Here is a 60,948-nt window from a genome sequence, read left to right as displayed (position 1 = left end):
TCCTAGGAAACTCATTACAATGAATTATAAAAATCCTGGGAAATGGTCATTTAAAGCAAAAAGCCTTTCGCTTTCCCTCCTGTAGCCGATCCACTCTGTTACCCCGGGATCTTTGCCTTAAAAACATGTAGATGCTGCTCACCAGGGAAAGTTTGGTTCCCATCCTTCCAGCTGCATTACTTGGCTCTCCTGAAAGTACCAAACCAAATTAGCCAGAGGAGGCTTTGCAGGAGCTCTGCTGCGTCCATGTGCGTGTTCCCGAGGTTTCCAGGGTGCAATCCAAGCTCAGAATTCACAGGTGAAAAGAAGAGAGCAATGAAATGGGGAAATAACTTCCCTGCAGCTCAGAAAGTGCACTCCGAGCCTTCCCGGGCTGAAAACTGGAGCGTGCACCTTCCTCCCCCGATTCGTGTCCCCCCCAAACACAGCCAAAATAAATGACCCGCTATCTGCTTCGGATCTATTTCTAATCTTGAGCAGAATACTTTTGTTGTTGCTGTTATTGGTTTACCCAGTACCTCCCCCCTGGAACAGAATCCTTTGCAATAATGAAATGAAGGAAACCAACCTAAAAAAAAAAAAAAAAAGGGGGAAAAAAAAAAGGGAAAAAAATCCAAACAAAGAGGGAAGTCTTCAATTTAGATCTGAAACAAGCAAGGCTATCAGTCACCCTCCTTCCCCTCGCTGGAGCATTCCAGATGCAAGGTATTTAGGGAATGCAAACAGCAGGGACTGAAGCATTGATCTGCTGGGGAGGGGGCTGCTGGCACCCCGCAGGAGCCGGGGCTGCCCCGCCTCGGCCAGGGCAGCAGCAGCCCCGCAGCCCCGCAGCCCCTCGCTGCTTCAAACCCTGCCAGCAACTGCAGCAGAAATCCAGTGGGATTCCTGGAGCCAGGGAAGGGCTGAGCGAGGCTTCGCGCCCGGGCACTGTCCCTTGGGAAACCCTCTGGGGCCTTTCTCCTCCCCCAGGATTTTCTTAACTGGGGTTGGAGTTTTAAAAACCACGCTGAGGAGGTGATTTTATTTTTTTTCGTGTGAGTTTACAAACATTTTCAAATGTTACTGCCCCGCTCTCCTATCAACGTAAAGCTGCCTCTGGTTTTACACATAAAACCTGATTTGGGCAAAAGTTGGGTTTTTTTTAAAGATTTCAGTCTTTGAATCAGGCAGAAATGGTCTTAATGAGTTTTTACAATTTATCTACAAGTTCAAATAATTATTGTTGCCACTTAGGAGCTTGGGGAAATTTCTTAAGGGAGAAGGTTGAAGCTGGGTGGTGAATAATGCAGCTAAGATTTGACTGAAATGGGGGTTTCAGACGAGAGGGTGCGATTACTGCAGGCTGCTGAAGTGTTGCTGATCTGAGGCAGAAAAATATCTAAAATAGAAATAATCTTTATGACAGATTAGCAGTAAACAAGAACAGATTATATTCTGTTACTTTTCTGCTAGGTATTATTTGAATCTTTCTTTAATTTGTTTTTTGGTGGTTTGTTTTTTTTTTAATCTCTGGTGATACCACTAGTGTTTAATTTGGACAACATTAAAGATGCACTTAGAAACCCCAGAAACTTGGAAAAAACCCTTCATTTTCAAAAGTTTGAAAATATGTATTAATTCCTATCTAATAAATATGGGCTGAAAGTTTTCAGTAAAATGCACAGGTCAGAAAGGAAAAAAAAAATAAGAATTTTGTTTTCATAGAATCTGTTTCAATCAAATCTCAACTAGCAGAAATAATCTGAATATGGAGCAAGCCTGTCCTTAAAACATAGGTGAGAATTCAACAGAACAAGGAGAGTGAGGGTTACAGTTGGGAAATATTTCCTCTTACTTAAGTGGAATCCCAGTTTAAACCACCTTTTGTTCAGTTTTTATTATGTGGAAAATATTCATGACTGGAAAAAGCAGCTCATATCTAAGAAGATCCAGTTGATTAAAGCTCGTGTTGATAAATTTGTTAAGAATCGAACTCGCTATGAAATTAACAGTTTGCTTGAAAACAAAATCAAGGTTTGAGGTAGATTATTAGTAATCCCCTGGTTCTCCCTGCGTTTGAAACAGCCTCTTGGCATTCAGACGCTGTTTGGTTGGAGCTGAGGAGCAGAGGAGCATCCCCAGCCCCAAGGACGGGGCTGAGCCATGGGAAAAGCCCCTCTGCTCCCCGAAGGGCGGAGGCTCAGAAGCAGCAGTGCTGAAGATGGCGATGGTTAAACCTGCAACTTGCTGGAAGCTCTGCCTGTTCCCTAAACATTTGAGTGCTTCAGTTAAAAACAAAGCAAATACTGCAATAAACCCTGGCTTCAAAATCAACTCGCATCCTGACAAATCTTTTAGTTCTGGTACTAAAAAGCTGGAGTCTCTTTAAAACAAGCCCAAGAGCAAACCACAACCAAGCAACCATTTGCCGCTCCTCTACATCTGCTGCTTTGCAGTTTCTGGGCTCCCACCGGGGCAGGGTGCTCAGCTCCGCGCGGGGCTGGGGCTGGGTGCGCTTCCCAGGTCTCCTGGAGCACCCACCTGAATTCTCCGGTGGGGTTTGCGACCACACAGAGAAATGCTCAAACTGCAACCAACCAAAGCTGCTTTGCACAGATTTATTGTTTCCCCCCACAATGGAAATGGTTAATTTGGGGGGTTGCAGTCATTTTCTTTGGGTAAGTGGTAAAATCAAAATGTGAGGCAAGGAAAACGCTTATCAGAATGAGCCCTGAAATGTGGTTGCTCAGGTAGTCCCTTTAATTTTCAATTATCCCCCAAATGAATATGCCACCGCTTCTTTATAGCAGACCTTTCTAACCTGTCGGTTTAGTTCTTCTTCCTCAAAAATCGCCGTGAGCAGTTGGACAGACAGGTACCTGGAGCAGCCATTTCTCCTACGGATGGCTGGAGCGGTGGGGGAAAGTTTTGGTCTTGGTACGACGATAAACTAAACCAACGTGGTCGAGAAAGGATCGTGGGGGATGGATCCTGCCGTTGCTGAACTCCCCCTGACCTTATTTCAAGTAGGAGCTGCTCCTTTGAACCCCCCTCCAAACATTTGCAGCATTTATAAAGCACAGATTAAATGTTTTCCTTTCAGTAACTGTAGGTATTTGTATCAGATTTCCTTCAGTCTGAAATAAATGCATTTATATCAGATTTATGCTCCGCAAGTACAAATTTGGGGGCCCTATAATTTCAAGTCACCGCTTAAATCCCCCAAAGAACAGCGGGCTCTCCAGCGCTCACTGCTTTTCATCCCTCCACTTTTTAAACTCCCTGTAGCAGGAGGCAACGAAAGGCTCAGCCACTAATACCATTGCATTTCTGCCTAATTCTTTATACCCAAAACAAGCGGAAGCCGGGAGGTGGGGAGCTGCGCAGCAACGCTTTCTGTTGTGGGTCACTTTAAAAAATATAGGTCATTTCACAATCGAAACCTTGACCCATACCCCACCGCCTGTGCCGGGGCACCAGCACCGCTGGGCTGCCGGAAAGGTGATGTTAGGAGAGCAGCAAGGGCACGAGATGGAAATAATTTCACGTTACTGAACCGGCCACTTGGGCAGGCGCCTTGCCGTGGACCGGGTTGTCTAGTTTCTCGTCCTGCTGGTAGATAGTTGGGATTTAGCGGGACTGATTATTTCCTCTCCTTTCCTGCAGCTCCACCGCTCTAATCTCCCCGGCTGGTTAGTTCTGGCTCTGTCTTTGCTCGAAGGGGGACTAAAGGATGGTTTTCACATTAAGATAACTGCCGCAAGGTAAAGTGCTAACAGGGTAAAGCACGGGTAGTTTTAACGCTAGAGCAAGCCCGGCTCACCTCGCCAGCCTCCGGAAGCAGTGAGGTGCTCGCTACGCAGAGGTGAAGTTGCAGTTGTGAGATGTTCCACATGCAGCTCGGTGGTCCAAATAAACCTTCCCTCACGGACGTTACAGGTGCTGTTGTGGGCTCTTTGTTCCAGCAGTTACTGCCCTGCAGGTCCCTGCTCCTGGGGTACAACAACCATTTCAGAAACAAGAAACAAGCAGAGCATGCAGCAAGGAGACGTCCATACTCTCCACGTTTTGTGGTTCCCGTCCTTAGTTGTTGTGGGGCTTTTTTTCCCCCAAAAGAACTGGCAATCAGGATGGCTCTGAGACAGCCATCCCAGTGAGCTGAATTCATCCCAAACAACTGCTGGAGCCTTAAAAGGCCCTAGGGTTTGTTTGCAGTTAAAAGGGAGTATTGGCATTAAAAACATATCTGGTATTTTGCCATTGTGAAAAAACCTGTTCCATTCCCACAAGCACCAGAGGGGGAGGCAGGTCTGAACCCAGAAGAGAGGATGAAGCGGCGTTCGTCGCTCCAAAGATGCCCTGTAAATCCATCCAGCCCCTCACTCGTCTCCCCAGCGCAGCTCAAGGTGAACGCTGGGCAGGGTTAGCACAAGGGATGAGCTGAGGAGCCAGGCAAACCCTCGCTGCCTTCAGCTGGAGCCAAAGCTGCTTTCACCACGTTTTGGTGAGTCTGAGCCTCCCAGCAGAGCCCCGGCACCCAGGATCGGGTGCGCGGTCTCCCCTCCCGAAGCACCAGCCGTTGCTGCACGAGATATAGAAGATGCCGTACGGCAGCCGAGGCTGTGAGCGGGCAGCGGGACCCCAGGCGGCCCTGGGAAGGGAAGGGAAAGCTGGACACGGGCTGTGGGGTCTGGGCTTGGGGAAAAGAGGCTCGTATTTGGGACTTGTGCTCTGCAAAGGTGTCACAGGATGAGTGGGAGTTACCTCCTCTGCGAGACGTTGCTGGTATTTTAGGGAGAGAAATGAGCTCCCAAGAAAAGCTTTGCGCCTTGGTGCCTTCAACAGCAGCAAAGCTGAGTTAAGAACAAAATCGGTCCTGAATCGGGACCGAAGCTTGAAAGGTACCCCAATGCCTGTGATTTCAGGGAGAGGCTGGGGGTGAAAAACTTAAAAATCCCTCCTTCCTCTCTCCCTGTGATTTGAGGAGCAGAGCAAATGCTAATTCTGATCGATCGTAGCTGAATGCAATTAGGAATCTCAGGTCAGCCTAATGCTCGCACACAAAATGGAGCAGAAAGCATTATTTTCAGCTGGGACACGCAACACCTGAAATCTGCCTCTGGCAGAGCTGAGGTGCCCCGAGCAGCCGCGCAAAACTGCGACCGAAGAGCGTTGCTCCAGAGGGAAAGGGAAAATCTTACTCACCACATCCACTGGGAATAGGAGAGGGGCGTAAATTGTGCCGTTGAAGGTGAGATGTTAGAGCTAAACACTAAGAAATTTCTTGGGAAGTTTGTGGAGTTTTCATTTCTGAAACCTTTTGGGAATGGATCAGACTCCTCCATTCCGAGTGATTTAAGCGGAGCTGAGGCTGTCTGGGAGCAGCGGAGGGAATGGATGACCTCTTAAGGTCACTTCAAGCCCAATTTTCCATGATTACAGGGACATCTAATACTTGAAATGCTTTGTAATCAAAGTTGCCCTTGAGATGTTTCGGTGTCTCAAAGCAGAGCAGAAGGACCGTTTCAGCAACGCAGCTGTGATCTTCCCAACGCATTCCCGAATTCCTGAAACACCAGCTCCTCGAGTCAGGTCTGCTGCGGAGGAGAGGAGAGCTCGCCCACCGAGCGCTGCGTGGCAGGGCAGGATGAAGCCCTGTTTAATTTGCAGGGAGACAAATGCCGCGGCTGGGTGAAACCTCAGCTAAGGTGTCCTCTGTCCCAAGCCGGGATCCAGCTGAAGCTTGTGAAATGACTTATCAGCGAAGGCAGCAGACCGCAGACAAGACTACAGGGGCAGCGCTGCTGCGGCTGCGATGGGCTGAGGCTAGAGAAGAGGAAGGTTTGCAGCGGTAATTAGACTCTCTGTTACCCTGGCAAAAGCAGATGTGGGCGCGTGGCCCTTCGCTAGGTCAGCGCGGCACTCGCCGCCTCCGCGCTGCCCACTGGCGCGCAGAGGTCCAGCGTTTTGGGCATCGATCGGTGGCTCTCCCCCGGGCAGAAGGAAGGGCGGACAGTGCCCACCTGTCTTTGGAAAGAACTGCTGCGTACCCGGGGTTTTTTCTTTGAAAGACCGTGAGACATTTGAGAGCGATGCCGCTGTCCGAACGGCATCATGAGCAGATGCCCTGAAACAACCGTAACTGTGAACCCTGGGTCAACATTTAATGTTGCTGGATATTTATTTCACTCTATTAACTTTATATCCTACAGAGGCACTTAATGAGAGAAAAACAAATAGGTTGCACTTTGGAGAAACAAGATATCTGAGTTGGCTGGGAGTGAAGTACTCAGAATACATATAATAAAGACACCAGGATAAACTATGCCATTTTATTGATTAGCAACTGTGCTAGGAGTGTAAATTGGTTACTTGTAACTATTATAGTGCATCATTTATTACAGCAGGCATGACGCTTCTGCATGGGTGAAAAGCTTTTGGAGACCCTGGCATGCTCGTGTGCTGCTAGCTAAAGGACTGAGCCACGTGTTAAGCAGTTCCTGTGAAAGTAGTAATTACTCCCTAATAGCACTGAACTCTTAATCTACCCTAACAATGTCCTTCTGAGCTTTTGTCTTAATGCCATATAGATGCAACACTTTTTGCTGGAGAGGCTGGTTGTGCCAGGGAGTTGTAGAGGTACGGAGCAGCAAGAGCTCGCCTCTGCCAGCAGCGGGGTAAGCTGGACGCGGTTCATTCTCCGCTCTCTGCTCTCCTGGTGCAGGAATACAGGTAGCGACTGAAACCAGCCCCTATCTGACAACGTGTCCCAGCAGCACTTCTCAGAAAAGAAAAAAAAAAAACCCACTTTTTAGAAAGGAACTGCAAAACGGATAGCCTTTACGTGGAGACACGTACCTCATCACGCTGGATTTCTGCACGTGTTTGGGACAGGATGGACTGGGGGCACCGTGCCAGCACAGCGAAACCCTCTCCCACCCCGAAACCACCGACACTTCAATTCTGCCATTATTACTGCAATTCCACTAAGGGCTGCTTCTTGCTCAGCCCTGTCAACCAGAAATCCTACTTCTTTCCCACACAAATCCCCGATGTAGCTGAGCCAGCACAAACCTGGGAGGATACACACACACACACATCCCTCCTACATCCAGGTGTGCGGGGTTGCTGCTCCGAGCAGCTCTGCTGAACTCCACACACAAAAAATAAAAAAGGCTGGCAGACCTGAGGGGAAGGCTGTAACTTGGATAACCTCCTGCAAAAGTTCAGGCTGCTCCGGGGAACCGAGCTGCGGACGGGACCGCGCTCTGCAAGCCAGCACAGTCAGCCACGGGCACCGCTTCATGTCGGTAACGACGTGAGCAGAGCTCAGCTCGTGGGTTAGGCTGGCACAAACATGATCCCGCTCTGCTCCTTCAACAGATTGAAGCGGGGTGTGACGGGGATCCTAGAGCAGCAGGTACACACCTGGTAGCAATCCCTAAACAGGATTTACATGTTAAAATGTAATGGGTCCAGTTCTCCCAGAGAGGCTCGGGGGAAGCGGGGCAGGTGAGACACCCGGGAGAAGAGGGAATATCTTACCAGGCACAGCCACAGCAGAGCTGATGGGAAGTGGATTTACCCCCTGTACTCTGATGGCACAATTAACATCTGCAGAACATCTGCGCCCCTGGATCCAGCTGTGCAAGGGCAGGGTGAGGTGGTGACCTCACTGACCCATGTCCCCAGCAGCTACAGAGCTGCAGGGAAACATTCCATCACTCACTCGGGACAGAAAAAGCCCAAATGGGTGCTCAGGTCCAGCTGCTATCCCTCACCCCATTGAGGAGGCTGCTGTGCACCCACCCTCCATCTCGTTAACCAATGCTGCCTCACCATTTCCCACAGGCTTCCTGTCGGCCACTCTCCATCCCACATTTTCTCCTCTTAGAGTGCACGTTTTGGGGGAACAGATGCTGCTTTCAGTATTTGGGATTTGCACAAGGGGTTGCAGACCACAGTTGGGATGCCCGGACTTGATAGCGACAAAAATAACAATGACGGGAGCTATTGATTTTAGCAAAGTTATTCCTCCTGTAAGAAAGAGAAGGAGCGGGTTGGATCTCTCTAAGATAGCACTTACACTTGGCAAAAGAAAAGATGGAAATGAAGGAGGTTTTTACCATGGAAGGAGGTGCTACGTGGAATTAAAGTTTAGACCAATACCATATGTATTATGCCCACAATCTGTGGTCATTCTCGATTTTGTGATACAGTAATGTTTAATTGCCATTAATGTAAACATATTTTAAAAGGTTATTTTCCTGCTCTGTAGGTCAATGGACCTAATGAAGCAGCTCTAAGTGGGTTTGAATTGCTTTGATTAGGTGCTTGATTTCCTGTTTACCTCGTGGAAGTGGGTTTGGTCCTGCACAGCTGCTGTATATAAATGGGTCTCCTCGGCACCAGAACTAGCCAAAATCCTCCGGGCAGCTTCAGAGAAGGAGAAAGGTAAGAAGCTCTGCGTCGGTCTCTCTTTTCAACTTTTTTAACTTTTTTTTTTTCCCCTAAGGTAACAGGGGGAGTGAGCAGTGTTTGAGGGTGTCAGGCAGTAGCGGCAGCAGAGCAGGAGCAGCCCCTACCTCCGGCTGAGTTTTTCCCAAAGTGGTACAAGCCTGGCCGTTTTCTCAGTAGCTTTGGCAGAAAAGACCTGTGGCAGCGTACGTGTTGGGTTGTAAAGGGAAAGGCTGTTATTGTACATGGCAAATATCAGGTTGGGATCTGCACCTACATAGGGAAATGAGGAGAAATTGGTTCTTAGTTGCTTTTTGGGACCTTCCAGCTATGGATAAAACAGGGATAATGCTTCTTCCAAAGCAGACGGTACTGCACAGGGGACTGGGAAACCTTCGTGCTGCAAAGATCCCACCAGTTGCTCCTCCTCTTGTGAAGGAGTCAAATCATAGGCTCAAAACCGCACAGGTATCGCAGCAAACTCCGTGCCAGGCAGGGCTAGCAGAGCTCGGCTGCTCCAGTTCAGTGTCACGCAGGCAAAGGGGTCTTGTATCGATTAAAAAATGGGTTTCCAACAGTCTCTGAAAACGTGGACTGCTTTTCTTCCCTGTTTGGGTAAATTCTGCAGAGAAGGAGTACTGCCCTTTCTTAAAATTCAGGCTACGAGGTATTTCCTCTCCTAGCATCAAAAATGATTACCCTAAGCAGAACAATATTCTTGCACAACTTAGCTGTTTTCAGATCCATCATCGTACCCGCAGTTATATCACCAATATATGAAATGAAAAGCAAATAAGAGGGGAAACCTCACAGTTATTTAATCATGACTCTTTTTCCGTTCTCACTTAAAATACTCCTCAGCTTTTTGTATCATGGAATTTACTTCTGCTGTTAACACACTCTAACTATTTGTCTTTTATTGCTTTAGCTCTAAGTATTTTAGGGATTTTGCCAGTGTTCAGAATATTACACCTTTGCTCTTAAGAGCATTCCTTGCAGCTTGGTGTATCTGAGATCATGTAACGCATTTAGTATTTTTCTCACTTAATAGCAAGGGCTGAAAACATTTGTAAAAGATGTCACAATTTTCCAGAAATAAAAAATGCCACAATTACAAACAATATCCAAACTTGCAAGTTCTCGCTCTCTGCAAAACAATAATCGGGCTGATGTACAAACAACTACTTAGAGGAGTAAATTTCTACCAATGTATGAATAAATTTTTGAAGGATGGGATACCTGAGTCCTGATCAAGACCTTTGCTTTTTGTTCCTGTATTATTCCTGTTAACAGCAGCTCTCCGTTGCAATGCAATTTCCAGAAATAGCTGTAACAAAGAGTGAGGTGAGGGACAACAAAATAGATCTGTGAGCCGTGATCAAAACCATTTTTCTACGCAGTTTGCAGAGCTGGAATAGTAATTAAAAGAGCTCAAATGTCCGAGGGCTATTGAGCTGAACTGTGGACGTGAGGACTAGGAACAGCTTGAAACTAATAAATCTTGGAAGCCGATCCTGTGACTGTCCATGGGATATTTTTCATAACTGATATTCACTGACTCTGGCTCCAGTCCCTACAAAGGCATTATCCATCCCAACATAAAATCTCCCAGAAATTAGATCAGGCTCCTAAATCCCGCAGAACCGCGGTGTGGGATAGGCAGGATGCCGTTGCTACTGAATTGCCTGATCCAACGTACGCTCCCGTTCGCATACTCAAGATTGAATCGACCCTTAAAGCACAATGAGGTACCCACAGGGTCAGCTTGTAAACATGGAGGAAGACAAAGCCCTTGCCTCCAGGAATGCGCACCCCACAATGAATTTGATGGTTACAATAAAAGTATAGGGAACCAACATTAAAAGACGCCACGGTGGGAAAGAGCATTGGCATTGAAAAAGTAATTTAACTGGGACCGGCAGAAGAGGGCTTTGTAGGACGGAGAAGGCTGCTCGAAGCACAAGGACTCAAGAAACATATTTACAAGCACAGGCACGTGCCCAGCCACCGCACGTCCCTCTGGGTTCGCTGTCCTGTCACTTCTGTGTCCCGTGTGTTACAGGGGCCGGACATCTGGATTGCCCTCTGCTTTCAAACCGAGAAACCAGCCAAGAAAATGATGTCTTTCAAGGTTCTCTCTCTGCTCCTCGCTTCTCTGGGCTTTGTTTTGATGGAAGAAAATGTCTCGGGGTAAGTGTTTCGGAAAGTTCACAGTGTATTTTGAGCCTTTTCCAGCTCCGCACTGGAGGCAACTGGACTTTTTCCATTGGCATCTTGGTAAGTAGGTGAGAACATGACTCCTGAGGTAGAGCTCAGATAATAGAGACAGCCAAGCGTACAGAGATGAGCAAATGATAAGAGAGGTATCAAACTAAAGCCCTGAGCCTTTGAGCCAGAGCCAGGAACTCCCAAGTTTTCCCCCAAAAATTCATGGCTCTGGGTTAGGAGGAACAAGCTGGAAGTCAACCAGGAAGAGCAGGTTGGCTGAGAACTAGAAACAAGATGTAATCATCTCCCATGCATGAGGCTAGGGGGCATCCAGTGTTCGGAAGCTTATGAACATATGACTAGTTACATAAAGCAGGTATTTAATAAAGACTTTCCCTCTTTTTCCCTGAGTCCTGCTACAAAATTTCCAACAGCCACCTGAGAAGATCCAAAAGAATCCTTATTAGTGCAGTAGGAGCTGCTGAAATCCCAGATAATAGTACTAAAAAAGGATCAGCCTTGAAATCCTTTGCTAATTTAGGTAGCCACCGACTATGCCTATGCTGTCAGATCAGCACTGGTCTCGAGGTCGGCCCTTGTCTCCTGCCACCCACCCCTCAGCCTCTCGAGGACGCAGGAGAGGCCCTAGGTGTGCAGCTCACGAGGAGGGAGCCTGAGCGCACTTGGTGCCTGAGCTCGGAGCCAAAGTCCATGTGAATCGGGCTATGGCAGGGAAAACCACGCTGATTCCAGACTATCGGCAAATATCCCGACCTTATCTCCTCCCGAGTTCTCAAATCCCAGCTGCAATTGTGTTAGCAGCCAGCAAAATGGATGAGGAGCATGCTAGCCCCTTCTCTGGCCATCTCCTCGTGTTACAATGCAGGAATAGGTGCCTGGACCAAGAGAGATTAAAAGTGATGGCAAAACCTTGCTGACTGTAGGGACCGCGCGGGCCACCACGTGTAACCCGAGCAAAACTCTGCACAGCGTGTGCTCCCGGTCCGCGCAGGGCTCACTCTGTCGCTGTGCTCTTACCCCAGCGTAAGCATAAGGGCTCCCAGTGCCAGACCAGTGCAAAGACGCTACTCCGAGGCCACCCTGGCAAGCGATTACAGCCGCGCGATGGATAACATGCTGAAGAAGAACTTTGTGGAATGGTTGCTAGCCAGACGGGAGAAGAAAAGCGAGTAAGTGTGTAGACTTTCAGTGCTCCTACGATCCAAGCTCACAGCTGTCGTCAGCCAGCTGACGGCTACAGAAGAATGTAGAGCCGAGGATATTTTTCTTGGACTGCAGCAGTGATTCTCTAGGGAGCTGGTTTTCTTTTTTTCCTTTATTTTTCTAAGTCCTAGAAACGTTTCTGGTCTGTCGGCACACAGCACAACTATCCCTCTCCCTGTCCAAGTCCGCCTTCTTCTCTGGCTGCTGGTAGATGGAGTGGGAGGGAGCTGGGTTTTGTGGAAAAGCAGCATTTTGGCACCCTCTTGTGGCACCTCGGGCTGATATCGTCCCATTTCGCCTTTCCAGCAACATCATCGAGCCCTACAAGAGGGAAGCTGAGCCCCAAGTATCAGCTGCGAATGGCCAAAAATTGGACCTGGACACCCAGGAAGCCAAAGACTTCTTCGCCTGGCTTCTCAAGGCCAAGAAAAATCAGAGGTGAGACCGGAGAATAGAAAGTGTGGTTGCAGGAGGGGATGAGGTCCCCAAGTGTTCAACTTCCGAAGGAATGTTTTGGGGCAGGTATCGATGGTAACGGTGTCACAGAAAAACAAGAGGATTTGGATTTCAAAAGGAAATTTCATATTTTGCAATTCTGCCTCACGAGTGAGGAAAAGAACAAAGACAAAAAAAGCCTCTCTAATTTTGAAATTTCTCACAAAACACAAGTTTCAAAAATATAGACGAGTGGGGTCTTTTTTGATTTTGCAAATGTCAGCACAACCTCATCAAAACCCAGCGCTTTGATAAGGTCAAAGCACGGGCTTTTGACAGGGCTGAAGCGCATCCGCTCCTCGAACAACCCAACATCTCCGAAACAGAGAAGTCAAAACGAAGTCCTTTGACCTAATCAAAACAAAGCCCTCTCAAAAGAAAACTCTCCCGTGAAAATCGAGATGAAATTGATACATTTCTGCAACACATTTTGATTTGATCAAATCAGCCCATGGGGGGGGAACCCACTCGTTCACACTCTCAGCATGCTGACCAGTTCATTTGTTAAAAATGAAACAAAACAGTTCTTTCCTCGTATCACTGCCACAAGCTCTTATTACGAAAAGCCTGTCATCTAAACGTGAAACCACGCAGGAGAGATGCTTGCCTGACCCAGGAGGAATTTCCCAGTTTGTTTCGGATCTGTGCCCTTTACTGGGGACACACAGATTTTTTTTTTTAAGATGTAATCATCTTAAAATCATCACGATCACGGTAATGATGGCGATACGAGCTCGCTCGGAACAGGTACCTCTGGGCAAGGTAAGAGAGTCCATATGGAGCTCTCTGGTGCTGCAGCTCGTGCCTTCGTTTCCCAAGCCATCTGGCTGAGAGCACACTTGTGCATCTCAGCGCTGCGCGGCTTTGTGCTGTGTCAGCATATCCACAGCCTGTCAATAGCCTGTTTCACCTCCCCCAATCTCGGCTTATGTCACAAATGTTCAAAAAGCAAATTAGACGAATGAGTCCAAAGAAAAAATCTGTTCTCAGGCACTTTCTATATTTAAGAAAAAAAAAAAAAACCCACCAAATGAATGAGGGATACATTTCCTTTCTTTAACATGAAGGGGATTTTTGCAAAACCTAACAGGTTGCTGCTGCTTCATCCTAAAATGGTGGCAAGAAGGAAAAAAAGGCACTTACTGCACACAGCCCATGCCCTTCAGGCACCATCCTAGTGTCTTCTGGCAAAAAAAGGAATTTCTAACTACAGGGAGTCATGGGACAGTCACCCAGAACAAGAATCTGGGGGCATTTGCTGTCTTTTACAGCCTCTGCATGAAAACTGCTTTAGGAACCAGGGTGTGGGGGATGACCTGGGGTGAGGGAAACGAGCACAGTTCTGGTTCACAGAGGTGTCTCAGGCCAAGCACTCAGAAAATCAGACACTGAGGATTGCTAGTCATACGGAAAATACAAAATCAAAGAAACGAGGGCTTTGAGGGATCTCAAGAGGTCATTTAGTCTGACCTCTGCTCCAAGGCAGGATCAACGCGCCCTAAACTGTTCCTGACAGATGTTTGTCTAACCTGTTCTGGGGGGAGGGGGGAGGGAAACCTTTGATGCTAGAGATTAATCGGCTTGACTAGCTTCATTTAAAAAAAAATTGTTTTCTAGTGTCGCCCTTAATCTCCTTAATTGCAAATAAAAAATGCGACTTGCAGGGGAAAGTCCTCCTTGGAAACAAAGACTTCCCTTTGTCAGTTTGGAGCGTAGATGCTGCTTCACCCACGCTCTGCCTTTGTTTTGATGCCTGCTGGGTCTAAGAGGAGGTGGGGTGCAAGGGGGTCACTGGACCGTTCCTTCTCGTCCCCCAAGCCTGACAGACGTGTTCACATGCCAAGATCAAGGCACTGTTGTGTGCAAAGAACTCACCATGTCAAAAAGAGGTTAGAGCTTTTTGTGGGTTTATCTGAGTCAAGGATATTTAGAAGACAAGCAAAATAAAATATCGCTGTGAATCTGAGGGAACTGGGATACGAGGCTGTTACACACTGCATCTGCTTTGTTCTCTCTCCTCTGTCTTTATGGCAATGGCACATTTCTTGCAGTTTTACTCCTCTGGAAGGTTCAGAAGGTTTGAAGGATGTTTTGAACCAGGAGTTTCTGACATGGCTGCTGTCGACTGATCTCTGCAGACCAACGTGAGTGACTGTTCTGCCTATTCCTGTTGTTACAAGCATCCCTACAGATCCTTTCCCAGCCCTTGTCCCCAGAGGTACTTGCTGCAGTGCTCAATCCGTGAATTTAGGATTTCTTGAGATAACCACCGGGCGTTTACATGGCACAGCTCAGCTGGATTTGACTGGAGAGTTAAGAGCTCTGGCCAGAGTTTGGTTCTGCAGAATTATCTTCAGACCACTGATACAACAAAGATACAGGGAAAGACAAATTTCAAAAAATTACTGTCTAGAGAAGGGAAGTTAGTAAATCCTTTTCCCCTTTTTAATGAGAAAAGGAGGTGTTCATCAGACTGCTTACAGGAAATACTTTTTCTGTGCATTGTACGCTGCTATGAAAGGCATTCAGAGAGAAACAGAAGACACTGGGATGCAAAAGGTGCAGGGGAGGGCCCCGAGGAAGCTCAAGGCAAGGGCGAGCCCATCCTATCCTTAGCTGAGGAAAACGAAGGCTGAGAGAGACAAAGTCGCCATCTATAAAAAAAACAGAGCGAGAAAAGAGCTGTTTATGCTAATGGCAAAAGTTGGCACAAGAAGAAAAAGGGATGAACTGGCCATGAATAAACGTAGGGTGGAAATAAGAGGCAGCTCTGTGCTACAGACAATTCCAGGCAGCTTGGTCAGACAATGTGAACTGAGTGGCCAGCCAGCAGGCCAGAGAAAACAAATAACTGTTAAGCTTGTACAGCAGCCTTTCCTGTTTATTTACATCTCTCTCCTCTAACCAGTTGCTGATTTTTCTCAAAACTTTATTAGATACTAACTTTGATGCATGTCTTGCTATCAAAATGGATTTGTAAGGTATCAGAGGGGGGTGGAGGTTAGAAAAGGCAATAACTCATGGCTCGTTATAGGAACCAAATGAAAATGGGTGAAGCGCAGTACCACAGGAATTTGTTTTTCTCTCCCACTTCTGCTTTGTTAGGACTGTGTAACTCCAGGACCTTCCCGAGGAGCTCCCTCTTCATCCTATCAAGACACAAGAGAAGGAGGAAGATGTCTTATACTCACTCTGTTCTGTGCATATTGTCTGTTTTGCTAATGCAAGCAATAAAGAGTTTAGTCTGAAGCTGAAATAAGATTCAGATAAGACTTGATTTGGGGATGGACTATAAAATATTACTAAATTGCTACAAAAAAAAAAAAAAAGTGCCTTTCCGAAGAAGGCTCCTAAGAGTCACGACACACCTTGTGTCCGTGAATCGGCCTGCAGCTGACGGAACCGTAACACGGAGGGATCCCGACCGCAGGTTTTCAGGAGTTTAGGACCGGCCACTGGGCAATGACTTAAAAAAACGACGTTGCCATCGCCCATGGGTGGTGAAGCTCAGCTCGGGCTGCAGAGAAGCAAACCCCGGCCGAGGGCTGGCCCTGCTGGGACCCGGCCGGGAGCCACCCTGCCCCTCCACGGGCGTCCTGAGGCCTTGCCCTCCCTCCTGACCCCCCAAACCAGGGCTCCCCTGCACCCCGGGGGGCGACCCCCGCCCACAGAGGGGACCCAACCCCACCAACAGGGACTTAGCTCCATCTGGGGGGTCACCCTTACCCACAGCGGGGCTCCCCCCCGCCCTGGGGGGGAATGAAACCCCCTCCAGTGCGAGCCACCCCCCACAGACGGGACCCAGCCCCCCCAAACAGGGCCTGTCCCCCGCCCCGGGGGGACCCCACCCCAGCAGGGCCTCACCCCCCCATCCACACCCACAGGGCCCCCCCGCGCGGTCCGAGGCCCCCAGGCCCTCGGGGGGTGACCGGGGGGGGGGGGGGCTCCCCGACACCCGGGGTCGGGGTGGGGGGGGGCAGCCGTGGGTGCCCGGGAGCGGGACCCCGCCCCCTGCCCTCCGTCACGCCGCCCGTCGCGGGGTGATGACGTCAGGCGGAGCGCGGCGGGCAGCGGGGCCGGGATGCACCGGCGCGGGGTGGGCGCGGGCGCCATCGCCAAGAAGAAGCTGGCGGAGGTGAGGGGACCCCGCTGGGGAGGGGGCGGGCGACCGGGACCGGGACCCTCCGGGCCCGTGGGTGTCAGGGGTGCCAGGCCCCGGGGCGGTGCCAGGCCCGTGGGAGGGGGACCGGGACCCTCCGGGCCCGTGGGTGTCAGGGGTGCCAGGCCCCGGGGGGGTGCCAGACCCCACCGGTCTCGGGTGGGGAGCTGCCAGGCTCCACCGGCACCGTGTCAGGGGGTCCGGGCCCCTTCGGCCCCGCGGCGGGGGGTGCCAGGCGCGGTGCGGGGCCATCCCCGGCCTCACGCCTGCCGTCCCAGCCCTGCTCCGAGCCCAGGGTGCCCCGAGCGTCCCGGCAGCCTCCCCGCTTGCCCAGGGCACCTGGTGTCCTCCTGGTTCATCCATCTTTAAGGAGCGTCTCCCTCATCCCGTTTCGGTTTCTGGTTCATCTGTCCTTCAGCACTGTCTCCATCATCCCGTTTTCCTCTTGCAGGCGAAGTACAAGGAGCGAGGGACGGTCCTGGCCGAAGACCAGCTGGCCCAGGTGGGAGATCCCCCCCCTGCCCTGGCAGCGGGAATAGCCGTGGTGGGGAGCCCAGCCGCAAACCTGGGCTTCATTTCCTCCTCTGCTTCGGTGCCCAGAGCATTATCCACGAGCAGCGTGGATAACGATGGCACCCATTCGGCTGCCTTTCCATCCGAGAGCCGCGATGTTTGCTACAGGTCTCACTCTGTCTCCCTTCTCGAGACCTCAGCAATATCTCGTTTCTGTAGAACTGTTTCTGCCCCATGTGCATCACAGAATAACTGCTGCCCCCCCTTCTGAGCCTCCCTCTTGGTTCAGAACAGCCCTTTGCCTTATCCCCCCTGATATTGGTTTGTATTCAGTGTTACAAGTGTACATGTGGAGAATTCCGATGCCATCGAGCGATTTTTATCTTGTTTCGTTCTTCTAAAAAAGACCACTGCGGCCATCTGCACTGGGTAGGCAGCACGACAGAGACCTGAGTGTTTCTTGAGGACTCTGCTCACTTAGTGCCTGGCGGGGGCTGTGTTTACGGAAAAGCTGCATTAAGCGTTAAGACATAAATGCTTCTCTGCAATTCTCTTTCAGATGTCTAAGCAGCTGGACATGTTTAAGACCAACTTAGAAGAGTTTGCCAGCAAACACAAGCAAGAGATCCGTAAAAACCCCGAGTTCCGTGTCCAGTTCCAGGATATGTGTGCCACAATCGGAGTGGATCCTTTGGCATGTGAGGAACAGGCGCCAGGGTTCATGACTAAGGATTCGTCTCGCTGTTCTCATACTGTAAACAGCTCACAGTGAAGCTGACATTTCCGTGAGGAAAGCTGATGCTGTTTTGATTCTTGGGGTTTGTGAATTAGTGTAATGTACCTTTGGGTGTTCTTTACTTAAAGGGTGGGGGAAAACGGGTGGAGATAACCAAAATGGAGAATCTTCATTGACAGATCTGAGAGTCCTCACAGCGAGGCTTGCGAGCAGTCTGCTTTGCACCCGTCGTTGTTAAGGAAGGATGTTTTTGCCAATGGTCCGACGGCTTTCCCCTTTCTCACTTCACAGCTGGTAAAGGATTCTGGTCAGAGATGCTGGGAGTCGGAGACTTTTACTATGAACTGGGCGTGCAGATCGTTGAAGTTTGCCTGGCTCTGAAACACAGGAATGGAGGTGAGGATCCCACCGTGTCTGGGTTCTAGGAGATACAGCAAATAGGGGGATACCTTTTCCCGGTGGAAAGAGTTGCATGGCTCAGTGTAGCGTTCCTTACTAGATTTCACAAATTACCGAGATGGCAGTTTTGTCTTCATTGTCCCCAAAAAGCCTTGTTTTGTTTCTACAACATGTTACAGCTACGCCACTGGTTATCACCCACCTTCATTGATTTCTACAGCAATCAACCAACTCTGCCCTGTTTAGTTAACACAACTGTAACTCATGGGGAAGGAGCAGGGATCAAGGACAATCTTGAAGGAGTACGAAACTGATAAGTTACTGCTTTGAGCCTGGCAGTGAGATTGTCTCTGAAGGATCACAGCAATATCCAGAAGAGTTGGAACACCAGTGATAAGGGCCTAATGAAAAGATAGTAGATGTTCTTCGCTCCAAAAGGGCAATCTGAGACCAGGAATGGGCTACAGCAAAGTCAGTTGAAACTTGAGTCCGATACATTTGTGGGAGAAGGCAACAGCTGACTGCTGCATGTTAGTTCTGGGAAGAGAAGGGATTCGATGCTTATCTCACCCAAGGCTTAATACTGGGAACAACGAACAGCCGCTTGTAAAAGGGGAGGCAGGGGTGAGCCAGTGGCAAATGCACAAAAGACCCCTGACTGCTCTTGCTGGAGGGATTTTCTTGCTGTGCAGTAATGCTTTCCTGTCTCCTTTTGTTGACTCCTAGGTCTGATAACACTGGAAGAACTTCATCAGCAAGTGCTGAAGGGAAGGGGGAAGTTTGCTCAGGATGTCAGCCAGTGAGTGTCTGTATGCTACAGGAAAGGGGAATCGGGTGGCACTCGGGGAAGAAAAGGGGGTGACTGATCTCAGCAGCACTTGAAGGTACTGCTGTTCGTTGGACTCCAAATTTGACCTCTAGTAATGGAACCACTTACATGTGATCCACAATTAATGACATAACGATTTCAGAAAGCAGCAGTGTGCTTTCTCTGGGAGCCCGAAGGCATAAAGGACCGTTGCCTTGAGCTGGAGACAATTAGTCCCCTGCAATTCCAGCTCTCTTACTGCCACAGCCTGCTGAAGCTGCTGTGGTCTCCTGGGCTGTAAGGAAGGGACTGATACGTGTCACTGCAGAAGCAGATTTTAGGACACAGCCACCATGATTGCTAATCAGGGCTGAATCTTAAAAGTTTAGCACTTGCAGCTCCGCTGCTACAAGTGTGTCTCTAATGCGAGTCTGCGCTTCCGAAGGGGGACACAGATATGCACACCAATTCTAAATTGCTTTATAAAATTTTTTTCAGCTGTTGATTACCTGAAACTGCAGCAAGCTCCAAGGAGCTATTATTGCTTATAGCTTCTGCACGTCAAGTCTTCCTCATTTACAGACTGTAGTGTGCAGTCTGAGAGAGGCTCTCGCTTTAAAGCCTTGCCTTGACCTCTGCTTCTCAGGGATGATCTCCTTCGTGCAATCAAGAAACTGAAGGTCTTGGGGAGCGGCTTTGGGATTATCCCTGTTGGTGGAACGTATCTGATCCAGTCTGTACCAGCTGAACTGAACATGGATCACACTGTCGTCTTGCAGCTGGCAGAGGTATTGAGCCAGGAGATTTTAAAATACAACCACCCTGAAAGAACCTTATTGCTTCCATGACAAGGAACTGTGATTAGAGCAGGCCTGTAGGCAAAACTGTCCACACTCTTCTAAACTATGGACTCAGGTTGATGATAAGCACACAGTATTTTTCCTCTCATTTCAGAAAAAGGGCTATGTAACAGTCAGTGAGATCAGGTCCAGTCTGAAGTGGGAGACGGAACGTGCAAAGCAAGTGCTGGTACGTATGAAGGTCTCTTGCGCACAGTGGAGTTCCGTGTCAGCGTAGAGTGACCGCTCCTGCGGCCCTGCGGCAGGCGCTTTGCCGGGGATGCGTTATCACGGCATGCGCAGGGGATCCTAAGCCAGCTGGTAGACCAAAGGCAGAGTACGCGCTGTGTAAACATAGATTGAGGAAAGCGGAGTCTCAGAAGCTGCAGATATTCCTGTGGCTTCGCTAATCTCCAGTAAAACTTGAATCTTGTTAGCTCAGGTCCTACATAAACACGCATGGCGGGCACGGCTGGATGTCTGAACTTATTTCTCCCTGTCAAGTTGAGTGAAAATTATTGTAGCCCAAGTTCTACACCCTCCCTTACCCTAGAATAAATGCGGGGTCAGGCCTCTGTTGTGAATGGCTTCTCCGCCATTTAGTTAAGTTGCACTCACGGTTTCTGCTCTGTTTGTATAGGAACATTTGCTGAAGGAAGGAATGGCCTGGCTGGACACGCAGGCAGCCGGAGAACCTCAGTACTGGCTGCCTGCTCTCTTTACAGAGCTGTACTCTCAGGAAATCACTCCAGAGGAAGCCAAGGAGGCAATACCTTGACTGCTACGTGTTCTGTGCCTGTATATAATTCTTCTTGTGAGGTTATTTGCATATCACCTGAAACACAGGGACAGTGGACTTGAAATAAAAGTTTTGTAAAAAGCATCTAGCTTGAGAAGTTTAATAGGACTAATTCATACTTGCTTACCTCTGAATTTTCTCCTCTGCTGTGGGTGGAAGTGCCACTTACCATTACAGAAAACTAATTACCTTGTCACAGCAAGAGGAAAATTATCTAAGCTGCTATTGCAGCTGCAGTCTCGGAGGATGCAAACGTGACTTTGGCTAAAGAATCTTGGAGCCAGCAGTGACACTGAGAAACTGTTCTGTAGTCCTGTCTGCTCTGTGAATGAGTCGTTGTTCCACTAAGGAGTACCACAGTCTAGGTTCTGCCAAAACAAACTTTATTGCACAAAAAAAAAAAAAAAATCTTATGTACAATAGTATATAAACAAGGTATCTTAGAGTGACTCTTGTGCATATATTTTCAACTCAGTTAGGTCTAAAAATCTGTTGCTAAAACATCTCTGCCTAGAGCAGTCATTTGAGGATTGTCACTTTGAAATGGAAACATTCAGAAATGGTAGGACAGACAACATTAGAGCTATAAAACTAATACTTCTCTTGTACAGCCACATGCTAGTTATGTGAATAGTGTCCACAATAAGGCATTTTCTTGTTTCGTTGTATCGGTGGATGGTAACGCCACATGCATCACAAACAGATTTCAGAACCAGCTCTGCCTTGGGAAGGCAGCAGAGTCACAGCTCTACCCACAATGCTACTGAATGGTGAAAAACAACGTGACATTTACAACGGGATTAAAGAGGCGGGAAAGTAGCACGCGGCTCATGACTTCTCGGGAGACCCCTCTGCCCCCCTGAGACCTCATTTCAAGGTGAACACCGCTTTATTTACTCTTATCTGGTGTACGTGTTGAGCGAGTCCTATGTAAGTTCAGCTTTCCCTCGAGGGAAGACAGGGTTTAAGCCTAAATCAAGCCAATGACAGACCCAGGGGAGTTTGCTTGCCAAAGGGAAAAAGGGTTCCCAAGTTGTTAAATGGCACCTTAACAATTCAGAAACGTTTCCACCTTTCAGCTTTTCAGAGCTGCTTAAGCGGCAGCGTGCAGGCTTCCGAGTTCTGCGAGAGTTGATATAAATCAGAGAGACTGAAAATAATTCAGTGACGCATGGGGCATTGCCTGTCTGTACAGCGCACAGCAGGGGTCTTTTGGCCCCTCTATGCTGCGCTTTTTTTAGAACAAAGATGACTGCGTTGGAAGTTCTCCCACCACCACCAGGAGTCTGAAACAGGGCCGAGCTGGTGGGAAGGTGGTTAAGGAAACTGGGAGAGGGCCCAGGACAATGTGCAACTTTGTGCTTAGCTTTCTATCAAAGCTCCCGTAAAAAAATTAAAAAAAAAAAAAAAAAGTAGATTAAGCTCTTTATCAACAAAACATGATACTGCTCCAATCAATCATCACCAGGCTTATTTACCTGGAGAAACTGGCTATTTCACCTCCACCCAAGCTACAGTGAATACATTTTTGATGTAATGGCGCTCGCCGCCAGCAGACACCTCTCCAAGAGGCTGGCCTTCGCTCACAGTAAAAAGCTGCTGTTAAAAACATCCAAAGCACTGAAGCGTTAAACTTTACGACACTCGGCTAGCTTGCGCTCGGCCAAGTTTGGCAAAGGAATTTGTCAGTAACGAGGCGTACACCTCTGACGAACTCCACCCAGAAACAGTGGCTTCCTTAGCTAGAATTGCCCCTTATTCTAGCGTTTCACTCTGATGGATCAAGGTAGCAGCGGGGAGTGAGGCGGCAGGAGGAAGAAGGGAGGAAAATAAAATATTACACTGAGTAGAGAGGTGGAAAGCAAAGAGTACTTCAGTTAAGGAAACAAAACAGCTCCGTTCAGAGCAGCCAGAATAAAATATTTCTAGAATGCTAAATTCAAATCAACACCTTAAAAAAATAATACACAAACTAGACTTATTTTTAAGTGCTGCCCCCATCTCTGACCAATGATTTTCTCACCCTCCCTTCCCCAAAACGCCAGGATGAACACACCTGCACTCCATTTACGGATTCTTGCAGTTTCCACTTTTCATCCGCCCCTTTGCGCCTGAAGTCTCAGTGGACGAAGTCACCCAGGGCTTGAGTAAAGCTTTCAGAAAGGAGCCCAGATTCCACCACTGCTCTTTATCTTTGGTCTGACTAGAACAGTGTCTAGAAGAAAGACATCAAGTAGATGGGCTCCACAGAGCAGAGAGGCTCCATCTCTCCCAACCCGCACAAAAAGATTTCGCCTGGGCGCATGGTGCGTGGGCCCTGTCATACCCTGGACTCAGCAAAGCGCTCCCACAGCTACAGCTCCACGTTCAGCGTGGCCCCAGGGAAGGGCTCACTGTCTAGGAACAGAAAAGCTGTAAAGAGGATTCGCAGTCTAGATCTCATTCTTTAATCAAATGGAGAAAAAGAAAAAAAAAAACCCAACCAGTGTAGGTGTTTCCAAAAAATAACCTGATGTCACATGCTCCAGCTTTCTAGCATAGTAAGTACCTTTTAAGAGTAGCCTGTCACAAGCTTGGCTTTGTCTAGCATGAAGTCTTCTCGTTCAGCGTTATCCACCAGAGCAGTAAAAGGAGACAGAAGATATCCCGCAGTTTGCTCTGCTCTGGCATTGGTTTGGTTGTCGAGTCTGTCAGGGGTACTCTAGAGTGTGAAGACAGAACATCCCCACGGCTTGGCCTCTCCACTGTTAACGCAGCTCTAAGCTTTAGAGCAACCTTGAGTGTCTGTCTCTGTCTCGGAGGAGCTGCTCTCAGAGTCTATTTCTGTATTCTCCTGCTGGTGTTTCTCTTGCACCTTCTGCCGAATTCCTTGCAAACGCACTAATAGGGACTGATAGTCAAAGTGGCCTCGTTTTTCACCAAAAGGATCCTGGAAGAAAACCATAGATAAGCCTATTAATATAAACCATTATCCTTCTGGCAAGAGGCAGAAGGAAAAAAGCTGCATAGTAATTGCGCAACAAATGGTCAAAGACTTCAGGGTTAAATCCCACCTTATGACAGAGAGGCCCCTAAACTTTCCACTCTCGTGGCAGAGGTTGAGGACTGAAGAGGATTCCTGTTTGGAGTCTCTTTTGGGAAACCTTACAAACCCAAGCAAACTTCAGAAACAGATGAAAGGGCAGGCAGACATGGGTTGGATTGCTACTAGCAGCTTTGAGGAAGTGAACTATTTCAAAGATTTGGTCTCAGGCCCACTCCAAGGAGGCAGGGAAAACATTACAAATGAAAGCCCCTAAAATCCAAAGGCCAAAGACTTGACCACATTTTATATTAGTGCTACAGACCCTGTCCAATGAAAGCATCACTATTCTCATTTTAAATCAAGGCCCCCACCTGAGATGTAGCCAAGTCAGAGGCAGAAAGTCTTTGGGGATTATTTAACATTTGCTGCTTTTATCCCCGTCCCAGGTTGAAGACACATTGCCAGGGCTATATAAGGTGGCGGTGGAGTTTAGGCTGTCCTATCTGATGGGAATCTTTGGTACAAGCCAGCATGTGGCCCCAGGGTTAACAAGACAGCACATCTGGCAAGCACTCAACTGATACTGAGCCTGGAGTGACTTCATTTTAAATACAGGGTAATGAAGACAACAATGCCATCTCTCCAGCACGCTGCGTTCGTGCTTCCTGCACTACGATTTACAACTGAGCAGAAAACAGACCACAGCAGTCACTGCCTCTGGGAATTGAACACAACACAGTCCCAGGCCACAGTCCATAAACCCATGGAGAAAGCAACTGAGCCCTGGCTCCTTGAAGAAGAAATAAGAGCGGGCCACACCTGACAACCCTGTAATGTCACCAAACTTCACTACACAGCCTTCAGTTCAGTACTCTCTGCAGACACAGACCTTCCTCGTGGGAACTTCTCACTCCAAACACCAACTCTCCTGCTTTGGGAGTGCTTTCAACTCATGAATTACACAGCCAGTGAAGGCACTGACAGGAAAAAAGGGCTGAGACACAAGATCATTAAATCAGCCACCTCCATCTTTTCTTAGCAGTGGAATTTCTCAATGAGTCAGACAAGAGGTGGCTGATGAGGGAGGAAGACACATCTGTTCATACGCAAATAGCTTGGCAATCTATTCTTTAAAGTCTGCTTTCCTGCAGAAACAAGCTCCTGTATTCAACCTGTCTAGATGTGTCTGCCGGATTGTCACTCTTCCCCCACCCCTTCCACCTCCAGTAACTTTTGACTCAGTCAGCCACTTTCAATTTCATCTGATCGAACAAGGAGCATCAGGGAAAAGTTCCTATTTGCTGTACGAGCAAAGGAACCTCAGAAAAAGAGCAACTCTGCCAGTGACCCAACAGGAAAATACAAAAATGGAGTTCAGTTGCCACCAGCATTGAATAACCTGCATGTGCCCTCCCTGCTTAACACCAAATCCACATGAAAGCAAACTGTACCGGTTCCACTGCTGAAAGAAGTACCTGCTTGCCTGGAGAGTGGCTCAGGTCCAGCACTCTGAGAAGTCTCACAGCCTTGAACACCCTGTGTGCATACTCTGAACTTGGGGAAGGCAGCATTTTATCCACAGGAACGTCTCAGGTCTCAGTTTCATGGTTGATTCAAAGTTGGAATACACATTTCATAGAAAAGATCCAGATCCACGCCACATACCTCTAGGTGCTGCACATTGTAGTTTGTCACTAACCACACACCCTTATCTAAGGCAGTGTGTTATCAACAAGAAAATTGTCTGCCACCCACCTGCATTGTCTGTCCTTGGAGATAAAGTCTCTCTTTACACACCCCTTCATAGAAGTCGTAGTATTCCATGAAGGATTTCTCCATTACGCCCCTGCGCACAATGAGAGAGCAAACAGTCAACACAAAACGACAGTGTTACAACAGTCACATCACCCAGGGTCACCCCATCCCACTGAACTCCACAGTTCATGTAATCAGTGCGGACACCCACACTGGGTGTCCCAGACAACTAACGGGGTACAGCGAGGCAGGGCACGGAGCGAAACAAACTACAGCATCACTGCAGCTGAAGAGATTCTGCATGTGTTTTCACAACAGCTGTGCTCCCCTCCCTCTGAGATTTTTTTTTTTTCCCCATAAGACAAGGCACGTTTATACTCCGACACAAGTCGGAGGATGCAGCCATTGTGCGCATAACACAGCCTTTGTCAATGCACAGCTTCTGGGCTCCACGCAGATGCAGCCATCCACTTCAGGGGAAACAAAACGACTCTTCGCTGGTCCAGGAAGAGTTAAAGACTTGCTCTTCCCTGGAGCAGCTCTCAGGGTTTCAGGAAGGGCAGCCAGAGAAGTTTATTCTGTTTCCCCACACCCGCTTTCTTATGCGCCCTCCGTGACTCCTTTCCATACCGTAATGGCTCAGGACAGGGACACTTTCCTTCCAGCATGTCGCACACTGCTACCCGGATGGTCTCATGCCGAATGCACTCATTATAGTTCTTGCTGTCCCCGGGGTGCCTCTCCTGGAAATAGAATTTGGGCCAGTGAGTCCACGCGACTGCAATGGCTCCTCGTCTCTCCCTCCTGGGCCCAATGAATTTCACTGGTGCACGAACCCACTACGGCTTTGTCTGTTCTGTGTAGGCTGAGCTAATTTTTCTACTACAAGTGAAAAGCTGGCAAGATTTTACACGTCTCCAGAGCCTTGGACTCACACAGCTGTGGAGACAGGTCATCTGATAAAGTTAGCACAGAAACCTGCCTCTCTCTGAGATGATGGAGACTATGAAAACCTGAGCAGTTTGGCTCCTGCATGACAACACGTCCCAAGGAAGCCATTTCAGGAGTCACGTAGCAGAGAAATGCAGAGCCATCCCATCTCGACGACTTCTCGAACGCCTCTTGTTCTTCCGTTACCTTACACATACGTGAGCTAAGCAGCCTCCGGTTCAGAGCTAGCTTGCAACTCCCTCTCAAGCTCTGACTAGAGGCAGAGCAGGTTGAAAAAGAGCCAAGCGACATAACCTACTTTTGTCCCCGTTTACAGAATGGGATTTGCAACCAGGAGCAAGGTGTGGAGGAAGGAGACAAATAACTGCAGAACCAGAGATGATCCACCTCAAATTCTCACCTGCTCAAAGCCGGGTTCGTTGTGATAAGGGTTCTCAGTCATCAGAGACTGAATGGAGATGAGGACTGAAGAGATACTCTGTGCTGGGCTCCAGGCAGGCCCGGTCCAGGTACTGAGGCATTAAAACAGAAAAGCATCAATTAACAACACAGGACCGGCCCAGCGAGCGCCATCCCTCCAACTACCAAAGATCAGAAAGCTTGGGAAACCACATCTATACCTTACAGAAATGAGACAGGAAAAGAAACAGCTGCTACAGATATAGAAAGCACTGGACACTGAGAAAGTTTTCAGGGTCAAAGTAGTTTATTCTCTCAACCAAATGAGTAGTTCAGCTCGAGCAAGACAAGAGAGGCTGGTAAACTTCACTCCACTGCTAACACAGCCAGAGCATCACACATGAGTTGAGGAAAAGTAACATTTCCAAGCATTTTACAGGGCACTTGAAAGCTATGGCTATCATCGCGCACAGCAGCCTGGAGCAACGCAAGCTACCAGCACTACTGTAAGTCAAAACCAACAACTCTTAAGAACTGAAATCTGATTTTCAAGACTCAAACAAGACCATCACTTGTGCAGTCTGTAATGCAGACACTCGGCACAAGGACTGCCATCAAAAGCATTAACCGATGCTCTGCTATAAGAATAAGGTGCTCGTTTCATACACACAAGGTAGCAAAAACCTCTTCATAGAACAGCATAAGCAGAAAAAGCTGTTCTGCTGCTTGCCTTTAATATCCTAGTTCCAGATACAGACCTGTCTCCCTGTGAGCTGAACAAGGATGTGCTGACCCACATATGCTCCTCCTAAATCCTTTCATTTGCAGCTCCCTCTGCGCTTCCCATTTCTGCTAAGGCCGAGGCTCTTTGTTCGCTCTTCAATAATTTAGCTTCCACGCCAGGGCTACAATTGCATGACCAACAAGGCAGCTTGGGTGGGAGCTGCTGGGCATTCAGGCCCCGGAGACACGGACGTGCCCTACACATCTCAGTGCTTTGCAGGTGTTGGCATCCAGCTCACTGGATCAGGAAGACTCCTATGCTGAGGAAGGTGATTCCCAGCACAATGCATCTCTCTGTCAGCCCTGAGGCCAGTATCTACCAGCTGCTGGGTATCAGCTACTTGGACCAACCTTGGCGTAAGCAGCACATGCACAGCACTGCGGAAACCATCCCAGCAAAGGCGGTCTTATAACCACATCAGCTCAGACTCCTGTTGGTTGATCAAATCCCTACAGCAATTCAAGCCGTCACTGCCCCTTCCTCACCTGGCTGCCGTTACTACCTCTCTGCAGCAAGAGGAACTACGTACAAACACCCCAGCTGCACCAGTCCAGAGTCTCAGCAAAACCTTTTCTTTACCGGCAGCTGAAACAGCCACAGCTGGAGCTGGGAATATCACACCAGGGCCAGGGTTCCTCTGGCGGAGCCGTAAGAGCTGTTCAATCAGCCCGGACTTTCACGTGTTTAAAAATCAAGCAGGTGAATCACATGCATTTGCAGCAGTGGAGCCTGTTCGAACAGGCAGCATGGGAGCAGCGCTTGTAAATCATTACACCCACCGCTCAGCCCCACATACTATGTGTAGGTGGAAGCCCAGAGCAGTCAAATGGCTCTCAAGGAAGTTCTCAGTGGCTTTTAATTTTATTTATTTATTTTTAAACCCACACAGAGAGAGGAAATTAAAACCACAAAAACCTACATTCAAACATTAAGGATCAGGCTGCAAAGCACAAAAGCAGAAGAAAGGCAGTGCTCGGGCCGAGGCTTTGCAAGGGGAAGCAGGAGAAAAGCTGCAGCGTCCACTGAACTTCATGCTTCCCCTTCTCCGTTCTCAGGTGCTTTTAAAGACAAGTTAGACTCTCATTTCAGTAGAGGAATTTGTGCTGCTTTACGACTCTGATTCTGTACACGACTTCACAGAAGCATAAAGGTGCATCCAAGCATGTCTGGGGCAAGATCAGGGCACAATGCGCCGAGAAGGATGCGTGAGGCAGAATACAGCCTGCAGCCACCTCCTGATTTCCCATCAAAACAGCCAAAGTCTCCTCTTACCCTAGAATACTCAGGCAGACTTTCCCATTGCGGTAGAAGTTGGGGTTAAACCTCACTGTGTTATTTCCCGTTGTCATCAGTTTGACCCTTGGTGGGTGGATGGGATAATCTGGAGGACAGCGAAACAGGAACAAGAAGAAACCCCCTTCATAAGGCGTGTCAAATGGGCCTGTGATCAATGCATGAATCTGGAAAACAAAAGCCCGTCTTGCGCACCACTTCAAAATTGTGCAGCACCGTCAAATCCTCAACAAAGCCAACCGAAGGCAAGAAATCTCCACCCAGGCAGCAGCACGGAGGCAGCGTCTTCCACAAGCACACGCCATGTGCAGGCCATACTTAACCCCCCCTCCTTCCCTCGTTAGCCAGAGCCACTGCTGCGCACTTCTCTCCCCTCTGCCACACTCAATGTGCAAAGCAGGTTTCCAACGCGAGGCTTGGCCAGAGTCCACAACAGCTGCCTCCCATACATCTCTATACAGTCCAAACCAGACTGAATCACGGTTCAGCTGGTAAGCTCTGCTTAAAAAAAAAAAAAAAAAAAAAGGAAGATTTCGAATATGAAAAAAAATCTAATTTTAGAAAGAAAAAAATTCAGAATTTCTGCCAAAACTAGAGCATTCCTCAATTTTATGGTCTCGTGCTGATTTGGTCTTATTAAAACCAATCACTCAATTTCCTCTGCCAGGATCCAAAATTAAGACCCTATTCTCTCCATGCTAATTACCCTCAAAGATCCCAATTGTATACCAGGAAATCTACTTCCCTTGGGCTATTAAGGAAGCTGACTCCCCCAAGTGATCCAAGCAGCCTCCTTTAACGATCCTCTTACCTCCCAGGATTTCAATTAAAAGCCCCAAGGCTGGTGTTCTACAAACCTGCATTTCCATTGAAGGGCATTTTGGCACTCTGAGCTACCAAGGCTGAGGGAAGCCAGAGCTGTGGCTAAATGCCCCAGGTGGGAGCTGGTCGTGCAGAGACACTCCCTTTGCGCAGAGACACTCCCTTTGCGCTGCCTCCAAAAACCCAGGGGCCCCAAGTCAGGCAGGCACTTACATGGGGGGAATTTAGGGGGATCTGGGGGATGCCACGTTTGTCAGGGGGGTGGGAGAAGTGTGCAGCAGAGGAAAAACCAAAGCAACCTCACACACACGCACACACAACCCTCAGAAACCGGCACAGCCAGACCAGGCAGCACTGGCTGGAGAAAGGGCAGCGCCAGCCAAGAAACACCCTGGATCAAGAACACCGTTTGAGCAACCTCTGCCTCCCAGCTCCTTGCATTCTCTCTGACATAATCAGAAATTCCCAGTCCTGGAAAACCCTGAGAGCCAGGAGGGGAAGAACCAGGGCAGGAGAGGCCGTAGCCATGCCCATGTCCCTAGAGAGTAGGTCTGCTGGCGGCAACGTGGTGGGAGCAGCTGCGTGGGCCAGACCTGCAGGCGACCCTGGTACCTGTGAGAACCCTGCGTGCAGCACCACAGGAGGACAGGGCCCGGGTGCAGGGACACATCTCTCTACCAGCTCACAACAATTAAACACCTCCAAGTTCCACAGGAGGAACAGAGATACTCCAGCACTGCTTGTGGCTAATGGATGTTTCTCATTTCCAGCCTCTCTGAGAAGGCCCCCGTGGCCAACAGCTTTCCATGGAGCTCTCTCTTCTGTGAGCTGCTCTATTGATTTTTTTCAAGCATCAGTAGGATGAAATGAGCTGGATCAGCACCCCACTGGTTCACAGGGCCGCTAAAGCAGAGCTGGCTTTATCTGTGGAAGCTCCTCAGATCCCTGTGATGGTTTCTCTCCAAAGAGCCAGTTTCCTTGAGAGCCTCCTCCCATTTTAAACGCAGCCCATCTCAATGTCACCAAGACAACTGGAGCCTTGTTATGCTCTTGCAAGACTCACCCTGACTTCTCCCAGACATTAAAGGAATACTCCACTTGGGCAAACCCTTAAAGCAGCCACCGACAGCAACATACAGAGAAACGGAAAGTTGAACCAGCTCCAAATCTTCTCTTACCTTGGTCATGTCGTGGGGATCAGGCACAACAAACATTCCTGGGGGTGGTTCCTTGTAAATGGACATGATATCCCTGAACAAAGGAAAGAGGAATTAGTCGAGATGTCCCTTGGCGTTCATCAGCCCTCAAGGCACGGAACGTTCTAGGTGACAAATCTGTGCAAGGATGCAAAGGGACAGACTTTCAAGATGGAAACTTGCAATTTGTGGCGAGTTAGACATTTTTCTTTTGTCTCTGACTGTTTTCTGGCTGAGCTCTTTCAACCTATCCCCAAAAACAGTTGAGGCATTTCAAGAGCACAAGCAGCATTCAATGAATCAACGTGTGAGGCATCAGACCAAGCGCACCTTGATTACCTGCTGCCTCATATTTTACCACAGATCGGCTCCAGTGCATAAAACTTCAACATAAACTTCCCCTAAGGTAGTCGTTTAGAAGTTCTCTTAGGTGAATTTTGTTGTTTAAAGGATGAGTTTCCCGCCCCACGTTTACCTTCTCCACACTCAGACTATTTACAGGATCCCTTTCGTATACCCAGTCATTTGTTTTCCCCAAACACGCCGTGACTCAACCACCTTTGAGATTGTTCCTGCTCTGACAAATTTGGGTTTAATCAGGTTCAAGAGTAGTTCGGACGCACACACACAGAGGACTTGATCACAATGGCCTTGCTTCCTTAGGAATGTGGACATAATGAACTGAAAAGTAACAAATCACCTACAGCTGCGTGCAGTTTACAGATAAACCGAATGGCACCCATTACCTTTCATCCCCAAAAAACCTCCCTCCCATAATCAGAGCTGTGCCGAGCTCCAGGACAAGCTCCCGCTCAACCTTCCCATTTGGGAAGCAAGCAGAGTTCAGAGAGGTTTCAGGGCGAGAACAAGTGCAAGAGCAACAGGAGAGCCTCGCCTTCCCGCCTACCGTTACAAAGTCAGTGCTTTTGGCGTTTGGATTGGAAAGTGCCCAAATATCTGGTGCCATCTTTGGAAGGCATTATACAAGCTCTAGAACAAGGATGAGCAAGAGCCTGGCAGGCAGCGATACTTGCTCCGAAGGAAGAGGAAGAACTTGTTGAAACGGTGCCAGCATGTCAAACAATACAAGACCGTATTGCTCATTATATCAAAGGTTATCGGCGCATCAGGTTTAACCAGACGATCCTTTAAAGAGTCAAAGCAGCCGAACGGGTGGGCACCAGCAGGAAGGAAGATCGCTACAGGCAGGTTTCGGATAAACATCTTAACTCGACCATGGATGGGGACCGAGAAGCCTGCTCCCCTCCCCATTTAACAGCATCTCCGAGGAGCTGCTGGTGATCCCGAGGGCAGGACGAGAGCCACGCACCCAGGGGCTCTGCTGCCAAAGGCCCCAGCAACAGCAGACGGAGAACGAGAGCCCGGATGGCGGTGCGGGGGTCCACGGCTCCAGGGCAGGCGAGGGGTGAGACCCATCCCCGCCGGAGCACCTGGGCGAGGGGAGCCCCGGGGCACGGTGGGGAGCGGGGCCTGGCCCCGGGGAAGCCCCGGGACACAGGGAGGGAGCAGGGCCTGGCCCCAGGCCCCAACCCAGCTCTCCGGGACGGCTGGTGAGGGGATGGCGAGGCCCAGGGGACAGTCACCGCCTCGAGGGTACCGGGGACGAGCCAACCGCCCCCGCCGCGGTACGAGGCTCGGCTCCGTGCCCGCTTTCCGCCGGGGCAGCCCCCCCTCCCCAGACCGGGCAGGGCGGCGGGGGGTCCCCGACCCGCGGCTGGCCAGGCCCGGGGGAGCCCCGCCAGGCCGGCAGAGGCGAGGACCGGAGCCACCCCCCGCCCCGGGTCGCTATGGGAGCCGGCAGCGCCGCGCAGGCAGCGGGCCCGGAGGCTCCGCCGCTCCCGGGCAGGGCGGCTCTCTCACCGTTTGATCCGCAGGAGGCAGGCCGGGCTGGGCCGCTCGCTGTCCCAGTCGCCGCTGACCGTAGGGTCCCAGAAGGCGGAGTGCGTGAGGAGCGCGGCCCCCGCGGCCGCCGCCGCCGCCGCGATGGGGGCCCCGCCGCTCCCCGGGGCGACGCCGGCGCCGGGCGTCGCAGCGCCGAAGCCCGCCGCCGCCCACAGCTCGGCGGGGATGAAGACGCCGGGGCTCCCCGCGCCGCCGCCCGGGCCGGCCGAGGCTCCGCCGCCGCCCGCCGCCGTCGCCGCCAGCACCGCGGCCGGGGCCGCCTCCTCGGCGGCCGGACTCTCCGCCATTCCGCGCCCGGCCTCGGGGAACGCCGCTTCCGGGACTCCGCACCAGCGAGTCCGCCGGCCAGAGCGGCCCCCGCCCCTCGCCTCCACCACCGATCGCCGGCCAGAGCGGCGCCTCCCCCGCTCCCCCCTCCCACTACCGGCGCAAACTCCCCCCAGCCACCATAGAGTCTCGCCCCCCCCACCCCCGGCGCCAGAGCGCCCCTTCCACAGAGAGCCCTCATCGTAGGCTAGAGTGTAACGCTGGGCGCGGCGCGCCCCCTGCTGCGGCGGGGGTCTCCGAGGCTGGAAGCAGCAGAAATGACCGATTTGGGGCTTTTTGGGTGGAAAAAGTTGTTTTGGGAAGCGGCTGCTGCAGCCGTGCCCGTGCGAGGGGGGAAGGCGTTCCTGCGGCTCGCAGGAAACCAGCAGCGCTGCTTCTGGCCTACGAGGAGCGCCTCACCCCTACGCCGCCCGCCAGAGCCGCCTCTGCTACCTACAGCGACTGCGAGCGACCGTCGTAGTTCCAAGGTTACTTTTGCTTTACAGAAGTTATTTATGCACAGTTTCACACGTGTAAGGGTGAATAAACGTAACTGGCTTGGCCGCAGGTAACTGTTGCTTTCCTGAGGCGGTAGGTGTTGAGCGCCTGACACCCATGGCCACCGCCCGCTGTCTGGGGACACTCCCAGAGCACCGCATCGCTGCTGCAGGGTTACACGTTTGTTCCCAGGAGCCAGCCTGGCTGCAGGCGTAGGATTTTTGCTCTCTCGTTCAGCCAGCGAGACTCCCTTGAGCTCTTTTTGGTTTCAGAGCCACGTTTCTCCAAGAAATCTCAGGGCCGGTTTAAGAATCAAATTCTTCTCAGCACCCCTTGACCTCACCAGGCGTAAGCAGCTATTGCAAACGAATCATAGAATCATTAAGGTTGGAAAGGACCCTTAAGATCATCGAGTCCAACTGTTAACCTAACTGCCGGGTCCAGCTCTAACCCATGTCCCTCAGCACCACATCTCCCCGGCTTTTAAATCCCCCCAGGGACGGGGACTCAGCCCCTGCCCTGGGCAGCCTGGGCCAGGGCCTGACAGCCCTTTGGGGGAAGAAATTTTTCCCAATACCCAACCCAAACCTGCCCTGGCGCAGCTTGAGGCCGTTCCCTCTCGTCCCAGCGCTTGTTCCTGGGGAGAAGAGACCGACCCCCCCCGGCTCCAGCCTCCTTTCAGGCCGTTGCAGAGAGCGATGAGGGCTCCCCTCAGCCTCCTCTTCTCCAGGCTGAGCCCCCCCAGCTCCCCCAGCCGCTCCTCCCCAGCCTTGGGCTCCAGCCCCTGCCCCAGCCTCACTGCCCTGCTCTGGCCACGCTCCAGCCCCTCCATGGCCGCCTTGGGGTGAGGGGCCCAGCGCTGAGCACAGCATTCGAGGGGCGGCCTCACCAGTGCCCAGCACAGGGGCACCATCACCTCCCTGGTCCTGCTGGCCACACTGTTCCTGAAGGAACAGAGCAGCTCCCGTACCCGTCCCTATCCCCAGGCAGGTCACAGCCACGCTTCAGAGGCTTTAAGCACGCCGAGTAGCTGCATTAATTCCATTACCTAAAGCAGATAAGCAGGCAAGCTCCCCCAGCACTCACCTTCCTGGCAGGCACAGCTGCCCTACCACAAGGCCCAAGAGCCAGGTTATATTGTAGAACTGCTCCTCTCTAGTACACACCAATCTCTAAAACAGCTGAAGCATCTAACTGTTGGGGGAAAAAAAGAAACAGAACTCAGCTGTAGTGCTTTGTGTAAACTGATGCTTTGAGGAGGTACGTGAATAGTGTGACCTTAACACCAGCTCTTCTTTGTGAGAGAAAATTCGGATGATATGGCAGTGCGTGCCCCTGTGTACTTACTGGCAATTTAGTTATGCAGACACCATTAATACACTCCTAAGCACACGCACCTGTACCCATCACCTTTTCTACATCCCGTCTTTCAGATGCAAAAGAAAGACGTGGCATTTTCAACAACAGTACGTGGAAAAAAACAACGCTTTGTCAGCTCACCTAGAAGCATTTGCTTTACCAGGGCAACGCTTGTCGGGATTTTTGCATAGATTTGAGCTGTTCAAGGACAACCTCTCTTCTCTAGCTGACTTCACGTTAGTTTTCCTCCTCTCCCACCACCATTTCATATTCCCCTTCTCCTTTATCAGTGGGTACCCCCCTACCTGGGATATTACCCTCTTCAACTGATACATCAACTCACCCAAGGATTTCCCCACCACTGGACCAGAACATAAGGAAAAAAAAAAAATAAAGCCACCAGTTTATTTAGAGAAATCTTTTCTTTAATTGTCAGTCTGGAACGCTCTGATGGAAGCAGACTCAAACCGCAGAGGACAGAGTGATGGAAGCCGCAGCCAGGACCAGAAGTTGTCACATAGCGAAGAGGATAAGGAATGCCACCATCAAACAGAAGAGCCCCATGGCCTCGGACAGGGCAAAGCCCAGGATGGCATAGGAGAAAAGCTGCTGCTTGAGAGATGGATTCCTGCATGTTGTACGGGGGGAGGAGGGGAACACAAACCGGAGAGAGTGAGGAGGGGGAAAAGGAAAAAAAAAAAATTCACAGTGAGGAAAAACCCCCCAAACCAGAGTCCATATCACAGAAAACCAGGATTATGTCACACAGGCAACAGATTTTGGAGCACAAACCAGTTTTATGGCAGGCAGCCACAGGCTGGAATAAGAAAGCCAGGATTTTTCCCTGGTTTCAGTGACGCAGACATGTTGAACCGTGAAGGCTGGGTTCACCTGCCCTGATGGAACCAAGCACCAGTTCCTGCTAACAACCAGTGCTTCATTTCTTCTGGAGGCAGGCAGAGCTCCACAGAGCAGCTGCATCGTTCAGAAGTGTAGGGTGGATTCAAACAATCCAGGTGCTTTCTTATTTATTTTAATAGAATACTGGGTTATAACAACCATTTTATATTCCAAGGAGGACTGCTTCAGTTAAATGCAGTATCTGCTTACACACACTACACGTGTAGAGCTGGACACATATTCCTGAGAAAGCTCTACTGATCTATTAAATTTACTGCTGGGAGAAGGGAATAAATCCAAGCCAGCCTGGCATCTTACTTACCTGGCATAGCCGATGATCAAGCTGCCAAACACCGTTCCGATACCCGCTCCTGACCCAGCCACCCCGACCGTGGCAGCACCAGCACCGATGAACTTAGCAGCAGTGTCAATATCCCTGGAAACAGCGCTGGTTTGGAACTCGCGGCGGGTCAGCTGTGGATGGGAAACACCAGCTGGCTGTGGGATACAGGAGAAAAAACATGTTAATGACACTTTTAATCATAAATATATAACTTTAATAAAACATAGTCACCATTTATCCTCTACTTAAGGCAGAGCAAGATGAGCCAAGCTTGCTAAGCCATCACCGATCGGGCTAGAAGCTATGTCTCCATACTAGCCATCCTCTTGATATACAAACGGACTCCTCTGTCTCAGGAGGAACCATCACGTATCGCAGGCAGCGAGCACAGGAATACAGAACCCAGTTTGCCACACAGGAGTCTCACCTGTACAGCCTGCAGCTCAGGCCGGCTGAAAACAGACACTGAAACTGGTCTGGCCAGAGCCCTGGAACAGCACCGGAACTGAAGCAAAACACAGACAATTAACTCCTGTAGTTGGATGCGTCCACACTAACCCTCAGAAAAGAGCAGCTATTTTATGAAGAACAGTCTTAGAATTTTTTAAAACGTCTCAAGAACGAAACAAGACTAAAAAGCAAAGGCATATGCAAACATAGGATATTTCTATTTTAGCCAGTTGGATTAAGTCCACGAGTAACACTACCACAGACCACACTCTGCAGCCCAGCGAGTGTCCTATCTGCTGCATCAGTTCAGTCATTATTACAATTCCATACATTTTCTTCCTAATTCACACCTTGAAAGAAAGGGGCGACTGAGCGCCTCTGTGACAATCAGTTAGCTGATCTTTAGGGAAGCCCTTGGGCCTGCAGTTCAGTGCACACCTAAGCTGGTAGCTCTCACCCTCCAGTCACCAGAGGTCACCTTGTTTCCCTTCCTCGTTAAATCCACGGTAAAACAAACCCATGCGATCCCACCTCAGCTGAGGGCATCCAGGACAGCGTTTTGAACCAAGCACCGCAGAGAAAGCCTTCACAGTCGTATAGCCCCACTATTATTATACCCCTCTGAAAAAAAAGTGACTTACCACAGCTGGAGAGCTGAGGAGAGCCAAAGGAGCCTGCATTTTGCTTAACCTAATCCAAATAAAGGGGGGGGGGGGGGGAGGGAAAAAAGAGAAAAAGGGAATCCCAACGCTATTGCCAGCAGCCAACACCCCCCTCTCGGGACTGACACCGTCGATCTTCAGCCGCATCCCCGCGTTGTGCCCGAGGCTTTTCCCCCCCGCCCGGCTCTGGGTGACCCCACCGCCCTCTCTCCCTCCCCCCGTTAACCCTCGTTTGGGGCCTCCCCAGGGCAGACTCACACCCGCGCATTTTTCCCTTCCCTGACCCGGCCGAAGCCCGCACCAAGGCCCAACAGAACCCGTTCGAGCCCCGGCGGGCTCAGGGAGACACCGGAGGGGCCGACGCTTCTCGCCCCCTCCGCGGCTGCCGCCTCCCAGCGAAGGGCAGGGCACGGCCGGGCGCCGTCCCCACCGGCCGCCCGGGCCCAGCGCTACCCCGCGGCCGGCGGAGCCCCTCCCCGCTGCCGGCGGGGGGGCCGCGGTGCCCGGCGCGGGGCGGCCGGGCCGAGAGCGGGGCCCACCTGCGCGGGGTCCGCTCGGGGCTGCGGCGGCGGCGGCTGTGAGAGGAGCGCGGCACCCCCGCCCCGCTCACCTTGCCGTGTCCCCCCCACGTCCTCCGCGCTCATTGGCTGCCGCCGCGCACCGCGCGGGGCATCCTGGGACAACATCCGCGCTCCCCATTGGCTGCGGCCGAACGAGCGCCTCCCGTCAGCATCCGGGACAGCGCAACAGGGTGGGAGGGCGGTGTCGCCACGCGGGTCGTCATTGGTTGGTTATTTTCTCTGCGTGCTTGCTGATTGGCTGGCGGCCTGGAGGTCTTCCAGAGGACCATGAGGCCGGCGGGGCTGCTCCTTGTACCATAGAGGTTACCATAGAGGCCGGGCGGTGATGGCGGCGGGCCCGGTCCGGCCGCCCTCTCCGGTGCGGCGGAGGCTGCTGCGCCCGCCCCGGCACGCGCCCCCTTTCCGGTTCTTTCCTAAAATATCATTTCGAACATTTAAACGTTTTCCCGTAGTTTATTAAAGTGCCCGGTTCAGCCCCGGGGCCGCTGTGCGCGCCGTGGCCGAACGTCGCTGGAGCCGAGGTTTAGTGTCGCCGCCCCGGGGAGGGGCTGGGGGCCCGGGCGGGGGGTGGGTCTCCGCCTGGTCGCGGTGTAGGGGCAAGGCCGGGCTCCGTGCCCCGTTACCGGCAGCCTCCAGCGCCGGGGACCGCCGTTGGGGTGAGCCGGGGGCCGGCGGGGCCGCCGGTGTCCCGCTCACCGGGGTGCCCCGGAGGAGGAGAGCGGTCGAAGAGGCCTCCTCAGGGCCGTAGCTCGTTACCGGGACTTTAAGTTCCTGCTTTGCTGAAACCCCTGAGCTCTTTTCCACCCCCCTCCTGAGCCTGGCGCCCCGGCACAACCGGCACCGGTGTCCCCGGTCTCTCCTCACGCCGCAACCGGAGCGCCGGCACGGAAGCGGGGGGCTCCCGCACCGAACTACAAGTCCCAGCAGCGCGGCCGGGGCCGCCCAGGGGAGGTCTCCCGGGCGGGAGGGCACGGGGAAGGGGGCGGGCTCCGCATTTTCCTGGTCCTCCGCCGCCTGCTCTCAGCCCCGGCGGTTTCCAGCCGTGCCTCCCGGTGAGTTGGGGGGGGGGGGACACGACACGACACGGTGGTGGCGGGGACCCTGTACCCCTCCCGGAGCCTGGTGCACCCCCGGGGCCGGACGGGGCCGGGGACGACAGGGCTGCCTGAGCTGCGAAGCGGCAGCGACACTTTCACTTTCGTTTCCCGGGGCGTGGGGGGGGTTGAACAGTCCGGTCGCTCCCCGCCCTCCGCCGGGACCCCCCCGCGGGGGATCCCCACGGGGCTGCTGACCGGGACGGGACGCCCGTGGCACACGCTGTCCCGCTGTCCTTCAGCCGCTGGCTGGAAGTTGGTCTCGCTTGAGAAGGGGGAATCCGTGGTTTTTTGCATCTTCGGGACGCTGCAGGTTAATGAAAGAATTAAACAGCAACAGCGAAAGAAAAGAAAAAAAAAAAAAAAACAACAAAAAACAGAAGGTCTCCAGAGAGAGGCTGGGCCGTGGACACCGGAGGAAGCGTTATTTATTCACCCCAAGGAGGCCATGGAGGGGCTGGAGCGTGGCCAGAGCAGGGCAGCGAGGCTGGGGCAGGGGCTGGAGCACAAGGCTGGGGAGGAGCGGCTGGGGGAGCTGGGGGGGCTCAGCCTGGAGAAGAGGAGGCTGAGGGGAGCCCTCATCGCTCTCGGCAACTGCCTGAAAGGAGGCTGGAGCCGGGGGGGGTCGGTCTCTTCTCCCCAGGAACAAGCGATGGGACGAGAGGAAACGGCCTCAAGCTGCGCCAGGGGAGGGTTAGGTTGGATATTAGGAAAAATTCCTTCACTGAAAGCGTTGTCAAGCACTGGCCCAGGCTGCCCAGGGCAGGGGCTGAGTCCCCATCCCTGGGGGTATTTAAAAGCTGGGGAGATGTGGTGCTTAGCAACATGGTTTAGTGGTGGGCTTGGCAGCGCTGGGTTACGGTTGGACTTGATGATCTCAAAGGTCTTTTCCAACCTAAACGATTCTATGATTCCATTCCACTCTGCTCTGTGCGAACTGTAATGATGCCTCGTTACCGCCCATTAGTCATTAACAGCCCGATGGTGCGGCTGTCCCAGTCAGGGCCTCCTCTGCCTTTGCTGGTGACCTACCAGCTGTTGGCATAACAAAAATGTGAATGTTAATAAAATGTCCTCCCCCCTCTACTTCCTGTCATCTTCCTGGAAGTGAACTGCAGACGCTGCCGTCGGCGCACTCTGCACAGCCTCTGGGTTTGTTTCCCTTCAAGATCACAATTATTTTTACCAAAACCAACATCTTTTTCTTTGCAGCAGAATGCGTTGTTTTGCTGCATCCAGGCACTGACTTTGCAAGTTACTTTTAACCCCTGTGGCAGCGAGGGCTTGTGTCCTGTCCTGAAACGCTGCAGTAACGTGATTAAGGTGCTGTCCTTAGATTTCTTTTCTTTTTTTTCTTTTCTGTCAAGAGGTCCCTGGTGTTCAGGAACTGGAAATCATAAGGCACATCAGGGTAGGAAAGATCGACATCAGCCAGATAAAGACTGAGGCTCAGATGAATTGTACGCCATTTCCTACACTTTACGGAGATAACTAAAACTGAAACTGCAGCCCTGGGTGTCCTGGAGGGTCGTGCCTCATCCCTGTCTCGGGTCTGCCCTGCCTCCCGCTCCCGGCAGGAATTCTCCGTCCTCCCAAGGCAGCCTGTGTCAGTGCAGCTACCGCTGGTCTTCCCCGCTGTGGATACCTTTTCCTTTCCGAGCGCAGCTCCGCAATCCCCATCTAAACTTCTGCCTGATTTTCAGGCTGTTCTTTGGCACAGAATACAGGCGATTTCCTGGGTGATGCCAAAAAAAAAAAAAAAAGCAGGGTTCTCGGGAGTTCATTTCCATGTGAAACTTCAGGATTGGAGATGACCTGAAATGCTCGGGTGGGATGGTTGGTCATGGTGAACTTTCCCTCCGTTCTGAGGTCAATCCTGCTCGCTGCTGCTGTCGCTAAGATCAGCTGAGAAAGGTCTGCTTTGGATTCCTGGAACTGAATTGTCTGGGATTGGCAGCAGGGTTTTGTCAGCAGTGATCTGCCCTTGACAGATTGCCAGGGCTGAAGCCTGGCTGCCCGCAAGACGTCAGGACAAAGAGGGTGATTTAGTGTTCTGTTTCCAGTCCTGCCTGGGCTCCTGGCAGTTTGGGTACTCTTTGATCGATGCACCCACTAGAGATTTATGTTGTGTGATTTGTGGTGTCACAACGCACTGCGAAGTTTTCTGTGTAGAGAACTCATGTAACAGCTTTAATGCTATTTGTTGACCCCGGTGTCATGCAACGTATTAATTTCGATACTGAGAATCATCTTGCAGTTTCAGCGTAACAGTCACAAGTAGCAAGGCTATAATAGCCTCATGACACAGGCTTGCGAAGCAGAACTAGGACGACCTGCCTAACCAGGATCTCCTCCGTTTGTGCTCTTCCATGGGAGCTGAGGTTAGCAAGGTACCTCTTTTCCGTTGGAGTCAGGAAGCTGAAGATGAAAGATCCTGTATTTGGAGGTCAAGTCATTGCGTTAGATTTGAATGTAGAAGGTGGAGAGGCTGTTGAGTTTGCTTATCGCCAGCATGAGTGTGTCTTGTCTGTCTCACCACCGTCAGCCGGTGAAGGTGGAGTGTGTTAGGGCTGGGACTGCACGAGTCTTGGAGCTCCTAGCGTGATAGATTGTAAGCTGCTCTTTTTGTCTTGTACTACTGTCGGAGCATTTCACTGATGCGGCAAAACCTCTATTCTTCTCAAGCAATGTGTTAGTCTCCAGATTTCAGAAGAGCTAATGCTCCCCCACATTAGCTACATAAGGTGGGGATGTGCCTGGAGCGTCAAATCATGTGAAAAACGTGATGGGAGGCTGCATGTGGGGCCGGCCGGCGTTCCAGCAGGGTCTCCAAGCACGGGATCCCACCAGCAGGCAGGCGTGTTCCTGCTGCTGCCAGGCACCGCTGCCTCTCCCGTGTAGCAGATCTGTGGACAGTCAGCGGGTCGGGTTCCTGGGGTCCCATGCAGCAGGGAGGCTGCTGTGCCACGCTGGCAGCCTCAGAGCAGGAGGCACCGTGGCTGGGAAGCAGCGGTCAGATGAGAGAGCCTTACACATGTCTGCTAAAGAGGATCTGCAAGCTGCCGTGGATGTCAGGAGCAGCCTGGCCACAGCGGCAGGGACTCCAGCGAGCTCGTGTGCCTTGCTGAGAAGCCTTGGTGTGTGCGTAGGGGGTTTTGGACCTCACAGCTGTGTCATTGCCAAGCCGTACCTCTTCATACCCTTCGCAGGCACAACTATGTTGGCAGCATCTGAAGATGAGATAATCCCCTTATTCTTTCCTCTTGTAGACTTCCACAATGGACGAGACCTCAGACGAGCCTCCCACTTCTGCCGTCCTCTTAGACAGCTGCCACTTCTCCCAGGTCATCTTTAACAACGTGGAGAAGTTTTATGTTCCCGGAGGAGACGTAACCTGTTATTATACCCTCACAGAGTACATCGTGCCTCGCAGGAAGGACTGGGTGGGCATCTTCCGTGTAAGTGAATACTGTAAAACCAGATATGCCAAGTGTGAGAAGGCAGCAGCAGGCAGAAACAAATAGCTTGGGCTTTGATGGAATAGGGTTGGGGAGTTTTTTTCAGTAATAACCTTGTGTAATGGAAGATCTTTATTGTGCCTAGGGACAAAGTGCCAGACCTGTTGTGACCTGAACAGCTTCGAGGCTAATCAAACACTCTGATTATCCCTTCATGCATAGACCACAACTCTTAGAAGTCAGGATATCAATGCAAAAGTCCTCCCAGTAACTGATCTATGTGGAAATACAGCCCCATTACCATAGGATAAACACGAACTGTGCGATGCCACGTAACAATTTTGCTGTTGCAGGTGGGATGGAAAACAACCTTGGAATATTACACATTCATGTGGGCTCCTGTGCCCAGTGATGCCCACACTGTGCAGCAGCAGATCCAGTTCAAAGGTGAGTCGGGAGCGTGGGTCACACACAGGCACACTTTGCTGCCACCAGTAAGCACTGTATTCGGAATTACAGAATATCTGTAGGACCATGCTTTGGGAGACTTATTTCAAATCCCATAATAAATCACAAAATTTCGAATCAGCTAAATGCCGCCATCCTGACTGAGTGATATTGTTTGTGTTCTTATCACTGACACGAAGAATTACTGATGGTGCAGGAAGAATATTGAACTAGGATGTCTCAGTTTTCTGAGGTTCTCACTTTCTGCGCTATATAGCTAAGAGACTTGAATAATTAGAAGCTGCATATGACGGAGCTGTTGTGTTTGTCTGAAGCTTACTACCTACCGAAAGATGATGAATACTACCAGTTCTGCTACGTCGACCAGGATGGTATGGTCCGGGGAGCCAGTGTGCCTTTCCAGTTCAGAGCAGAGACTGAGGATGATATCCTGGTGGTTGTCACACAGGTCGGTGTCCTCTCTTCTCCTGCTTTTTTCTGCCTCTGCTTTTATTGGCATATGCTCATTGCTAACATGGAGCGATCCGGTGAATCGAATGCCAAGCTAGAACTCAGCAGACTTGGATCCTATTCTTGGCTTTGCTACCGATCTGTCACATAAATTTGGGCAGCCTTTGTTTCTCTACCTGCCGTTTATCGGACCAGTTTACTTAGATTGTGAGCTCTTTGCAATGGGGGGCGACTTCATACGTAGCGTTTCAGGGCCTTTTGAATATTTTTAAATGAAAATGTCATTTTCATGGAAACAGTCTCCCATTAGATGGGAGTAGGCGCATGCACATGGACAATAATTGAGGTGCTGTGAAGCCAAGCTCTTATTTTGCAGTGTCCTGTGTGCAGCCCTTTTGTTAATGACTACACTGCACACATGGTCCTAACCCAACAAACTGCAAAAAGCCCCAAACCTCTGCCTCTGCGGACTTCTGTGGACACGGAAGGCATTGAGCATCAACAAAGATCCGGGGTAGTGTGTGCTCAGTATTCAAGAACTGGGTCAGCTTTGGACAGACTGGGGAGAGCGAAGCAGCAGTCTGGTCTGCGCCAGCAGCGAAGGCACGGGGAGGTGCACGGTGTTCCCTTTTGCAGAGCTGCTCTTCCTTTGCTCTTCCCGCTGTGCTATTTGGAATGTAGCTTTTCAGTGCTTCTGTTATGGCTGAATAACTTTGCTGCTTGCTAGGGAGAAGTGGAAGAGATTGAACTACAAAACAAAAACTTGTGTAAAGAAAATGAGGAGCTGAAAGCAAGCTGTGCAAGTCTCCAGAAACAAAACATCGATCTGCAGGAAGAGCTGAGCAAGACACAGGTAAACAAAAAAGTTAATATAATAAGTCAGCAGCTTTAAGTCTGAAAGATGAAGCGCGACTAAGTCAGGTCTTGTTCCACTGTATGCTTCCAGGAGAAAATGAAAGAGGTTTCTCCCCATATTATTTGTTTAATGCTTTACCAAATCATCCACCACCTCTGCTGTGGTAAGAACAACAATGATGAACAAGAGGCATCAGCAGACACAGAAGTCAGGAACACATGGGAAGGGGAGTGTTCAAAAATGTTTTGTAGGCTTTCCCAAAATCGCATTATCATTATCTTTTCCTCCTTCAGTTTTGCTCAAGGCTTGATATAAATTAAATGGGCTCTGAAAGAATGGTCGGGATGCAAAGGAGAGATTTCCCTCCTTCAGATGGGCTGCCTGGAAAGGCTGCATTTGAGGGATTTTGCAGTGCCAGTGCAGAGCAGGACTGTTATTGCTTGGGTCCCATTTACCTCCTATCGACCTCACTGATTTTCAGGAGCTGCAGAATAGTTTGGAGTCTCTAAGGAGCAACACAGAGAAACTGGAGCTGGAGCTGAGTTCCCTGAAAAAGGAAAATAAACATCTAAAGGAGCGGGACAACTGCAGAGAGGCAGAACTGCACCAGTAAGTGTATTTACAGCATATCTTAAAATAGGATTTCATGTAAGCATCTTGCCTTTATGGATTAGATTTCCCTCCGTGAAAGTACAGTGTGTTTTGATTTGTTCCGAGTAGACTCAAAGAGCAAATTGAGAATGTGACCTCTGACAAGGAACAACTGGAAACCAGACTGAAAACAGCCCTGGATCACATGGACCAGCTGCAGGTAGCAAACGTGTAGCTGCCCTCTTCTGCTTTGCCTTGCCTCTGACAGAGAACTGAGCATCTTGAGCAAGTATGTGGTGCATGAGTTTCTTTTTGGATTATGTGGGTTCTTTAGGAAAATGTCAACCTTTGATATGATTTGACCTCCAGGAAACCTCAGGAAATCTGTGTTATGGAAGGAAGGGTGGAGGGGGATGTGCTAAGAGAACCTGTAAGGACTTTATTCCCTCAAAACATCCCCTTTGCATGCTCCTTAAGTTGCCCAAAATCAGACTGTTGTTTAACTCCTGCTAGCTAAAGATCCAGGCAGAAAACACTTTTGTTTTGAAAAACATTCTAAAATTATGTTCAATACGTGGGTGCAAACAAGACTTCTCGCTGGGAGGTATGTGAAGGGAGAAGGTAGACTGAAAATACCTTGGTGGTTAGGTCCGGGACATGGGAGATCCAGAACGATGGGCTGACCATCTGGCTATAGAGTCTCTGTTTTTCTCTTTGTTCTCTGACTTCCCAGACTACAAGTGTCATGTTGAAACTTAGAAAGCTCCTCAGAGAACATATGAATGAGTACTGTGTTCTGATGAATACATCAGCTCCCATATATCCCCATGTAACTATTCTCAGTTTCTACCAATGTTTTAATAGACAAATGTTTGCAGAAAAGAAAAAATTAAGCAGCCACGGGTTCTGGAGCTTTGCCTTCTGCAGCAAAAGGTGCAGCTCTCCTCACTCAGAGCTGTTCAATTTTCACTTTCTGCGCATCCTTCTTTCTTCCTAGTCCCAAGTGTTGAATTATGAGAAAGAAGTGGAAAACCTGTCTCTCATGGACCATGACAAGACAAAGCAGCTTGAAAGGTTAAAGGAAGAGAATCGCCAGTTATGCCTGAGCAGAGCTCAAGAGGTAAAGCCTTCCCTGAGTATCACGGTGCTTGGGGGAGCCAGGGCAGAGAGGCTGAGGCATCCTTGGCAGTGAGCAGGTACAAATACTGCTCAATCTTATGAGAATCTAGGGGATTCCACGGCAGAAAATGTCCATGGTGGCGTGGGTGCCCACATAGGTGGTTCTGTGAACACACCACCTGACAGATTCCTATAGTATACATATATTCTTATAGTATACACGTGTTTTAGTTTTGGAAGAAACACCTGTATAACTAGACATTGTCATTCTGATTCTCCATAGCAGGAAAATTCAGTCTCTCTCTTGATCTCTTTTGAGTCAGCTCAAGGGATAAAGTAAATCAGTGGGAATTCAGGATTGATGTTTGGCTGATTGCAAATCGTTGCATTTAAGCAAAATTCTTTCAGGACTGGGACTTATGGGTGAATAAAACACATTACCCTAAATCTGCCCAGGTTACACGCTGTTAATTTTACCTCCAACAGGAAGCTGACTAGTAATTGGTGTGAGGCAGCAACCTTGCTGGTCTTCTCTCTGTTGATGTTTTTGTCTCTTTCTCATCTTTAATATCTCAAATTTAGCATCTAATAAGCAATAAAATAGATGCAATATGCTCCAAATGCACCAAAACCAATACAAAGTTTCTGTTCTGTAGTTTGGTGCTCTGCCCCGCATCCTTCTCTGACACCCCTTTGCAACTCCACTCGTGAAAATCTGGGACTTCTGTGCAGAAGGAGCAAAATAAGGAGCTTGAACATTGCATGGGATACTTGAAGGGGACGGAGGGCAAACTCTCACTTTGTCTGTCCCGCTGTCTGCAGAACGAGCAGGTGCCCAGCATCGCTGAGGTGCAGCTGGGGAGGTTCCCAGCAGCACCGCGCACAGAGCTCTGCCGTATCGTGTGGAACCTGGGCAGGGGAGCTGAGTCCCTGGCAGCACTGGCTTCCACCTTCTTTCAGTTCACAGAACCATCACAATTTCCCTGTGATGTTACAGATGACTATAGGTATAAGAAGTTTAAGTTTATGGATAAAAGGCTTGCTTTTCTTCAGTAACTTCTGCAGACCTTTTAGAGGTAATCCACAAACCTCAGCACTGGAAATCGCTCCTTGAAGGAACGTGAAGGATATAAAAGAAAAGGGCAGCACGCGGTGGCATTTCTTTCTGCTGAAGAAAGCATCATTGGCAATGACTGAGGCCGTCACATCATCTTTAGCCTGTTGCCCTGAGTGACCTTCTAAAGGTGCTTCTCTCTCTGTATGTGCTACTCAGGAAGCTTTTGGAGGCTCTGCTCTGACTTTGGCCTTGAAAATTAGATGCCTAAAATAGATGATGTGATTACCTCCGCTGTGATGCCAAATGTTCAGGGTTCTTAGAGTGATACTTTGAGAAGGACTGCAGAATCCCTAAGTACTCTAGTTTATCTAATTTAGTGATTTAATTCAAGAGTCAGCTACAAGATTAATTCCTAAGGATGTGCTGGCTATCCACCGTCCATGCAAGTCTCGCAGCACCAGGAAACCTGGCAGATTTGGATAGCTCTCCCCTGCCAGGGTGGATTTTTCAGCTGTATGAGTTCCTTTGCTTCAGCCTCCCTCTTTGTTTGACCTGTCATATGTCCCCTTCGGGGGTCATGTGTCATCTCGCATGTTGTAATGAAAATACAGAGCGTGAGTGGTGACATGGAGATATCCTAGGTGACAAACTATGAAATGGTAAGACTCCCATTGAAAGGGAAGGTTTATTTGTTGGTAATAAATGCAGCAGGAGGCAGCTAGTATATGACAGCTCCAGTGCTTGGAGCTGTCGTCGTTTTATTTGCCAGTTTCTCACGATTTACCAAGTAACCCTCTTCCTTCATAGCAACAAAACCGCACGTTGATGAAAGAACTTGAGGAGCAGAAGCATTTGTTTCAGATTCTGCAGGCGGAAAAGGATGAAGCTGATAAGGAAAATCAGGTGAGAACTTGGCACAACTCCCTCGCCTTTCTCCTGTATTGAGTATGACACCAGTCTCTCAGTCTAGGGTTCAGTTCCATTAACCCTTCCACCAAACGGATCACTAATTGTGCCTGCACGTGGACCATCACCGAAAGCCAGGCTGCCAGGCCGTCTGCGGGCGCGTACAAATGACTCTGTGCCTGCACTCACAGTATGTTGTTGCTGCCACGACTGTACAGCCTAAGAGAAAGGGTCCAAACACTTGCACCTTTCCCCTCCTCCCCACAGAACAGACTGGTTTACTCATAATAGCTTGGGGATTTTCAAAAACTCCTAATGTTAGCTTAATTCTGACACCACTGAAATGAATGGACTTACTCGTTTAAACGGACATAGCCTTTTTGCCCAGTCTAAGCAATGACTGCTCACTTTTGTTCCTTACTCTGCATGACTTCAGAACTTCTGTCTTTTAAAGTGTATTACTCTGCTGTGATCATCGTCTGCCTTTCTGAGCAGGCCACAGAATAGATCCTTGCCCTTCCTTACCTCACTTGCAGGACTAACACTGAGCTACCTAAGAGAAGTTCAGAGCAATTTTGATTCTGGTATAAGAGGCTCTATGTTAGTGCAAAGCGTGACTTTCTCTGAAATGGTCTCCTGAGCTGCTGGAAATTCATTCCACCCTTCTGTCCCTTTGCAGAAACTCAGGGAAGAGAATTACAGGCTCCTGAGGCATCGCTTGCAGACTAGAGAGCTTTCTTCCTTCTCTGCTGTTTCACAAGCTCAAGCTCCAATTCCAGCTCCTGGAGTAGGAGGCCTTCTGTTTGGAAATCCATATTGTGGTGAGACTACTTGGCATTCTGTCTTACACCGCAGATACCTGGCAGTTAGAGTCCTGGCAAATTATCCTCCCTCTCAGATTGAACACTGCAGAAAAGACGTTATTAGCAGCACCTCTGCACAGCTTCGCATGTGTGCAGATGACTTGGCAGCTGCAAAATGATGCCAGGTGTTAAGAGTTGACTTAAGTGATCAGCTGTCTGTTCATTTTCTGCCAAGAGAGACAACTATTAGCTAGTTTATTCAGCTGTGAGGCAGCTAGTTCTGTGGCTTATGTCCAGTTTCCATAGTCCTAAATATAGAGGTTTAGATCCAGAGCCACATCGTCATGTTTCAAGAATTACCAGTTATCAGCACATTACATTGTTAATCATTTTGTTGTGGCTAAAATGACTTCTTTTTCCCAGTTGCAGAAGCAAACGTGGGGGCAGGAGCTGCAGACGCAGTAAGGTAAAGTGGACATGAATGGACATGAGTTAGTGGTTTATGGACACAAATTAGTGGTTTGAAATAAAAAGCTCCTAGTTCAGCTCTGTAGCCAATTGTCTCCATACTGGTTTAGTCCTGGCAAGATAGCGGACAACCAAATGGAGCCACATATGCTTAATGTGTAGAATTAATACCAGTTGTTGGTGTTAAGGAAGGGAAAGGAAACTGTTGACCTTAATCTTTAAGGACCAGCTCTTGGCAGCATCTAATGTCAGAACGAGCAGTATGCAGCTGCTAAATACCTTATTTCATACTGGAGACATGGACGTGTGCTACCTAGGATGGAAAGTTAGAGTGCCTCACAGAAGCTCTCGACTTGTAAGTGCTATTTAGAGAAGCCTGGAGACACTGGAAAACTTGAGAGTATCAAAAGTCAGAAAAACTTGTCCAAAAGTGATAATATCTGACTACTAAACTTTTCTGCTTCCTTGAATATAATTTCTAAACTGACTTTATTTGCATTTGCTTTGTACTTCAGGATTCTGTAAGGAAATGTCCCATGTGCAATGAAGTGTTTCCTGAAGATATTGAAGCAAGTCAGTACGAGGCCCACGTGCAGAGCCATCTTGTGGACTGCCCACTCTGCAGTGAGACCTTTGAAAAGTCCAATACGCAGGTGTTTGACGACCATATTTTTTGTCATTGCCTGGAATAATTCTGAATTCGTATCTGCTCTGTAGAATAGGCAGCAGAGGCCGCAGTATAGAATAGACCCAAATCACTGTATAGGCTGGATTCATGCTAATAAGATCACCCCGACAAGACTGACTATGCCACTGGTACTGTAATTCGGAGCTTTCTGTTCCGTGCAGCACATGCCCAACACAGAAATCGGGTCAGACATCTGCATCCTGAAACCGAATCACCGTCATCAAACTTAAGTCCTCTGTCTTGGATCAAGTATGTATGCTTGTTAAATGAGTTACAAATCCTATAATTAGTAATTTAGTTGAATGTGGTACCAGTTCTTTAGAACAGGATTGGCCATGTAGCTGTTCATCCAGGTAGGGATTCGACTGATGGGATGTAGTACAGCAGTTTTCTGTACTTCGCCGATGTATCTCAATTATAGTTGTTTTATTCTTTAATATAGCACTGTGATTGCTAACCAAAGACCAGAAACATTTTATAGTCTTTTAGGATCACCCCTTCAGTCCCGCTCAGCTTCTGGAATGCAGAATTAATTATTAATAATTAAAAAAGTCTCCATAAAAATACATCTCTTCTTTCACCATCAGTCATAAAGCAAGTGAAAGAGACCTATTTATACAGAGACCAAATATGTTTGCAGATCTGAAGGTCTAGGGCCGTCCTTCCAGCAAAGCAGGCAGCACGGCTTGTTCTAGGGTGAGGCACATGCACTGTTTTCTCCATCCATCTCATGATGAGGAAAACCTGAAATTTCTGAAACGGGGAAGGTTGGTACGGCGTGGAGCCTGTAGAAAAGCAGTAGCTGAGTTGTTTTGGCAGCACAGAGGATAAATGGTCTCTCAGTCAGAAACTGAGGATCCTCATTTAAAGGAAATCATTAATTTGGATTATTTCTTTTATGTTTCTAAACCTTCTTGCTTTAACAAGAGCCTGTTTGCAAACCAAAACAACGTGATTCAAGACTAAGTGCCTTGGGATATTACAGTGCTTTGTGCACAGATTATCCAGCTACTATTTTTAATTCTGCTGCAGGATTTTCAATTTATGATTAACAGCTCTTTTTTCCATGCAGACACAAATGGGTAAAGGTTTATTATCCAGCTGTATTAGACTGTGTTTCCTGCTGAATACCTGAAGCAATAGGAAATCCTAAGAAACTCTATATAGAGTTTTAAGAATATTTAGAGTAACAAAGACTTCAAAATGTTGTACTGTTTTGATTCTACACAAACGTCTTATCAATCTGGCTTTAAATAGAGTATTTCTGTCTTGAGCTGTACTATACTGGTAAGCATTATTTTAAAAAAATGTGAAAGAAAATAACAGTGAACAAAAATAAAAGCTATACGGAGAAAATCTTTGATAAAGATGTCTATGTCTGTTCATTCTTAAAGAAATAAATTGGAGGAATTGATGGGGTCTTAAGGGAGCTATTTGCAGGCTTTCAATTACTTGCTGAAGCTTCTGTCTAACACAGTACTTAAGCACGCCTCTGAATAACTTCTAGCATGCACCGTGGTATCCCTACGGGTAGTGAGGCGGTTTCTGTTTTAACAGAAAGCACGTACGTAACTGGCTGATGCTCAGTGGCTCCTCACAGCATGGGAATACGGTGTGAAGGCCGAAGGATAGTATGGGATAACAAGAACGGACCAGGGAAGTAAAATGAGCTGTATGGGACCTACTTGTTTGTATCCGTTCCCAGTAGCGCTGATCTAAAAACCCAGAGCTGGCTGAATTTCTTCTCTGTCATAGGAACGTCTGGCATATCGACACCTTTTTTCCCTAGGCTAGGAGAAAAAGCTGGAAACTTCCTCACTCGGGATGATAAAATATTCTTTAAAAAATACTTGGTATTGTACATGTTTTGATATTATTGATTATTATAGTGTATCTCAACATTCCAGGCATAGCTTTATCCCAGTTTGGATAGTTGAACATTCCATCAAAATGAGGCTCATTTTTGACTGAACACTTGTTTCCTCAGGAAAAATCCCATTGTTTTTCAAGAAAACGGTTTCCCCCCCCAACCTTTTCCCATACATCCTCATTCTAAATTACATTTTTCTTCTTTTACTGCTTTGCATCTTGACAGAAGCAGATAAAACATGGAGAGACACAAAAGCAATTTTTACTAAAACCCTGGTAGTTCACCAAAACACCGGTTATCAGACCGCTTTCCTTTTCAGACTGTTGCTAGTACTGGCTTTAGCGGCTCGTATCCTAAACCCAAACGCCATCACCTGGGCTTAGAGTTATGTCACGATGCTATCTATGTCCTTGAGCTACCGGTGCCAAGTGTCGGTGCCCCCCAATTGCCTCTCCATCCCTTTTACACCGGTACCTATCATTTTCCACCTGCCTGCTCCTATCATTTCTACAAATCTCAGGGCCTACGTTGAGGTGCCGGCCCTGGAACGCAGGCAGCAAGCGGGTGACCAGCAGAGGGGGTCAGACTTCAATAAATCTCATGAGGATGCTGGCTTTTTGAAGTATTTTGAGGTATGTCTTCTTTTTTCTGTAATAATGACACAGATTCAGACTCCCAGCCATATACTTCGGCCTGATGCAGGTCATACCTCCCCCGTCCTGCGCAGCCAGGGACCAATTTACCCCTAAGCACAAATTACATCATATATTTTCTGACCAAGTTTTCATTTTGCTTGTAATTTACAGCATTATTTATGTTACTGCTTCATTTAGCCTTTGGAATCATAAGAGGTTTCAATCCTATCTCAATTTTATGGTTTAATACAGAAGTAGCTCAAATGGCTGATAATTAGATATAGTTATACTTTGGATGAGATCCAATATTACATTGATATGTATTGGGTAAGGACCTTGAAATAAATTTTCAAAAGGGACAGTAGGGATTTGGCACAATTTATACCCGAACTCATGTAGCATCTGAATGGACATTCATTAGAAATGTATCTAAAGGGAAGAAGTCATACTTTGTGGGCCAAATTTCTGTGAATATTTCTCTTTTTAAACCTTTACAGGGCTTATCAGTTCAGTCCAGCTTAGGAACTGACCCGGTTTGCTTTCCGTGAGCGATCGCTGCTCCGATGCAGCGTAGCGTTTTCTGTTCCCTCATCCAGGCAAACCCGCCCAGCCTCGGAGAGCTCTTCTCCCTTTGCTTGGTCCTTTTGCTTCTCCCTCATTTTTGTCAGACCCTTTGCCTTCCTTTTCCAAGACGTTGGTTCTTCCCTTCGGCTTTCTCTTCCGTTCACACAGAGTATATTTTGAATATTTCTGTCCCTGTCCATGGCACATCATTTTCCAATTAACGGGTATGTTTCTGTACCTGTAAAACACAAAACATGGTGACACCTCTCAGCTGCAAAGACACGCTGCTAACTACGGTCACAGGGGGCATCACGTACCGACTGATGCCTGTTCGTTTCAGGGGAAAGAACATTGTTTTGCCTGGGAAAAGGTTTTTTTGGTGCAGGAAAAAAAGAGACTGGCCACAGGGAGACGGTTACAGATTCCAGATACCCAAACGATTTCAGCCCTTAAAGTCCGAATATCTGGAAGGCGGCTGAAATAACGGACTGGTGGCTCAGCTTCTTTCAGCAAGCGATTCCCAACCGTACAGCCACAGTCCCCTTCCTCGCTTGATCAGCCTCTTCCCTCCACCCGTTCTCCTCCTGGTTCCTCTTCATCTATCCATGTCGTCTTTCCTCTTCCTGCAGAACAATTTGGAGCTTCAGCATTGTCAGTCTCCTCCAAAATGACAGTGCCGAGGTTCGGGGTGTGGACGAGGGGGAGGCAGAGGCACGCAGCAGTGTCCGTCGGGCAGTGCTGCCTCTCCTGCCTTTCACCCCAGCAACGCAGTCCGGGAGCGCCGCTCCTGCTTCTCTTCCCTTCACCTTAGTGAGGCTCCTGTGGAGAGCAGAGGAGGCTGAAAGGAAATAAAAAGATTCCTGACAAAAGGCACGTAAATAGACAAGATGCAGGTGAATAAAAGAGGAAAAGGAAAGCCGTGTACAAGGCAGCAGCTGAGTGGTTATCCTCGGTAATCAACTTGTCAGTTTGATTTTAAGACACAGTAGAAGAGATCAATAATTCTTTACAGCAGCAAAATGCACATCTAGGGTTTAAAGTGTTTTGATCATCGAAGCCCTTATTTCAGGGATCAGTCCTGCGCTTACTTCGTACGTGGAGGTGCTTCTGTATTTGGCATGGGAAGGGGAAGAGAGCAGAGCAGGGAATAGTGGAAAAAATGTCCTAAAATGACACTTAAGACAGGCTGCTGCACTGGTTTAGGTGGGGCAGCTCAGAAAAATCTGGGGAAGGAAATGCCCACAGGCCCCCATGAGACTGAAAAATGAAGGTATTACACTTACGCGGAGGGTTTTTTTGTCGCTTGTATTATTTTGTAAGAACACATTGTTTATCTCTGTTCTGCCGTGGAGATCCAGACTGACCTGTCCCTGCTTGCACAGGAGTCAACGAGCCCCTTTCTCGCTGGCGCACTGGTACAAATAGAGAGCGCTTAGTGGGTATCTAACGGCACGAAACCCAAACGCTGCCATTTATCACCCTCTTTGTACGGAATTAAATCACTAGGTGAAATGCAGTGAAGAATCGAACCTTTATTGTTTTGTTGGTGAAAGGATTGGGTCCCAGAATTACATCAGTTGTTTTCTCTAAACAGCTATTAGCCTCCTCCATTATACTAACAGAACTGGTTTCCATCCTCTGGCTCATTTATTCCAAACCAGCATTATTGAAGTGAATGGGGTCTAGGCCCTGGATATTAGAAGAGCTGTTGGTCTACTCATAAATAACAAGTTGTCAAGGATTTTAATGGAAACCCTCAGAGTGCTGTAAATCTGTGCAGTTCTGCCTGCATCCCCTCCCTCATTTCCATCACAATATCACTCCGGTGGGACCGCAGCTTGCAGCATGTGCCAGGCAGCCTAGATTGGTAGGACACGGGGGAAGGAGGGGAAAGGAAAAAAAAAAAAAGCTGGCGATGGGGTGGGGGATTCAGAACAGTTGGTAGTGCGGAAGCATCTGCTGGGTGGCCGGTTTCGGAGTCACCTGGCCTATTCAGCGTGGCGAGGGGAAAGGGCTATTCATCCAGGGGGACTGGAGAGGGGAATAACAGAACCAGGGATGCTTGTGGAATAAAGACGGATGTATTGCGGTTTACATTTCGCTCCGTTGGTCTGTGAAGCAGTAAATCTCGGCAAGGAGAGGGTTTTGTTAGGTTTTGATCACAATTTAAGTGGTAGAGCTAGTGCAGCGGTACTGCATAGACGGCCTCTTGCTGTTAGTCAAAGAGGACTTTCCTTTTCAAGATGCACTTTTTTATCCTTCCTAGCCAGTCCAAACTACCTTCAGGGAAAATTTAACACCGCGGCCTGATCCAAAGAGCAATGTTTCTGTAGTTTCTGATCTGGCCAGAAACTGGGTGACTACAAAGTACGCCCCTTGGCCTGCACCCAGTCACCCCCCAAACAGCTGTAGCTCAGCTGCCTGCTCAGATCATAGCACCCTGCTCCATACAACACTAAAGCCTTCTAGGAAGGAACTTGAGCTCGCTCGTCCGTTCTCCGTTGGCTCGATGATATTATGGAATATACGATGATTGGCACAGCCGTGCTTGCGCCCATCCCACTCACAAAGCAGACAAGGCTGCGCGGGGCCCTGTGGAAGAGATCGTGTGGAGACTCTGTCCGTCACGGTGCCGGAGCTCACTAAAATTTGTATGCAAGGTCAATTTAGGCTTAAATCTAGGCTTGCACCCTGGCTTACCATGTAATATAAATAAAAAACGACGTTGGTGACAAAGCTTCTACTAGCCTCAGAGTGCCCAGGGCTTATAGTCTTATATCATTACTAGTCTGGCACTGAGAGTCTAAAATACAGCAAAGCCATCAGCAACACAGATCCTAAATTAATTACTTTAAATATAGCTCCTTTCACATTACAGCCTCACGACAAGCACTGAAGGAGTAGGCCTTACGAGACTTACGCTCTACACAACATAATTAAATATTACCCCTGTGTTACAGACAGGGAAACAGTTATGCAGCCATGAAGGAATTTGGCCAAAGCCACTCAGAAAATTTGTGGCATAATCCCCCTTTCCCTCGCCAGATTTAACGTTCGTTTTGAGAAAGGCTGAACAGCACAAGAAATGAGCCAGGATGGAGAAAAAATGGATGGCTGCCAAAAGGGATTGATGCCCTTCAGACTCCAGGGAGTTTTTAACCCTTCCCAATGGTTTTCCCAGCCTGAAAAACCTGGTGGGGTTCATCAGGCTGTACTTCTCCTCTACTGATCCATAAGAGATTTGCCAGTGGGAGCAGCTGCTTCGAGAGTGAGTTGATAACTCGAGCCCTGAGGCACTTACATCTGTACGTCTCGTCCCCTGCCTGCTTCCCTTCCCCAGTAACAGGATGAGACTAGAATATTGCATGGCTTTTATAATGTGTATTCCTCCGGGGCCTTGGTCATGATTACGGCATCTAAATGCAACCAGAAACAAATAGTGACAATGAAAAAGACAAAAAAGATGGTCAGCCTGAAGATTCTGAATATATTTTACACTAAATTTGTTTCTATTTAATAGTAAGTTGCAGTTGCGTAAGCCATACAGTGTAGTTAATTCCTTTTTTAATAACAGTTATAATATTTTTGAGAGCAGCTGCTGCACATGTTATGTAGTACAGCTGAGAGAGCCATATGGATTTTTAATTCCTAAGAGTTATTACTGGGTTGTAGCAGTATATATGAACCCACGCTTGCCTTAATGGAGTCATTAGACTTGACAATCCTTCCTTAAAGAGGGCTATTGTTAGGCTAGATCTGACCCAAAATGTAGGAAAGGCTTGGAAGAGGCGTTCTGCATTATATGACCCAGAGAACATCAGCATTTTTTTTTAGGCAGTTCAGTGGTTTTTACACCCTCAGGAAGTTCCTTCTCTGTTATCATGAGATAATTGTAATGACCTGTATTCTGTCCTTTCAGAACTATACCTAGAAAGTGTGCCTGGAGATGTTATTGTTGCTTTACAATGATGGGGTTTTTAACAAATCAGGCAAAATGGGGACACTCAAACTTCCTTGCAAGCTACGTACTAGAACCCCCCTCTGCTCTTAAAGGAAGAAATCTTATAAGAATACTCAGAGTTACAATCCTAACTCGTATTTTGGAAGAGACATTAACTTTGAAAGAGAGATTAAATCCTATTTCTCAGTGAACTTTTCTAAGACAACCCCTGAACATGAGATTCCTGCACTTTATCCTAAACCATGCGGCCCAACGAGAGACAGAAGACAGGCTAGATGCACCACGGCGGGATCCTGAATGAAAATTTCTTTAGTCCCGCTAAAGGCTCCAATCCTTGTGTTTACAAGCAGCAGAAGAGAAAAATGCGCTGCTTTAATGTAGAAGCTATATATACCTATAAATCACTTGAATGCATCGTATTGAGTATGCTACAGATTGCTCAAATAAATCTGAGGAGCTCACTGGATCTTTAATTCTATAGAAAATGTTGGAAAACCCTTAACCTTATGACACATATCAGGACTGTAAAATTTAAAATGAATTCTAGTAAATCTGCTGCCGGCTGCCATGGAAATGGAGCAGGTTAGTTTAAAGGAATCAGTATCACAAAAAGAAAAGGGAATCCAAGCTTTTGTGTGCGTGTGGAACAATTAGCTTAGAACAACCTGCTCCATTTTCAGCCATCTCAGTCTGTTTCCATGGCAGCAGGAACTGAATTCATACAACTGTTGCAAATTCTGGATGTAAATGGTGCCGCCCATTGTGTCAGCAGCACCCACAGACCTCGGAGTCTGATTTCAGCTTCCCAAAGCTGGTAATTTGTTTTTGTTATTATTTATTTAGGATTATTTTTGTGCCGTTTCAAACATTTAAGACAAGGTTGCTCTAGGATCGGTGCACTACTGTTAGCCCAGAGGTAGGGTAGCACAAACAGAGCCAGTGCAGGCCGATCTTCAAACTTTTGGCTGTTTAAAACCGAGTCCTCAAACCACATCCTGACAACCAGATGTGCAGGGTGTCATGATGAGGTTTGTTGCCTCACAAATAAACTCTTGGTGGGAAGATCCTGTTTGCCCGTTGCTGCTTAGGGATCAACATTTGGCTCTGTCAAGGTCTTCGCTGTGTTGGGTCACCTAAAGCTGTTGCGGGCCTCACACCCACTCGCCTCCCTGCTCTCAGCCCCCCACAACCACACGCCACCGCGGCCCGAAGGCAGAGCCCTCGGCTGCCAGCCCTCCACACGAAGCCTGCAGGCTGGAGGGGTGCGGGGCTCTGAGGTGGGGGACCGGTTTCGTACCCCAGGGTCCCGCCCGGCCATGAGGAGAGGGGACAGCTCCCGCCAGGCAGCTCCCCCCGCCCCCCTCACAAAGCCCCTCCTCGCACAACGCCTCCCAGAACCCCCCGCGCAGCCTTGGCGCCCCCGTCGATATTCAAATCACCCCGGTCCTCACGGCTGTGATTGGCTGGGGCCGTTCAAATGAAGCCACGCCTCCTGTGAGAGGCGGGGCCGTTAACGGCCGTTGGTTTGGGGGCGGGAAAGGAGACCTGGAGCGATGGAATTGCGCATGCGCAGTTCCGGCGCACGCCCGTGACGCCAGCGCGTCCTCCCGTTGCCGTAACAACACCTCCCCCTCCCTTGCTGTTTCTATCCAATCAGAGACCCCCTTGGCCGCTTGGCCCAATGGAGCGGCAATATGTTAATAAAGAGGCGGGGCGAAAGGGGGGTTACTCCGGTCGTTTGGCCCAATCAGAAGGCGGGAAAGGGTGGGGGTCTGCTCCCCTCAGCCGTCCGGCCGCCGCGGGCGTCGCCCCGGCGTTTTCCCTCGGCGGCTCCCTGGGGCGGGACGGGGACCGCGCTGCCGGGCAGCCCCGCGGAGGCACCGGCCCTCCCGCCGCTGCCTCCCTGTCCCTGCTCCCGCGGGGTGCGGGCTCCCCTTTGCCGCAAGCTCAGCGGTGCCTCCGGGGCCGCTGAGGGCGGTTGCGGGGGATGGCGGGCTCCGTGAGGGCGCTCCTGGCAGTCAGTGCCTGCCTGGGGAGTCTCCCGCTGGCGTTGAATTCGTGGCAAGTCCTGTGTGAGAAGTGCAGGGGTGAAACCTCGGGAAGAGGAGCCGCACAAGTCGCCCCGCGGCCGTGGATGGGTCTGTTGGGTTGAGGAGTCTGCTGCTGGCACAAGGACGGAGCCTTGGGAAAGCGTTTCTGGCGTCTTGGCTGGGGCAGCCAAAATAATTGCGATGCAGTCGATTCCTAAAGGACTAGTAAATTTGCATTTGCCCAGAGGTCACGGCATTATTTTAACAAACCGCTTGAATTGTTAGAAATCAAAAGCTTCAGTGTCGGCGCGCCTTGGTTTGCACAAAGTTTGGCAGCCCGTCTCAGAATTCCCCCGTTCCTGCAGTTGACTGCAGGCGCGCTACCAGTCATTAGTCAGAGTATTTCTTTACTGGCCCCAGCATCCCCTGTTGTTCTAACACTTGCTCCTTGTGAGTATGCACGATCCCTGATGTTTAATCATTCTGAAGTACTAGCTTGTGATCATCATACATATTTCTCTCATAATGAGTGAAGTTAGGCAAGAAGTCAAAACTTAATATGTCTGTGAGCTCTTGCCAGTATTTTCTGGATTTGTGCCTTGAGAGAACATGAAGAAGCACTGTAAGTGGCTCCATTCCCAATCCAAATAAAGCATTATTCAGACTTGTATTTCAGGAATCTTTGTTTCTCACCACTCGTCAGAAATATCAATGGGACTGTTTGTTCCAGCAGTTATTGCTAGCTAGTGTGAAGCTTCTGAAACAGTAAGAAGTTGTCAGTTTGTTTGGTAGTCATTTATGACTAATTGCCCAGATTATCGTCTAAAGCAGGCAGTTTGTAAATAAGACATCCACAGTGAGCAAAAGCAATCCACCTTGATTGATTGCCAAGGTCTAATTGAACGGTGATTCTGCATCTCCCTCTGAGTCCAAACAGAGCTTGAAATTACAAATCTTCATTCTCTTGAAACTGCTTCTGCTCTGCGATGCAGTGCGTGGAGCTGCTAGCGGGCATGGCTTTTGGGGAGCGAGGGATACCGAGGAGCGAACAGCCAGCTGGACACATTATACCGTCCCAACAGGTCGGCTAACAGAAATGAAAAATAATCAAGGGCTTACGAGTGTGAGTTGGTTAGGCTATATGTGTATGATCATCCCTTTATTGTTTTTTTCCAGTCAAAAAGGTGAAGATCAAAATATTTGTTTACGGCCTTTTTTTCCCCCTGAACTTCTTTCTGCAGAAAATTAGCCACTTCCCTGGAAGGAGTGAGCTCTGTAGGAAATATTTGCTGGCTAGGAACGTGAGCAGGGTGGTAAAGCTCTTCCCAAAAGAATTCACCTTCTTTCTCAGTGTCTTCCTGCAGACTAAGCCCTTCTTAAAGCCTAACTTTCTTCTTGGTGCAATTGTTTTTTGGCTATCAGATTTAAATTCTATGATTTGCATGTCAGAAGGGGCTAACTTCCAACATATTAGAAGCCTATCCTGAGTACTAGGCAGAGATCAATATGCTGGGCTAGAGGAAAGCAAATAGTTTTCTCTGTTTGAAATTAATGCCGGAAAAGAAATCAGGAAAAATAAGTAGTTGTCACTTAAAACCTTTTTAAGGGCAGAGGACTGAAGGAAAGTAGTCCCAATTCTTTAATCTTACCATATGCTTACAATCCTATTTGCTGTTCCAGTTAAAGTTACACTTTTGCAAAATTCTTGCAATAGTTTGAAAACCTAGGCCTAGAAAATCTACATTAGAAAGCCGCTTTAAAACAATTATTTCATAACTTTTGTAGTGTCCCTCTGTGCCGTTGCCCTCCTCATAGTTATGACAATTTGTAGCCCAACAGCAGATCAAGGAAACACAAGGCTTATGGCTGTAAACCAGATGCTGGCTGTCAGGGCAGAGGCATCTTCATCACCAAATCCGAGAAGGACATAAAACCCGGACAGGATATGATCTGCCAGCTCCACATCTCAAGGGTAATCCCTCCATTCCGTGTTTCAAGATCGCTGCTTTGTCACTGAGCTGGTGTTTTAATACCCAGTTTAGCCTTGCCTTGATGTGGTCAGTCAGC

The 60,948-nt window shown here is 49.2% G+C and overlaps 5 protein-coding genes and 1 long non-coding RNA gene across 20 annotated transcripts; 3 read left to right on the top strand and 3 right to left on the bottom strand.

Annotated features, from left to right (window-relative positions):
- The first annotated feature begins 8,320 nt into the window (after positions 1-8,320).
- GIP (gastric inhibitory polypeptide) lies at positions 8,321-15,674 on the top strand. Its single transcript, XM_009464666.2, has 6 exons — positions 8,321-8,433; positions 10,499-10,626; positions 11,688-11,834; positions 12,175-12,306; positions 14,415-14,507; positions 15,469-15,674. The coding sequence occupies exons 2-6, from the start codon at positions 10,553-10,555 to the stop codon at positions 15,476-15,478; spliced, it is 456 nt and encodes a 151-aa protein (XP_009462941.2). The 5' UTR covers positions 8,321-8,433; positions 10,499-10,552; the 3' UTR covers positions 15,479-15,674.
- LOC148054278 (uncharacterized) lies at positions 13,378-17,114 on the bottom strand. Its single transcript, XR_015707433.1, has 4 exons — positions 16,862-17,114; positions 15,429-15,512; positions 14,845-15,017; positions 13,378-14,724 (listed from the first exon to the last, which is right to left on the bottom strand). It is a non-coding gene; the product is annotated as an uncharacterized LOC148054278 (long non-coding RNA).
- On the top strand, positions 16,395-20,700 carry SNF8 (SNF8 subunit of ESCRT-II). Its single transcript, XM_009464596.2, has 8 exons — positions 16,395-16,498; positions 16,974-17,024; positions 17,595-17,733; positions 18,063-18,167; positions 18,897-18,969; positions 19,625-19,766; positions 19,933-20,007; positions 20,458-20,700. Exons 1-8 carry the CDS (start codon positions 16,445-16,447, stop codon positions 20,593-20,595), a joined length of 777 nt encoding a protein of 258 aa, XP_009462871.2. The 5' UTR covers positions 16,395-16,444; the 3' UTR covers positions 20,596-20,700.
- UBE2Z (ubiquitin conjugating enzyme E2 Z) lies at positions 20,528-33,182 on the bottom strand. 10 transcript variants are annotated; one of them, XR_015707429.1, is made up of 10 exons: positions 32,723-33,178; positions 30,824-30,896; positions 28,803-28,990; positions 26,748-26,859; positions 26,027-26,139; positions 25,397-25,487; positions 23,165-23,545; positions 22,943-23,028; positions 22,673-22,831; positions 20,721-20,997 (listed from the first exon to the last, which is right to left on the bottom strand). XR_015707429.1 is itself a non-coding variant. In XM_087769912.1 (7 exons), exons 1-7 carry the CDS (start codon positions 33,049-33,051, stop codon positions 23,375-23,377), a joined length of 1,077 nt encoding a protein of 358 aa, XP_087626038.1. In that variant the 5' UTR covers positions 33,052-33,178; the 3' UTR covers positions 21,004-23,374. The 10 variants fall into 10 exon arrangements, 1 of the variants encoding a protein (XP_087626038.1); XR_015707431.1 differs by having other exon boundaries at positions 22,943-23,013; XR_015707425.1 differs by adding an exon at positions 20,528-20,652 and having other exon boundaries at positions 20,806-20,997; positions 22,673-23,545.
- Positions 33,183-35,318: 2,136 nt separating this feature from the next.
- Positions 35,319-37,996, bottom strand: ATP5MC1 (ATP synthase membrane subunit c locus 1). Of its 2 annotated transcripts, none has more exons than XM_087770242.1 (5): positions 37,893-37,996; positions 37,262-37,310; positions 36,598-36,675; positions 36,150-36,325; positions 35,319-35,555 (listed from the first exon to the last, which is right to left on the bottom strand). In XM_087770242.1, exons 1-5 carry the CDS (start codon positions 37,979-37,981, stop codon positions 35,441-35,443), a joined length of 507 nt encoding a protein of 168 aa, XP_087626368.1. In that variant the 5' UTR covers positions 37,982-37,996; the 3' UTR covers positions 35,319-35,440. The 2 variants fall into 2 exon arrangements, with proteins under 2 accessions (XP_087626368.1, XP_087626369.1); XM_087770243.1 differs by having other exon boundaries at positions 37,822-37,930.
- Positions 37,997-38,134: 138 nt separating this feature from the next.
- On the top strand, positions 38,135-51,182 carry CALCOCO2 (calcium binding and coiled-coil domain 2). Of its 5 annotated transcripts, none has more exons than XM_087770238.1 (12): positions 38,135-38,384; positions 42,227-42,415; positions 42,769-42,862; positions 43,198-43,331; positions 44,061-44,186; positions 44,671-44,798; positions 44,910-45,000; positions 45,778-45,900; positions 47,764-47,859; positions 48,542-48,683; positions 49,089-49,131; positions 49,649-49,791. In XM_087770238.1, the coding sequence occupies exons 2-12, from the start codon at positions 42,236-42,238 to the stop codon at positions 49,656-49,658; spliced, it is 1,167 nt and encodes a 388-aa protein (XP_087626364.1). In that variant the 5' UTR covers positions 38,135-38,384; positions 42,227-42,235; the 3' UTR covers positions 49,659-49,791. The 5 variants fall into 5 exon arrangements, with proteins under 5 accessions (XP_087626364.1, XP_087626367.1, XP_087626363.1 ...); XM_087770241.1 differs by lacking the exon at positions 38,135-38,384 and adding an exon at positions 38,432-38,915 and having other exon boundaries at positions 49,089-49,126; positions 49,649-51,182; XM_087770237.1 differs by lacking the exon at positions 38,135-38,384 and adding an exon at positions 38,434-38,915.
- Positions 51,183-60,948: the final 9,766 nt, after the last annotated feature.

This window comes from Nipponia nippon, unplaced genomic scaffold, assembly GCF_047370975.1.
Source record: "Nipponia nippon isolate SJK-2023a ecotype South Korea unplaced genomic scaffold, ASM4737097v1 scaffold_32, whole genome shotgun sequence".
Classification (NCBI taxonomy): domain Eukaryota; kingdom Metazoa; phylum Chordata; class Aves; order Pelecaniformes; family Threskiornithidae; genus Nipponia; species Nipponia nippon.
The sequence above is the reverse complement of the archived record's forward strand: the minus strand, read 5'-3'. Positions and strand labels throughout refer to the sequence as shown.

Coding starts and splice junctions, on each gene's coding strand:
- GIP (XM_009464666.2), top strand. CDS start 10,553: ATGATGTCTTTCAAGGTTCTCTCTCTGCTCCTCGCTTCTCTGGGCTTT. Junction 11,835..12,174: donor AGACGGGAGAAGAAAAGCGA/GTAAGTGTGTAG, acceptor TCGCCTTTCCAG/CAACATCATCGAGCCCTACA. Junction 12,307..14,414: donor AAGGCCAAGAAAAATCAGAG/GTGAGACCGGAG, acceptor CATTTCTTGCAG/TTTTACTCCTCTGGAAGGTT.
- SNF8 (XM_009464596.2), top strand. CDS start 16,445: ATGCACCGGCGCGGGGTGGGCGCGGGCGCCATCGCCAAGAAGAAGCTG. Junction 17,734..18,062: donor CGGAGTGGATCCTTTGGCAT/GTGAGGAACAGG, acceptor CTCACTTCACAG/CTGGTAAAGGATTCTGGTCA. Junction 20,008..20,457: donor AACGTGCAAAGCAAGTGCTG/GTACGTATGAAG, acceptor CTGTTTGTATAG/GAACATTTGCTGAAGGAAGG.
- UBE2Z (XM_087769912.1), bottom strand. CDS start 33,051: ATGGCGGAGAGTCCGGCCGCCGAGGAGGCGGCCCCGGCCGCGGTGCTG. Junction 26,860..28,802: donor GTCTGCCTGAGTATTCTAGG/GTAAGAGGAGAC, acceptor TTAATGCCTCAG/TACCTGGACCGGGCCTGCCT. Junction 23,546..25,396: donor TCCAAGGACAGACAATGCAG/GTGGGTGGCAGA, acceptor GTTTTCTTCCAG/GATCCTTTTGGTGAAAAACG.
- ATP5MC1 (XM_087770242.1), bottom strand. CDS start 37,981: ATGGGGAGCGCGGATGTTGTCCCAGGATGCCCCGCGCGGTGCGCGGCG. Junction 36,326..36,597: donor CTGAGCTGCAGGCTGTACAG/GTGAGACTCCTG, acceptor TGTATCCCACAG/CCAGCTGGTGTTTCCCATCC. Junction 35,556..36,149: donor TTGATCATCGGCTATGCCAG/GTAAGTAAGATG, acceptor TACAACATGCAG/GAATCCATCTCTCAAGCAGC.
- CALCOCO2 (XM_087770241.1), top strand. CDS start 42,236: ATGGACGAGACCTCAGACGAGCCTCCCACTTCTGCCGTCCTCTTAGAC. Junction 42,416..42,768: donor ACTGGGTGGGCATCTTCCGT/GTAAGTGAATAC, acceptor TTGCTGTTGCAG/GTGGGATGGAAAACAACCTT. Junction 47,860..48,541: donor AAGCTGATAAGGAAAATCAG/GTGAGAACTTGG, acceptor GTCCCTTTGCAG/AAACTCAGGGAAGAGAATTA.